Genomic DNA, 72,089 nt, shown 5'->3' with positions numbered 1-72,089 from the left:
ACAGTACTCTCAGATCTTCACCATTTCCCTTTTTCTGCTAAATAAGGAGTAGATTTTTACTTCATTGCCTGGTGTTGCTTCGGATAGAGAATAAGGCCTCATGTGTACGGCAAGTATCTACCACTGAGCTATTCCGATAGCAGTCTACTACAGAAAAAAGTCATTCTTGTTTGTATGGTTTTTTCCCTTCCCTTTCCTTCCTTCCTTCCTCCCTCCCTCCCTCCCTTCCTTCCTTCCTTTCTTCCTTCCTTCCTTCCTTCCTTCCTTCCTTCCTTCCAAGAAAGCGTCTCACTTGGCTGTCCTGGAACTCACTATGTAGAGCAGGTTGACCTCAAACTCATAGAGATCCACCTGCCTCTGCCTCCCGAGTGCTGGGACTAAAGGCAAGCGCTAGTACACCTGACATTGTGTTTGAGTTAAGGTCTCACTCTAACCTAAGCTGGCCTTACTGTAACTCAAGGTGATCCTTCCCAAAGAAACCCAGGACAAGTCTCACTCAGTACCTGTGGCTCCTCCCAGCACTTTTTTACTCCACCCTCTACCCAAAACCTCTCCCTCTGGGGGCTGGGTATCTGCTTCCCCGCCCCCAGCTTGATCACTACAAAACTAGGACATTTTGGCAATGCTGCCTTCTGGGCCTGTTGGCCTCTTGGCCCAAGATTCCTATCTTGGTTGATGGCCCCTCTTGCTCACACTCCTCGTCTCTCCTCTTGTGGTCTGGTTTAGTCTGTGGGCCATGTTCAGCCTGGACTCTTCCCTCTGCCTACTCTCTCCCTGGAATCTACAATAAAAATCTTCTCCATGCTTTAGAAGTAGTCTTACCTTCTTTTATTTCATGTTTCCTTCAAGGCCGGGTATGTTCTTCTGGACCTTTCCAGATGCCTCTGGCTGTTCTCTCTCTCATATCTACAATAAAACCCTTCTTTTCTGGGGCTGGAGAGATGGCTCAGAGGTTAAGAGCACTGGCTGCTCTTCCAGAGGTTCTGAGTTCAATTCCCAGCTCTCACATGGTGACTCACATGCAAGAGGAATGATGTATACATGATAAATAAGTTTAGAAAAGAATACACTTCTCCCCAAACATGGCCTAGGGGTAGCCATGTCCTGATTTTATTCAATCCTCCCATCTTGGTATCCACCCCCTAGGATTATAGTTGTGAGCCATCATGACAGACTAGGAACACACACACACACACACACACACACACACACACACACACACACACACACACCTGATGCCCCGTTTCCCTGGAGTTACCATTGCTCCTAATTCTACTAATTAGAAATGCTTTGGGCTGTTAGCAACTTCATATTCAATGCATAGTGGTATAAGCAGAGAGCTATGTTTCTTACCTTGTAAACAATGAAGAGGTCCAATACCCTGGGCTGGGGCTGCTGTTGTTCTTTCGTTACAGTTATAAGAATAAAAGGTGGAGAAGGGGGTGAGTGGTCCCCTGTGAGGGTCCCAAGTAATCGGGGTCCCAAGGTAAGGGACCATGTGGAGAGCATAGCAGGTTCCATAGCCGGTGAGGGTGACCGAGGCTGCAGGCGAGGCGGAGGGAGTAACACACCAGGCAGTTAGAGCTTAAATGAGGAGTTTATTTAGAAAGGGGAGTGAGGGAGAAGGGAAAAAACATAGAGGCACTAGGAACAGAAGAGGAGAGAGGGGAAGAGGGGGGCAAGAGAAGAAGGGGGGTTAGCTGGTGGCCAACCAAAAGCAGGAGGGAAAGAGAAAGCAAAAGAGAGCCTAAGTGGCCATGGTTTGACTTTACACCTGCCTGCAACTAGTACTCATGGAAGCCTGGGCTGACCAGAGTACCGCCTGAGTGCATTCTGCCAGGTGACAGGGGCAGGCCAGCGTAATGCCTGAATCCTTACAGCTGCTACTCAGAAAGGGCCTGAGCTGCTTCTATTTTTCTATAGCTTTACTCTTCTTATCACCTCACAAACTTGAGATTCACTTCTAAGAACCCATCGGCATTCTCAGAAGAAGAGGAAGGCATCAACGGTTAAAAAAAGGTGGGGGGAAGTGCACATGATGGAGCCTGCCTCTCAGAGCCCTCACCCAGAAATCTACTGCTAATGCCTCAGCTTAAGGTATCACAGGTGGGCAGTGACTGGGTGAGAGGAAGCTGTGAGGGGTGGGGTGGGAGAGCCATGTACCCTACTCACTCCACATCTGCCCACAACTCATCTCCTCCACCTCCAACTCTGGCTCTATCTCTCATTGTTAAAGTCCCTTCATTATTTACAGCCCCAAGAAGACCCTGCACATCCAACACAGTCTTCATCTTCCTCCAAGGCTCTCTGAGAGAAACATCTCCTGAGATCAACCACCGTTTGTGCCACACACAGAACTCTTCAGTCTGCCATGGTTAACTATGTGTGTTGTCGCCTCGTGTGTACTCCAGTGTTACAGAGGACCACGAATGTGACCCATTCATCTTTGTGTTTAGAAAGCAATGCAGCACAGAGTAGGTATTCAGCAAATGCTGGATGGAGCCAGGCATATTCTGCAATATTCCATTTGGAACACAAAAAGTCTGCAGAACCCACAATGTCCATAATGGACCCTCTGATCCATGTTAAAGGAAAACATCTGCAGGCTGCTGTGAATATTGGGGGCTGTCTTCTGTCCTCAGCCAAGTCAGGGACATCTGTGGTGGCAGTGTGACTATCTGCCATGCTTTTTATGTCTCTGCTCAAATATGCAGCTGTTCTTCGGGTGGGGAAAGAAAGAACACTGGAAATCAGACAGAACAACAGTGAATTCAGCAGGGGATTCAAGGCTTAAGAGCCTCAAAATTGTGTTACAACATAAAACACAATGCTACCAATGCCAATTCATAGCATGAATCAACAGCTCCAAGTGCCAGACACTGAGCTTTCTATGCATTGCTGCCTGCCAACTTCTCATGAAAACACACTGTACTCATCCATGACATTAAAGAAAGAAAGAAAGGAAGGAAGGAAGGAAGGAAGGAAGGAAGGAAGAATAAAAGCAAGTCTCAGATAGTTAATGCAAGACCTGTGAAGGAAGGGTATGGGCTTTTATTACCAGGTAAGGAAAGTATAACCTGGAGAAGTCAAGTACTTTGCTCAAAATAGATCATTTAGCCATTAAGAGGATGGGTTCTCATTTGGACAGCGAGTGGCTGGGTCCCAAGGCTACCATTTGTCTATACTTTAGTAGAAGCTATTTCTTTGCTATGCTTGTTCCTTCATTTGTAAAATAGAGGCAACAGTTGCTTTAGAGAGTTCATGAAAACAACACGTTTAAATGCAGTAACAGAATCCTGCCTAGCAACAGGTCCAGAACAAACACTAAATAGCTCTTTGTCAGGGCTGCTACTCACCCCTCTGACAGGACAGCCATAGCATGGGCCAGCCTACACATAGTGCTGAATAGAACTAGTGGATAAACAGATGTATTGCAGTCATTCTGGAGACCAGGAAAAAAATACTGCTTTCTCATCCCCAAAGACAAAAAAGAACCCCTAGGTTCCCAACCCTGCCCATCGGAGAGAGTACAATGGCCCTCCCAGCCTTTCTTCCCACTTCCACCTTAACAGAGTTGTGATATTTTGTTTGTGTTCTGACAAATAAAGCTTGCCTGGAGATCAGAGGTGGAGCTAGCCACTCCTTAACCATAGAGCTCTGGAGGTCTATACAAATGGGAGACAGGAAGTGATAAGGCTGGGTAAAGACAGGATCTCAACCTTTTAGGTCTGAGATTTCATAGAGGTAAGAACTCCAGTAGCTGGCTGCTCTGTTTCTCTGATCTTTCAGCTTTCATCCCCTAATATCCGATTTTGCCTGTTTATTTTCTCTGTGTCGTCCTGGCTGACTTGGAACTCTCTCTGTAGATCAGGGTGGCCTCAAACTCAAGAGATCTACCTGCCTTTGCCTCCTAAGTCCTGGGACTTAGTATGCACCTGTAGTCTGCCTGGCTTTAAAAGGCTAGTTTTTAAAAAATCAGGCTGGATGATACAAACCTGGTACATGAGCTAGCTTGTTGGAGCCCACTCCCTATGGAGGGATACCATGCTCAGCCTTAATATTGGGAGAGGGGCCTGGTCCTGCCCCAGCCTATTATGTCAGACTTTGTTGACTCCTCATGGGAGCCCTTACTATGAGCAGGAATGGACTGGTGGTGGGCTGGGGGGGGGGGAGGGAGGCAATTGGGGAGAGAGAACTGTGGTTGGAATGTAAAATGAAATTTAAAAGAACAAATAAATTACATATTAAAAAAAGAAGGCTGGAAATCTAGGGCTGGATTGTTTTAGTTAAAAGTGTTTTAGATGTATTTCTTTTATATGTATGAGTGTCTGTGCATGTATGTATGTGTATATATGTATGTCTGTACACTATGTGTATGCTTTTTACCCTTGGGGTCAAGAAGATACCCTTGAACTAGAGTTATGGACTATTGTGAGCCACCATGTAGGTGTTGGAAACCAAACCTGGGTCCTCTGCAATAACAAGTGTCCTTAACAACTGAGCCATGTATCCAGCCCCCATTTAAAATTTGGATGTGTATGTTTGCAAATGAACTGACCAAGAACATTTTTTGCAAGCAGCAGTTATCTCTAGGTGAAAAGCTTACAGGACTGCTTTTTTTGTTTGTTTTTGTCTTTCAAGTGTTTTCTAAATTGAAAAAAGGAAAAGAAATAGTATTAGTATTGTAATATGGAAAAATAATATTTAATAAAACTCAGAATACATTACATCGATATACCTATTTTTATAAATGTATCATCTACAACCTGCAAAATGAAAGTTTTTGATTTCTTCTCAATTGAACTTTTCATGACTGTTACTCTATACAACTTTTCTAGCTCACAATAGAGCTAGTATTGCACTTCTGCCTGTAAGACAGGAAGAAAATGTAGCAACTATTCACTCATCCTCTGGCAACTTACAACAGCCATTCCTGGAAATCAAATCTGTGGGACTAATGGTTGAGAATCACAGACACTGGTGAAATGGAAAGCTCCTCGACTTCCATCTTAGATTTTCAAGTACAGCAGGTAAGTCCTTGTTTATAATTCTGTAGAAAGAAACTTTCTAGCCCTTGGCCACAGCAACCCATCCAAGAAATGAAACCAAAGGTGCTTATGATACCATATTCGTAGGTGTGATTATCTTTGAACTCCACAAGAAAATGCCAATACACTGAAACTCACCAGGCAGTGGGGGGGAAATGGTCTCTTCTATGAAGGAAGCTTTTTACCTGAGGCTAGCACATCAGGGAGGGGTATCCACATCCTTAGGGCTTTCATAGTATAGGACCGCACTGTTTATTCTATCTTCCCCTCTGTACTTGTCAGGTCTCTCTAGAGGAACAGAATTGATAGAAGGAATGCATTACAAGGAAAGGATTCATTAGGATGTCCTACATGATATGGTAGTCAATCAAAAAAAAAAAAAAAAAAAAAAAAAAAAAAAAAAGGCTGGAGAGGCTGAGAACCCAGAAGAGGTTGGATGTGGCTGGCACTGAAGGCCTGAAGAATTCTTGGAGAGCCTAAAGAACCCAGGTTCTGATACAACCAAGAATAGAAGCAGTAGTAGCAACAACTACAGGGAGGATAAGCTAGACAGCAAAAATACAAACAGGGTAAATGAACTTGACCAGAAAGATATGAAAGCACTGGGAAGACAAGAAAGCAAAAAAGCCTGCCCTCCTTAAAGATGCTACCCACGTTTAAGGTAAGTCTTCATGTAACCCCGTCTAGAGAATCCTTTACAGATATCCCCAGTGGCATATCTCTTAGTAGATTCCAGATCAGTCGAATTGACATACCCTCCACCATGACTCACTGGGGTGAGCAAAGGCTGCCAACTTATGTGAAACTGCTCTGGCCATGATAAATGAGGCTGAATAATGGAGATGCTGGTGGGGATAAATGGTAAGCACTCCAGTGTCTTAGAGTATGTTAGTGTTCTGTCACTGTGACAAAATACCTCTTGAAATCAACTTTAAAAATTGGTTTCGCTGCATAGTTCAGTGGTTTCAGACCATGGTTGCTTGGGTCTCTTGCTTTGGTGCCTGTGGCAACACAGAGCATTATGGAAGGGACCTGTGACAGGACAAAGCAGCTCACTGTATTGCACTGTGAAACAAACAGAAGAGAATGGAAGAGTCATCCCAATAGTCCCTCAAAGAGGACATCCTCAATGGTCTAACTTTCTTCTGCCAGGTCCCAACCCCTAAAAAATCCCATTATCTTCCAATAGAGCCACCAGCTGCAGGCCAAGCCCTAAACATGGGTCTTGGGGAACATTTATGGATTATCCTATTATGTCTTATCTGTTGCCCAAGCTTTGAACACAGCACAGTAAAAGTATTTCTTTTGCCATGTCTAGGGCCTCCCAGACTTGAAGGCCCTGGGCAGATGTGACAGCTATGTGGACTCAAATGAGTGGTCTTATCTGCTGAGGTAACTTGGCTGCTGACCAAATCTTATGGACACATGGCCTCTCAAGGGAGACTTTGTTCTTGGGCTGTCTTGGAACTCCTGATATCATGGAGAGGCCACTGGGCTCTAAAAGCAAGTGAGTTAAGATAACCAGTTGGAAGCAAGTACATTCATGACCTATCCTTGGGTATTAGACACTGTCATCTCTTTTGTAGTCAGGTGTTTTCTTTGAATGTCAGACAGAATAAATGGTCCCCTACAAAGTCCACATCTTCTTCCCCAAACCAATGATTATGTTACTTCACCTGGGAGAAGGGATTCCATAAATGTGATTGAATTTAGGCCCAAGACATAAGGAGATTGTGCTGGATTATCTAGTTGGACACAATATAATTCTAACAGTACTTACAGCAAGTATTCAAAGGGGTTAGAATCAGAAAAGGAGATGGTGAAACAGGCTAGGGTGATGCTGACCATGAGCTGAGGAATGCAGGCAGCCTCTCAAGGCTGCAAACATCAAGGAAACAGACACTCCTTGGAGATTCTATAAGGAACATACTTCTGCAATACCCTGATTTTGTCCTACTAAGACCTATTTTGGAATGTTGACCTTCAAACCTGTAAGAGATCTGTATCATTTCAAGACTTGCTGGTCATTTGATAGAGTAGCTATGGAAAACCGATGTACCCAGTTCCAAGCAGAAGAACACAGATCCCTGTCTCCAGAGAGGAAAAGTGCCAAAGTTGCATTTAAGAGCATGTGGGAAGCCAGGATCTGTGGTTCACACCTGCAATCCCAGTATTTGGGAAGCTGAGGCAGCAAGACTGCAGTGAATTTGAGTATAGCCTGGGATACACAATAGGACTGTTTTGGCTCAACATGTGATGTGTTAAAAACGTTGGACCAAAGATGACCAACAAACCAGTAGTGAGGCATATTTTCATAGCTACCACTGTGAACACCTACTAGTTTTCAGACTCATAGCTTCCAAACAGACACAATATCTTTTGTTGTTTAAGCAATGCATTTGTGGCAGTTTGTTATGGTAACCTTAGAAAACTAATACAGACGGCCTGTCTACGTGGAAGCAGTTGTAGAAGAAGAAAAAGAGGAGGGAGAGAGAAGGAAGGAATGATGAAGAGGATGGTATGTGCCTCTTAGAGCCTAAACCAGCAGTTCTCAACCTGTGTGTCACTATCCCTTCTCTGTCCAATGACTCTTCCACAGGGGTCACCTGAGATCATCAGGAAAACACAGACATTTACATTATGATTCATAACAGTACCAAAATTGCAGTTATGAAGTAGCAGTGAAAATAATTTTATGGTTGAAGGTCACCATAACATGGGGAACTGTATTAAAAGGTGGCAGACTTAGGAAGGTTAAGAACTAATGACCTAAACGTTCAGTGCTTGGTCCTTTTTTGAAAAGATTTACCAACACTTGAAGTTCTGGAGCTCATAAAATCCAGAAAGAAATAGAAATCTCCAAAACTAAAGTCACACCCAATCATCTGGCAAAACTATAGCTGGACTGAAGGTCATGCATGGACACTGTGATTCCTAGTGGAGCAGTGTTGGGAGGTGATTAGGTCATAAGGCCTGTGTGCTCATGAGTGAGCGAATGCCATCATGGAAGGAGTAGTGGTATCCTCAAACGATAAGGGTAGTTTCCTTCCCTCTCCCAAGTGTCCTCTACATGAGTCCTTCTTCAATGTTACAGTGTGGTGAAAGGACCTCATCATATATGGTCCCTCCATCTTGGATTCACCAGTTTCCAAAAATGAGAGTCAAGGTTTGTCACTTACCCAGCCTGTGGTATTCTTGTATAGCAACACAAAATAGACACATTGTTGGTGTGGCTTGGTTCCAGGTAACCCCCAAAGCTAAGACACATGATTCAAGTCTGCTTTTCTGAAAAATCAAACATACTGATGATCATTCTTTAAAAACTCATTTCATCAGCCTATCTATGTGGAAGTTCCAAAATGTGATGTAGAAAAACATTGTTCCTAGTTTTGAGGAAAGCTCATACTATGCTCATTTGTTTTTGTTGTTGTTTGTTTTGCTCCTTACCTTGTCCTCCAGTAGCTCATTTCCTGTGATACTCATTCTCCAGACATAATTACAACATAATGAAAGGTCAAGAACAAAGGTTGGCTTTCTTTCTGGAGCTTCCACAAACTGTGTTATACCAGGTTTGCCTTTGTGTATTTATACCAAAGGGACAAAACTGGAGAACCATTCACATTCCAACACTGAAGTCACAGGAGAGACTTAAAAGAAAGTAGACAGAACTTCACTGCATCCTTCAGCATGACCCAGATTCAGAGAACAGCAATTTCCTTTGGCAATTTGATCTGAGGACTAGTGGTTCTCAATCTGTGGGTCACAACCCTGCCACCAAACCTTTATCTCCAAAAAATATTTATGTTACCATTGATTACAATAGAAAAATTATAGTTATGAAGTAGCTACAAGAATAATTTTATGGTTGGGGGGTCACCAGAACATGAGGAGCTGTACTAAAGGGTTAAAGTATTAGGAAGGTCGAGAATTACTGCTGTAGATCCAAAGGGGTCATCTGTGAGTGGGATGGCTAAGTATGTGGAGAGGTCTCAGTTTGAGTATCCAATACTTTCTGGAGATGGTGGCCATTGCTACAAAAAGGGTTTGTATGACTGGGAAACACGAGTGGGGTTCAGATGTCAGTTCTTTTGAAGGACCTTATCAGTGTAGTTAGATGTTAGTTAAAGAAACTAGCTGCTACCAATAAGGAACTATGTGTATCAATTTGAGTTAAAGTGCTACTGACTTGAACCACAGAGAAAATGAGAAGAGAGTGGGTTAAAGAGAACTACCTGTCAAAGAATTATGAGAAGATTGGATGCCCCAAGACAGGTGCTCTATTCTAAACTCCCATACTTTATGCAAAATACACAGAATCAAATCTACCCAAATCTGAACAAAATTCCCTCTTTTCCTAATATCCACTCTTCAAAGAAGGGACTTTATCTGAAATAAAAATCTGGTGTTTGTTAGCTAAGTGGCCTTAGACATTTGAATCTCTCTCTGTTTCTTTCCTCAAAAATTAAAAAGGTATGTGTTGGGAGTGGTGGTGCTAACTATAGCATTAAATACAAAGCTGAATGTTATTTCAGGGATTAAGTGAGATAATGAAACACAAAAATGCCAGATAATTGTCAGGGATCCAAAGTATGTCGATTTTTCCTTGTAAGTATGTGGTTGGAGAAAAGATGCAAATACTCATATAATTATAATTATTTCCGTAATTGTCCATCTAATTATAACTAGCTCATGGAAACCCATCAGCATTTCTTTTCATAGGTGCCACTAGCCATATGTTTTGTGATCTGTAAATTGGTTACACATACACTCTAGCATTGGATCCCTTTGCTAGCAGTATAGGTGGATTAGTGGCTGACTAGTTAATGTGGGGCTTGAGCTGAGTGACCCTGGGGTCCTTTCTCCTGCTATGTTGACACTTGTTTTCTCCTGGATGAAGGACATTGTGCTGCTGAGTGTGAAAGCTGTGTGCTGTGAATCAAAGCTCTGTGCTGCAGCAGAGGCAGAGCCCAGTAGGAAAGAGCACTTGGGCTGTATTCTGGGGTAGACAGAGTGGTGGGGTTTGTTTTGCTGATCTTGCATTTCCTTGTGAAAGGATTTTATGGACTTTTATACCTGCAATAAAATTATATGTATCGTTGTGAATTGTTTTTACAGATTCTTCCTAAAGTCCATCTGAATTATTAATGAGACAACACAGCAGGATAATAATAAAGGTATAATCATTATTAATAAATTATCATTTTGTGGGGAGACAGGATGGCCTCAAAGTCACTTTGGGATCACCAGCATAGTCTACCATACTTGGCTTTATGCAAGGTAGGGGGAGTCAGTTTCTTAAGTGAACATACCCCCAACTAGACTTAAGAATCTCTAAGGTAAAGAGATTGGCATTTAATTAAAATGTAACAAAGAAAGACAACAGCCATTATTATTTCTCCTTAAAACTAATCCTCAGGACCATGGTGTGGTGGCATATTCCTTTTATCCCAGGAGAGGCAAGTGGATCTCTGTGAGTTCAAGACCAGCCTGGTCTACATAGTGAGTGCAGGAAGGACAGTCAGGCCTTTGTAGAGAGACCCTGTCTTAGAAACAAAACAAAACAGTAAAATAAAATAAAAAGCACTAGTCCTTCAGCCATGCGGTGGATGCGTCACCACCTTCTATCTCTAAAGCTGGACACTGCTGAGATTGTCCAACTGGTCCCTAGAGAACTAGTGAGAAAGGAGAACACAGAGAGAGCCCAAGCAAGGCTCATTGTTCATTGAAGAGCTGCTCACTTGTCACTCTGGTCGACAACCTCATATGCAGAAAAGGAGAAAGTACAAAGGTCCAGGTTTCAGAGTGAACAGAATTCTGAGGCGCTGGCTTCATACCCTAGAATGTGCTTCTTTTATGTAGAGCGAGCGAGCGAGCTTCCTTGTTAGGTAGGTTTCATTAACTAGTTCGAAAGAAGGCTCAGCTCCCTAAGGGTCAACCAGAGCTGTCTGAAGAGACCACCTCTCAACTTCTCTGCTTCTCATCTCTTCATGTCAGGTCCCTCCATCACCTTCCTCCAGGCCTTATAAATCCCGCTTTCTAGGAAGGCCTCCTGATCCTGATGGGGGCTGCTGCTGGGCGTGGTGAATGGAGAGTTCTCAGGAGTAGAAGGAGCAGTACCTTTTTCTTGGCTGGTGGGAAAAAAAAAAAAAAATCATACTCCTGGTCAACCCCTCACAAGATGGAATCAGCACTGGAGGGCTGGTAACTCATTCTGGCTCTTGTACCTAGTCCAACCTCTGAGGAGATCATCCCCTGTAGGGCTCAAAATCTGCCCAGGAGCAGCTCGGAGGAGTCTCATCTTAGGCCTTTCTTGCCACTTTATTTATTTATGACTCTGGGAAATCAGTCTCGGTTTCTAAGTGGCTGTAGACTTCAAGGAGATGGGGATGCCCAAGTGGTAGTAGCCTCTCCTCTGCGGAGAATACAGATTCAGTGCGGGTGGTTCAGCGGTATCGCCCCGCAGCTTGCTGTTGATTCAAGTGTGGGTCAGGTTAGCCTCCTGGGGCACAAATCCTGCAAAACGAGTCTGAGAGCGGGGCGAGCTCTTGCAGGTAGGAGGGTGCAGCCTCAGAGCTAAAAATAACAAGGGCAGTGAGGCGGGCGTGCCACGGTCGCTAGGGCCGCTTGCTGGAGGTGTCAGAGAATTGGTTTGCGCCCCAACCGGTGGTGCGGAGCCGTGGGGGGTAACCCTGCACCAATCCACCACACCCTGTGAGGAAATGCAGCTCACTGGAGTACCTTAGTAGAGACCTAGAAGCTGTGTTCAAGGAGTGGGAGAGGCAGCCTCCAGAGCCTCTGGAAATAGGCGTAATGAAAAGTGCCCCTGATCTTCTATGGCACCCTTGACGTCTGGTGTTCAAACGGGTTGGTTTCTATATGTTAGCGAAGTTCAGCTGGAAAGTCTGACCAGGGGAGGTCATGAAGATAAAGAATGGAAAAAAATTGGCCGGATCAATTAGCAGGCAGGGGGTGGGGCCTGGGGAGGCTCTGGACCTGAAGTGCCCCGACAGTCTACTAGTCCACCTGCCATCTGAGAAGGAATGCGCAGACGTACTGGCAGCCTGTTCCATCTAGAGGGTGAGCGCTGGGGGCGGGGGGGAGCGTTTGGGCTGGTCCCCCTCAAAGCAGGGCTGTTTGCCTTTCTCCATTGTCTCTCGCTTTTCTTTACCAGCAGCCGAGGCTCTAGCATCATTTTCTTTCAATTATTTTCAGAACATTCTCAAGAAAAAGCTACTCTAGGGTCATACACACTGAAGGGAAACCGAGGCACTGGAAGGTGAGAGGTGTGACTATGGTTTAACTTGTAAAGGCATTGTGTATATATTCTCAGAGCCTGAGAAACCCTGAATGAACTTGTCGCGATGATGGTTAGTGTGTTTCTTCAGGCCACCTTTCCTCTGGGGAGGTCACAGAAAGTCTTGCTTTGGAAACAAATCAACAGAACAACTTCATCATAGCCCCATTTTCTTTGTTACTGTCCTCCCCTCAAGCCAGTCCCCCAGCCCAGGGCTTTCAGGTTCTGGAGATGGGACGCATTTCCACTTCTTGAGCTGTTGCTGGCCCTTTTGGCTTTGTGCGTGCCTGTCTGAGGACATACAAACCCTGCCATTTGCCTTCTGTCATGTTGCAATGCCCTGTGCACCAAGAGAAGCCGCGGAGGGGAAGAGCCAAGCAGAAAGTGATTCCTGGCCCAGCTTGCACCCTGTCCTCCAGAATTTGAGAAAAGAATGAGGCTTGCAGCTTGGCATGGGCGGTCCACCAAGAAATGTTCGAGGGCCCGGAAGTCAGGTGTTGGGTGGTGTAACCATTCTTTCTTCCACAGAGAGACCTCAGACTAGATTCCCTGAAGCCTTGGGAATGTGGCTTATATGGGTTTCTCAAATGTTACCTCCACCAGGGGATCAAAGATGAGGCTCCCGTTCTCTTGGGCCTGTACAACTAATGATTGATTTTGTGATACCTGTCCCTTGCTGGCGGGTTTCAAAGGATGGCCAAAGATACTTTTGAAAAAAGGGTCATTGCAAGGGCTGGAGATGTACTCAGTCACTAAAGTGTTTGCCTCACTTGAGCTAAACCCTGGGTTCTGTCTCCAGTACTTCGTAAACATGGCATGGTGAAACAGACCTGTTATCCCAGCACCTGGAAGTGAAGACAGCAGGGTCAGGAGTTCAAGGCCAGCCTTTCACTGCAGCTTGGGCTACAGAAGACCTTGACTTAAAAAAAAAAAAAAAAAAGCCCCACCCAATCCAAACTAAACGAATCAATCAATCAAACAATCAATCAAACAAACAAACAAAAAAACTAGAAGGAAATGATAGAATTATATTTTAATTAAGTAAAAAGTAAAAAAAAATGAGAAGAGAATTTTGCAGATCTCAGATATTCAGTTTGACACACTGTCACAAAACAAACATCAACAAATATTTTTGAGTTACTATTGCTGTGCAGAAGCCCGGAAGGAATTACAAACAATATGCAATTATCCTTGAACAGGACACCATAGAAAGCACCAGTCTGCCCATAGTAAAAGACTTACCCTGTAAGGAAAATATCCAGGTTTTATTTACATGTTAAAAACATTCTTGGATCACATATCCCCTTGAATCAAGTTTTCCTTGGGAAAGACTAGAATGCTTTTAGTATCAACTGAAGGGAGAATGTTAGTTGGTTTGCCCCTGTGGATGTGTAACTGAGAGACCATTATAATTGACTCAGTAGTCAGGGATTAATGTAGGACTGGGCGTGTCTGGCTAAAACTTATTCTCTAGTGATACTACATTCTTGTCCAGGGCACACTGTTCATGCACACCAAAGAGAGGAGAATGAGAAGGATGTGTGGGCTGAGAACAAATCCATTCCAGAGTTTTAAACATTTTCATACACTTGATGACAAGAGTTTACTTCTCAGCAGTGTGTCTGCTATAGAATTAGGTAGGTACAGATGACTATGTTTGAGGACAAACAGCCTCAGAATCATCCTTCATTGTATGATAATGATCTGTTTTGGAAAATAAAGAGCTCTCAAATTTGTGCCCTGTCTGGCATCTATGCATTACATGTTAGCATATTGTCTGGTCTTATGTCTGAAATCACTCGGGCTCAAATTAGAATTCATTATCCTTTTTTTGTTGTTGTTATTTTTTTTTTTTTTTTTTTTTTTTTTGCTTGTTTATTTTGAGACAGGATTTCTCTGTGTAGTCCTGGCTGTCCTGGAATTTGTTCTGTAGACCAGGCTGGGCCTTGAACTTAGAGATCCATCTGTGTCTGCCTCCCAAGTGCTGGGATTAAAGGTATGTATCACCATCACAGCTCAGCTTAGTTTTGAAGATTTTTTTTTTTTAAGAATCACATTCCAGAACACAGGAAGACCGCAGCACATTAAAGCATAGGACTAAAATACTATTGCTTTTTCTTTTCTTTCTTATGGTGGTAGGAAGCAAACTTAGAACTTAGAATATGCAGACAAGTCTCCTGAGTTATATGCCCAGCCCTAATTATTTAATTTGACTGAAGTAAATCAAGGGTACAACTGAGTTTAAATTCTTCTTGGGACCAGGGATGGAGTTTAGTGATAGAGTGCAAGACTCTTGATTTAATTTCCAGTACTTAAATTTAAGCTTTTCAGACCAGAAAACAGGAAAAAGAATCTTATATTTTAAAAGAGAGGGGAGACATTTCTTAAAAGAGATGTTTTAAAAATCAGGAAAATCAGAAGTAGCTGTTTTGGACATCAGTGAGTGAGCATGACTGACAGTTACGAATTTTCTTGGCAAATATACATGCATGGAACAAATCTACACAGACATACCATAATGAGTAGTAACTTAGTGAATGCTATTCATGCAAACAACAGCTTTTATTTGATAAATGCCCATAATATCTGTAGCACTAGAAAGAACGAAGTATGTGTGATATGATCCCTTCCTACAAGAGCTTCTCTACAGCTCCCTTTAAATCATAATTGTTGTCATATTAATTGTATAAATTCATGGGTTTCATGCTGATATTTGCACACATGCGTATATTCTTTACTAAATTTCAATGCATTTTAGAAACTTTAAATAAATCTCTATACTGAAGTGTCTCTTCATATTCTACTTTGTTCAGTTAATCAGTACCATCATAAGGAATAATACTAGCTAATATTTACTGAACCATGTTGTGCCCACCATTTTATTTATGAATTTACTTAGTGCTTATAAGAACATGATGAAATAAAAATTGTTCTCAGACTTTGAAGGAGGGAACTGAGGCACTGGAGAATAAGTGATTTGATTATGGTTTAATTGCCAGGAATCCTGGGGCATGACAAACTTGTGCAGAACCTACTAGTCCCTACATTTTTATGAGGAAACTTTGAGTTCTTTCTCAAGACCACAACCTGTTTTCAGGGAGGGATGCAGGGAAAAAGACTCCAGCTTCCTCAGTCTCAATTTTGTTCTGTCATCTAAGAACTTGTGAGCCAGGCAGGATGACTTGTGCTTACAATCCCAGCACAGGGCATTGGAGCCAGGAAGAGTCCTGCAGGTCTCATATCACCAATGGTTATAAGGACAGAGCAGTAACTGATGCTTTGGCCTGGAAAATCCCTGATCTGTCCATTTTTCAATACTGTGTCATGGTCTTATCACCTGCAGTGTTCTTGTTTGAGAGTCACACAATCACAGTAGGAAAAGGGGGGAAATTCAAGGGGAAAAAAATCTCATAATGTTTTAAGCAAGTTTATGATTATTGTTTGGCTGCATTCATAGTCACCCTGGATGCATGCTCACAGCCCACAGGCTGCAGGTTGGATGCACCTGCTGGGACAAGTCTTGTTTAACTGGAGCTGTGACCACAGGCATCCACATTCCTGCAGGTCCTGTTCAAGGCTTTGGAGGAAGAAGCTGATTGACCTGGTCTGGATTTGGGACCCATCACTTATACGCTCTGTGACCTTGGAGAATTTATAACATCTCATAAGTTTCAGATTCTCATCTGTAGAAGAGGGATTTGATGTGGTTTTTGTGAGGGCTCGAGAGCAAATGAGAAAATACGGTAATGTTCATGCCAGAAAACCAATGGGCTAGGGTATGTGTGTGGGGTGCATTTGAGATAAGGTTTCTCTGTGTAACAGTCCTGGCTGTTCTGGAACTCACTATGTAGACCAGGCTGGCCTTGAACTCACAGAGATCCATCTGCCTCTGCCTCCCGAGTGCTGGGATTAAAGGCTTTGGATACCTTGCCTGTCTCAGTCTAGGTTATTTCAAAGATGTCTTCTAATTTTGCTTTATTTGGTCTATTTTATTGCTGGTCACAAAAGTTAGCAGTGGTACTGGGGATTCCTTCAAAGTATTCCCTTATAGCTTCAAAAGACATCAAACGACAAGGTTTGGAGACCCATGCCATTCTCTCTACTGTGTTGGGCATAGTGGTACATTTCTTTAATCCCAGCACTGGGGAGCCAGAGACAGGCAGACCTCTGTAGATCTGAGGCCATCCTGGTCTACAGATCAAGTTCCAGGAGATCCAGAGCTACACAGAGGAACCTTGTCTCAAAAAACAACCAACCAACAAAAAAGAAATCTCTTTACTGATATAAACCTATTTGGTGTTCTGGACAAACTATAATGCTTATAAAGCTTCAACCAAAAATATAATTTATTTATGGCATTCATTGTATCTATTTTTTAATGGCACTTATCAGCTTTGAAACTATCAGTAAAATAACTTTTAAAACAGGAGTATTCATTGGCCAGGCATGGTGGTATATACCTACAATCCTAGCTGAGGCCAGAGAAGATCATTAATTTAGTGTGGTAAGACCTTGCTTCAACAAAAACAAAACAAAAAATCAAACAAACAAAACCTCCAAACAAAAGTAATTTGTTGTTTGGCAAAATTGGGTGGGTAGGAGACAAGGGAAATTGGGTCATGAAAGATGTTGAGGGGTCGGTTGTTGTTTGTGTCTTTGTTTTGAGATAGGGTTTCTCTGTGTAGCTTTGGCTGTTCTGGAACTCACTAGGTAGATCAGGCTGACCTTGAACTCCTAGAAATCTGCCTGCGGCTGATTCCCAAATTCTGGGACTAAAGGCGTGTGCCACCATACCTGGCTAATGGGTAGTTTACAACATCTAAAATGGAGCAAACGAAGTACAGCTGTACCAAGAGATTGCAGCTGAGTTTCCCCATCACACACCTAGAGATTCAATAAGGTTTGTGCAGTGGCTTAATTAGAAACTCCTGGACCGGGTTTCACAGGCTCGTGGGTGGGCCAATGACCACTTCATCATTTGGGTTTCAGCAAAATGAGATAATAGTTGTCATTCAAACAACATCTGGGAGGGAATTGCTGCTGTTGGTGAGTTTAAATATTAAGGAATATATTGTGTTAGCCATTTGAAGCAACAGGTGATTGGGGGCCTCAGTAAACAATGAATATGTCCTTCAACCTGCTACGGGAGCCCAGAGCCTGATGCCCCAGGAAAGACATTAGTAACTATGTAATGGAGCTTTAATTTTGTGTTGTTATTTTAAATAATTAATTGTAATTTTGGCTGTGCTAGAAGCTGTAGATATGTTTAAGTCATCTTTTCTGGCTGGAGTTATTGCCCTACCTTCATTAATCAGAGGTTATAAGAGAAGGTATACTTAGAAATGATTTCAAATGAAAGAAGGTGGATGTTCACTAAAATTATAATAAAATAGTGATATTGTCTCCTACAGAAAGGGATCGTGGAGATTATCTGGCTTGATCCTTTTGTTCTTTGGATGAGAAAGTTGGTACCAACTGGAAAGAAGGGACTTGGCCAGGGGCATACTGTTCGCCCCAGGTCAGGGAGGGAAAGAGTGGGTGTGGTATTCCGAACAGTTGTTCCAGAGACCTGACATTCCTTCCCACCCTTTGTCTCTGGTCCATAGAATACAGGAACTGGTTCCTGTTTTCTAAATTCTGAAGGTGTGGAAGTGCAAAGGTCAGATGAGCTGAACTAGATCAAGATCTTGTGGTGAGAAAGGAATATAACACCCATTTTAGAGAATGGAAACCAAGAACCAGAAATTGCCATCTTCTAGCACTTCAGGAGCTACCTGGGGCTCAGGGCTGCTGGCCTCACCCCTACCCTGCAGCCTTAGCTGAAAACTCCAGAGCAGAGGCTGTGATTTCCTCCAGACCTTGGGGCAAGTGCTGTTAACCTGGCAGTCCTTCCCCAGTCGTCGTTTGTAAAACAGAGATGAAGAGATGAAGCTGATAGTTCATTCCTTCACAGCTCCATCAGAGGCAGTCTGTGAAATTAGTTCCTGTTTGAAAAGGTCTGAGATCTGCCACAGTCCACTTCCACGCTAATATGACTACAAATACTTGTTATTATTATGAAAGAGTCTATTCCCCATCTCCCCTCTTTTAAGAACAGCCAAAGGACACTTTTTTATTGTCTCTACATAGCCTAAGAGGCAAATGCTTCAGTGTGACACCTTCCTGGAAGGCCCTAAACAATCAAACAAAAATAACTGTGGCAGTTAAGAGGGCTTCAGAGTTATAAGCACACTTTTAATTGTCAAACACAGCCTAGACTTGTGTGCCTGCCAAAGGCCTGCAAGTCACCTCTGTCCTCTGAAAGGTGAGGCATGGGGAAGTGACAGTAGGCACCCAGTTTAAAGGGGCTGTGTTTCTGAGTGTCTGCACCAAGGGTGTTTTTTTTTTTTTTTTTTTTTTTTTTTTTTTTTTTTTGCAAGAAGCACCTTAAGAAACATTTTGGGAGGAAAGTCACTACCTAATAGCTGAAGAGGTATCTCCTTCGGGCATACAGCCCTGTTCACAGCCTGTTTCTCAACGTTTGGGAATCCTTTAACAGTTTACGGAAGGCCACCCTTTACACCAATCCCACAGCGCTCTTCTCCATAACCTGATTTTAGAGGTGTTTCATTATCTCTAATTACTCGGGGTAAATGGTGATTACTCAGTGTTTTAATCACCAGTTTGGGCAGCAGTTACTCTAAACTCAGGGAAGCCCAGACTCCCATGGGTATTTTTGGAAGGTACAAAGACTAGTTGGTGCATGCTTTCTAGTACCTTGCACATGGTCCCCAGGTGAGCCCCGGCTGCTTCCAGAGCTGGAGGCTCTGGTGTCCCAGGCAATGTGGCAACTAAGGACTGGGGCACTGTGTAGGCTTCCTGACCCAGGCCTGCCAGGCGAGGCCCCGTGGCTGGATAGGAGGATGTGGGCGGGGCTCCCATCCCCAGAAGGGGAGGCGATTAAGGGAGGAGGGAAGAAGGGAGGGGCCGTTGGGGAAGACTGAGGAGGAAGGGAAGAAAGAGAGGGAGGTGAAGAAAAGGAAGGAGTAGACGTGAGAGGGTGGTGCTGGACGGTGGGAAGGTAGGAGCACGAAGCCTGGCCTGGAAGCTAGGTGAGTTCGGCATCCGAGCCGAAGGACCCTAGCCAAAGACTGTGCGCTACCCAGCCTGAGTATCTGTTTTCTGTCCCTGATGGGATTCGCATCCGAACCATCTGGAGTCTGCAGCGACCCAGTCTCTGGCCCTCGCCCAGGCTTACTGCAGCTGCCTAGAGGTTCCCAGGAGCAGCTGCTGGTGAGACCGCTTCTGCACGAACCTATGGTAAGTTGGACAATCTGGAGAGGGGTTCGAGGTGTGTCAGTAGTGGGCGAAGCTGGTGGTGGGGTTCAGGCTATAACCGAGGCAAAAGGTGGCCTGTTTCTCCTCCCTTCTCCCAACAGTGGGCATGATGGGGCTGAAAGGCGCCTCCATATAAGTAACTGCAGCTATGCAACTCATTTTGGGGACGTGCGGGCCAGGAGAAGCGGGAAGGAGAAAGGGTTTTGGTACGAGAGATCAATGAAGGGGGTTTTGGTCCCCCTGGACTGAAAGAGTGGGAGAGAAGGGAATCAACTCTGTTTCATCACGACTAGGGGGACTGAGGGACTGTGACACAGGGAGAGAAAACCTAGCCAGAGCTAGTTCTGTAAAGAGACTGTAGTCCAGCTTCGCTCCAAAGCCCAACCAACCTGGGATAGAGGGACTTCATCAAGCAAGTGTCACCTAACCTGGTCCCCAGAAATGGGCACCCCGAGACTGACAAACTGAAGCCACAGAACTTGAACCCATTTCCACGAGCTATTTTCTTAGACATGGGCACCCATGTATCCTGCCTTCTGTCTCTCTCACCTTCTTTCTCTGTCTCTCTCTATTTCTGTCCTCTCTGTCTCTTTCTCTCACACACACCCACACACCCACCCACCCACACCCACACACTGGAGAGGGGATATGTAAGATTCTAGGTACCATAGCCCGGATGCCAAAAGGCTACCTACGCCGGTCTTTTACCATGTTGTGTGTGATGGGAAGGAACTGGCAGGCTAATGCGGAGCTTCTTGGCTCCCGATGTCCTGAACTAACCCCCAAAAGTCCGGAATTTCGGGGTCCCTACAAACATCCAACGGAGTTGGGCCCCTGAGACTAAGAAAGTTTCCCGCCACGGCTTTGATTGATGGTTTTCTAGTATCTGGGCTTATGAGCTGAAGGTTTTGTGAGAAGTTGACTCACCAATGGAGACATATTCAATAAACTGAGGCTATCAAGTAAATTTTAGAGAAGATACTGGAAAGAAAGTGAAATCTAATTGCCTAACACAAGCTGCACCATCCTCAAGAACAAACCCAGGAGATGAAATTTTTCTTTGGTTGATAATTTTTTAATTAAAAAATCAGGGGAGGAAAGCGTGGTTAGAGAGAAATCCTTGTGAACTTGAAACAGTTCCTTCGTCTGTTTTCTTGGTTTTAACGTCGGGAGCGCTCCCGACACCATCAGAGACTCTGAAGGACAGAGGATTGTCCCGGGATCCCCAGCGTCCGCCCCTTCCACTCTCCCCGTGCTCCGCGTGCGCCAGTCACCAGCATATCTCTATATCCTTTCCCTGTAAAAGCAAATAAACAATAAGTTCCTTGCTCCTTCTAGCTCTTTCTCAGTTCATCCCAGCAGCAACGCTGGTCGGGCAGAGAGATCGTCTCAAAACTGTGTGGCTGGTGGTGAGAAGAGCGGACTGTCGCTCAGGGGCGCCCGCGGCCTCCGCACCCCGGCCAGGGGTGTGGGATGGCGCCAGGCAGCCAGAGCCACCAGGAAGGACATGACTCCATCCTTTACGTTTCTTTTTCCAAAGATTTCCCGCAAGTGCCTTCCCGACCCGGAAAAACCGAGTTTGTTGGGGGGGGGGGTGTCAGTATGGAAACCAACTAGGCACGTCGAGTTCCTAAAGAGAGAAACAGGGAAGGGTCTCCGTAAAGAGGCCGTGCAGAACCGGCTCTGTGGCGGGAATCCTGGGACTCGGATCCTAAGGTGGACTCGGTGCAATGACCTGTCTGAGCAAAGGAGTTGCGTTTCCTGAGGTTCCAACAGGCCTGCGCATGTGGCATCTTAGGATATTCTGACCAGTCATTGCCTGAGCTGTGCGTGTTGCTGAACTTCTTGGTGGAATCTATGCTGCGATTCTGTAGCTGGTGCAAAGAAGGAAAGGGGTGGGGGCAAGGAAGTGGCGCGCGGGGGGGGGGGCTGGGGTGGTGGTTTAAAAAGTAAGCCAAGCCGGAGAGAGAGGGACTCGTTAGCAGAGGTCGAGAGCAGGAGGAAAGCTGTTCCTGGTTTTGTAGACTCTTGGGATCGCGCTGGGGTTCCCTTTCCGCTCCCGGTCCGAGTTGTAAAGCCTTTGGAACTCCGAGATCTGAAAATGGGATGCGCTCTTTCTTCGGCGACGCCTGTTTTGGAATCTGTCTGGAGCTAGGAGCCCAGACGTCCGCCCCTCCGCCTTGAATGGCACCGCCGACTGGTTTCTGAAGGATCTCCTTGGCTGGAGCAGACGCTGGGGTCAGCCGACACCGTGCGGGAACTCTGGTGGTACTGCTAGACAGTATTTCAGCAGCCGCTCCTTCTAACTTTCCCACACCGATCACACCCTGACACCCCCCGCCGCGGGCTGCGTTGGCGACGGGTTGAGCGACTTCTGACTGGGAGCTAGATCCGCTAGGGGTCGGACGCCTGTCGCTAGAAGCATTATTTGGCCTCTCGGAGACCCTGTGGAGGAAGTGCCGGAGTATGCGAGTGTGTTTGCGTGTGTGCGCGCGCTTGGAAGGTCCCTACGCGCTTTCCTTTTCAAGTAACTTTCTGTGGTGAGGCTTTGGAAAGCTGTCTCTGAGGTCCCCCACCCGGCCGCATTTAAGCTGCATTGGCGCTGCAAAGCGCAGCGTCTTCAATGCACCCCGATCCTCCAGCTTCAGATAGCCAGTGTCCGGGTCTGGCCAGATGGCCCAGAGCATCGCAGGTAGAGATGTGTTCCAGGTTCCCTGCGCGCTGCGCCTACGACAGAGAACCGCGCCAGCGTCGTGTGTCCCGCCGAGGGCTCTGCAGAGCAGGCGGGGACAACTCCCAGACGGCTGGGGCTCCAGCTGCGGGCGAGGAGGTTGGCCTCGCTCGCAGGGGCAGAACCCAGCCGGGGTGGGAGGGTGGAGGAGGGGCGGGCGGGCTCCTCGGTGAGCGGGGCGGGGCCTCCGGGTCCATGTGACTCCTAGGGGCTGGAAGAAAAACAGAGCCTGTCTGCTCCAGAGTCTCATTATATTCAAATATTCATTTTAGGAGCCATTCCGTAGTGCCATTCCGAGCAACGCACTGCCGCAGCTTCTCTGAGCCTTTTCAGCAAGTTTGTTCAAGATTGGCTCCCAAGAATCATGGACTGTTATTATATGCCTTGTTTTCTGTCAGTGAGTAGACACCTTCTTTCCTCTTCTCGGGATTTCACTCTGTTCTCTCATTCCTGATCGCTGTCTGTCCCCCGCCCCCCGTCGAATTTCCCTTCCAGTGTCTACGCTCTGCTCTCAGGCAGCGCTGTCGCTCTCTTCTTGGTGTCTGTGGGCCAAACGCTGAAAGCATGCGGGTGCCTTTTCAAGCGCTCCCACTGTCTTCTCAGATCCGCTGCGTTGCAAGAAAGGGGGAGCTCAAAGGGACCAAAGAGATGAAAGATCCGCAGGTCGGGGCTGTCCCTCGAGGGCTAACCACTCCCTTCCCGGTCCGGTCCCACTCGCCTGGGAAGGCCAGTTCCTTGCCTCATGTCAAAGAGCCCGTGTTCGCTTCGGAATCACTCCCACTCTTTTCTTGGGAGCAAAACTTTTTCACTGAGCATTTTCAGCGTATTGGCCACAATGAAATAAATCACGAAGTCACCGGGGCAGCCCCTTGATTCCTTTCTCAATTACTGAACCCTGCCGCCCTGTCCAAGCCGGGTTGGCGCTGCTCTATTCTCCCTCCCTCCTGCTCTTAACTAGCTGGAAGTTGTGGAAATTGGGCTGGAGCTCGGAGGAAGGGCGGGGGTGGTGGTGGTGGTGGTGGAGGAGGAGGAAGGGGGGGCGCTTAAGGACTGAAGAGAAGAGCGGTGACATTTTAATTCTCCCTCCCCCACCCCCTTTTACCCCCTCAATGTTAACTGTTTATCCTTGAAGAAGCCACGCTGAGATCATGGCTCAGATAGCAGTTGGGACAGGATGGAGGCTATCTGATTTGGGGTTATTTGAGTGTAAACAAGTTAGACCAAGTAATTACAGGGCGATTCTTACTTTCGGGCCGTGCATGGCTGCAGCTGGTGTGTGTGTGTGTGTGGGGGGAAGTGTGAGGGAGAAAACACAAACTTGATCTTTCGGACCTATTTTACATCTTGACCGTCCGTTGCTACCCCTATATTCATATGCAGAGACATCTCTATTTCTCCCTATTGATCGGTGTTTATTTATTCTTTAACCTTCCACCCCCTCCCCAGAGACACCATGATTCCTGGTAACCGAATGCTGATGGTCGTTTTATTATGCCAAGTCCTGCTAGGAGGCGCGAGCCATGCTAGTTTGATACCTGAGACCGGGAAGAAAAAAGTCGCCGAGATTCAGGGCCACGCGGGAGGACGCCGCTCAGGGCAGAGCCATGAGCTCCTGCGGGACTTTGAGGCGACACTTCTCCAGATGTTTGGGCTGCGCCGCCGTCCGCAGCCGGGCAAGAGCGCCGTCATCCCGGATTACATGAGGGATCTTTACCGGCTCCAGTCTGGAGAGGAGGAGGAGGAAGAGCAGAGCCAGGGAACTGGGCTGGAGTACCCCGAGCGCCCAGCCAGCCGGGCCAACACCGTGAGGAGTTTCCATCACGAAGGTCAGTTTGTGCTCCTGGTCCTGGAGGTCTGAGGGTGGGGTGCGGGGGGGGGGGGCAACTGGCCGGGCAAGCTGAAGGGGCAGTGGAAGCCCCAGGGAAGAATAGTTCAGGTTACATCAAAGCTCCAAGTCCAGGAGGCTGAGGGCGGTTTACCTCCAAATTTCCAGAGCTGCCTCTGAAGGTACTTTTCTGGAGCCCGTGGCGGGGGTGGGGGCGTTGGGAAGAAGCGAATGACACCACTCAGGCGTGGGCTAGCCCTGGCGGCGTGCTTTTGCTATATCAAAGCCGGGTTTTCTGCCCGTTTTGTTCAAAGCACCTACTGAATTTAATATTACAGCTGTGTGTTTGTCAGGTTTATTCAATAGAGGCCTTGTAATACGATCTGAATGTTTCCTAGCGGATGTTTCTTTTCCAAAGTAAATCTGAGTTATTAATCCTCCAGCATCATTACTGTGTTGGAATTTATTTTCCCTTCTGTAACATGATCAACAAGGCATGCTCTGTATTTCCAGGATCGCTGGGGAAATGCGTGGTAACATACTCGAAAGTGGAGAGGGAGAGAGGGTGGCCCCTCTTTTTCTTTACAACCACTTGTAAAGAAAACTGTACACAAAGCCAAGAGGGGGTTTTAAAAGCGGAGTCCGAGGGTGGTGGAGCACAAGAGTTGACACATGGAAATTATTAGGCTTATAAAGGAGGTTGGGAGATACTTTCTGTCTTTGGTGCTTGACAAATGTGAGCTAAGTTTTGCTGGTTTGCTAGCTGCTCATTTCTCTGTTACTTCACATTAAGAGGCACAGTTATTTCCTCCCCGTAGGCTTCCACTATAGAAGCAGAATTCACCCAGTCCCGCTTTTTCAGTTTTGCTTTTCTGTCTCAGAAAAGTTCATGGGCTTTTTCTTTTCCCTTTTCAACTGTGCTTAGAACATCTGGAGAACATCCCAGGGACCAGTGAGAACTCTGCTTTTCGTTTCCTCTTCAACCTCAGCAGCATCCCAGAGAATGAGGCCATCTCCTCTGCAGAGCTCCGGCTATTTCGGGAGCAGGTGGACCAGGGCCCTGACTGGGAACGGGGCTTCCACCGTATAAACATTTATGAGGTTATGAAGCCCCCAGCAGAAACAGAGCCTGGACACCTCATCACACGACTACTGGACACCAGGCTAGTCCACCACAATGTGACACGGTGGGAAACATTCGATGTGAGCCCTGCGGTCCTTCGCTGGACCCGGGAAAAGCAGCCCAATTATGGGCTAGCCATTGAGGTGACTCACCTCCACCAGACACGGACCCACCAGGGCCAGCACGTCAGGATTAGCCGATCGTTACCTCAAGGGAGTGGAGATTGGGCCCAGCTCCGGCCCCTCCTGGTCACTTTTGGCCATGATGGCAGGGGCCATACCTTGACCCGCCGCCGGAGGGCCAAGCGTAGTCCCAAGCATCACCCACAGCGGTCCAGAAAGAAGAATAAGAACTGCCGTCGCCATTCACTCTATGTGGACTTCAGTGATGTGGGCTGGAATGACTGGATTGTGGCCCCACCAGGCTATCAGGCCTTCTACTGCCATGGGGACTGTCCCTTTCCACTAGCGGACCACCTCAACTCAACCAACCATGCCATTGTGCAGACCCTGGTCAACTCTGTTAACTCTAGTATTCCCAAGGCCTGTTGTGTCCCCACTGAACTGAGTGCCATCTCCATGTTGTACCTGGATGAGTACGACAAGGTGGTATTGAAAAATTATCAGGAGATGGTAGTGGAAGGGTGTGGATGCCGCTGAGATCAGGCCTCTCTGAGGACACACACACACACACACACACACACACACACACACTTTCCCATCCAACCACCCACACATACCACACAGACTGCTTCCTTATAGCTGGACTTTTATCTTAAAAAAAAAAAAGAAAGGAAAAAAAACCTAAACATTCACCTTGACCTTATTTATGACTTTACGTGCAAATGTTTTGACCATATTGATCATATATTTTGACAAAATATATTTATAACTACGTATTAAAAGAAAATAAAATGAGTCATTATTTTAAAGATAATCTATGGCCTTTTATCTTATTTCCTGTTCCATCCTTTTCTGTTAGGATAAGGCAGAGGATAGAGCGGAAGTCAGGTGGTAACGAGGTGGATGAATGGTGGGGGCAGGGGCAACTGTTTAAGGCTTTTATTTAATGTTAACAAGGATGTGGTGCCCTCTCCCATCTGGATGGCATGTGCCCTGCAGAAACAGTGGGAGGAAAGGTCTAATGAAAATTCGCATGGGACTTCGGGCACTTCTTGGTTTTGCTCACCTATTGAGTGTGTCAGAGCTACATCTCAGTGTGTGGAAAAGGGCTCAGTATGAGGTAACTCATTCCCACCTTTGCCTTTATGACACCCCAGAGTGTCTTCAGTCCTGGCAAGCATCTTTGTATTTTTGAACCAAATCCAGTCCACACACACATTAATGTGAGTGTTGTTGTCTCCTTTCAAACAGGGTTTTGTTTTTAGTCATTCCCCCACTTCCAGACAGGGTTTTGCTATGTAGCCCTGACTGTCCTGGAGCTCACTCTAGATCAGGCGGGTCTCAAATTCAAGATTTTCTTTTTTTGAACTGGTTTTTAGCCAATAAAACAAATAATGGGCTCTACTTTAGAAAAACTTAATGAGCACTTATACAACATGTAGGAGTATCCATTGTTGAGTGACTTTTTCTCTTTGTCTTACCTTCCTCACAGGAAGGCTTTTGTCAGGTTCACATTCCCAACACTGTTATGGAAGGGGACTTGGCAATAGAATGAAATACTGAAGGGTCAGAATTGTGATATTTCATGGCATCAATTGGGTCATGAATCTCTTGCCTGCTGTTTCTCTGCTGTCTTCTCCACCACCCAAAACAGAGGTGTTCTTCAAGGAGAAAAGACTAATTTGGTGGCACAGTGAAGAGAATGGTCTTAGCCTGAGATGTAGCTCGGTTGGCAGAGGGCTTGTCTAGCATAAAGAAAACTTAGGGTATGATTCTAGGTTTGAGGCAGGGTGTGGTGGTAGAGGTGCTGCACAAACCTGTAATCTTAGCCCTCTGAGGGGTAGATGCTAAAAGATCGGAAGTTCAAGGTCATGCTCAGTTACAAAGCAAGGTTCTCATCAGCCTGGGTCAGAAAGACTCAAGACCTTGTCTTTAAAAACAAGGGGTGGGGGGAGGAGAGGAGGAAGGCAGACATCAGTGTGCTTAGAGGTGGGGAACTCCTAAAGTTGAGGACAGTAAGAGTTTTCTGAAAAGATGTGCTTGTAGGAGTTTAGGGAAACAAAGAACATACCTTGTCTTTTCTCATTACTGACAATTAAGTCCTGGGATGCTCAGGCGCATTTCTGTGTCCATTTGCTTTGGTAGGCTGTGGGGGGGGGGGTCTTGATTCTCTGGGAAGGGAAAGAGAAAGTGTATTTCTCCACCTGTCTGAAGATAAAGGTCTGTCTGGGCAGTGTGTCGAGCACAGGGGCACAGGGGCAGCTTAGCCTCTCTCTGTGTGTCCTGGGTACACATCCCTGCATTCTTTTACACAGTGTTGCACATGCTTCTGGGAGTCCAGTGGATAAAGCAGGACTCATTTTTGTTTTTAATTACTGAAATTCTACAGTTCTGCAAAAGGAGCAGCTTAGTGGGAACCAATATAAATAGAAGTGGGGTGGTTGCCAAAGCCCCAGCTCCCTGGAGAGCACAGGTGGAGTCAAGGCAGCAGGATGCTCCCCCTAACCCCTTCCAAGGAGTTTTCCCCATTGCGCCAGCCTCACTAGCCATTGCCCCTTTCATTAATGCCTGAATCAAGCATTTGAGAGAAGCCCGTTATGGGTTCTCCTTTGGGAGGCCTCATTGTGTTTTGCCTGGTCTTCAGCAACTCTCTGAGAAGACAGTGTCTTTGAAAGAGAGCCCCAGATCTCCAGCAGTAATGGTCTTAGCCTGGTGGCTGTTGAGTTCAGGTCATTTTCAAGCAAGCACTCCCCCACCCCCAACTCCTTCTACTGGCTTATTTTCAGGAATGGATAATGTTGTTTATTTGTTCAGCCAAATATTTGGTCTGGGGAATTTACCGTGAAATTCTGTGAATTGCATATACCTAGTTAACAAAATAGTCCAAGTGCCACAAATGTCAGCATGGAAAACAAGGCGCCATAATCGGATTTAACCCTTCGGACTCCTGCTTGAAGCACAGTATGAAGGCCTAGGAGGGGAAGGACTTGAATTAGGTTTGCTTTAGACTTGGCCCAGGACCCTTATGAGAGTTTGGATCTAGCTTGACATCTCCCTTTTTATAGCTGCCCCCCTCTCCCGAGAGATGATTCCATTACTTCAAGAAAGGGAGGGAGAATCGCCCTGGAGGAGTTCAGTAAAGTCTTAACCACATTAGAAGAGCTGCTGACTCGATCCCTGCCCACCCTTAAACTGGAACCGGCTTCCTTGGAGCTTAAGAAAAAAAAAAAAAAAAAAAAAAAGCGCGTTTGTGTGGGGGCTTTTGTTGCGTAATTCGCTTAGAACCTGCCAGGTGACCTGCTGACTTTGTTTTCTGTCTTGACTGTGCTTCATTCCACCGCCCCCCCCCCTCCCAGCCGCGGGGCAGCGTCACACTGTGAGGGCCCCGCGCGGCCCCGGAGCTGGCAGACCCCACTAGTCACCCCAGGCTTTGGACGAACTTCAAGATCCGGCCCCAGCGGCCACCTCCGGCCTGCTCCCGCGGCAGGCAGGCAGCGGCGGCGGCGAGGACACCAGGGGGCGTCCTTCCCGTCCCGCCCCATCCCGCCCCTCCCCACCCCGCGCGAGCGTGCACCTGGTGGCACCACCCCTGCCCGGGACTGCCGTTTCAGGTCCCCCAATTCCAGCCCACCGGGAGTGTGGCTCATCCACCCGGCGCGACGCAGCCTAGGTGAAGCTCGCAAGGACAGGCGGTTCTGATTAGCGCACGCAGGTCCTTGGGGCGGTTACTCGGTAGATTTAACGTGAAATGGGGTCACTTGGCCGCGCAGAGGCACAGAGACTAGGGGTCAGAAAAGGGGGAGAAAGCTCAACATGTGGAGGAATGAGAAGGGTTCTAGATGTTTAAGGGATTTCAGTGAGAGCAGAGAGCGGGAACTGGGGAGTGAGCTCTGGACATTGCATGGCCTTGGGAACAAATCTGACTTGAGGCCAGCCGCTGAAGCTAGCTAGCCTCCAACTCTTGGGGGAATATAGAGCTTCAGGTCCTGGCTGAACTTACAGAGAGCCTGACTTTCCTCTTCCTCAATATAGCTGGTGAGAAGGGAAGGGAAGAAGGCTTAGGGTGTGTAATAGTAGAGTGGGTCCATTTCTTTCCCGCCAATTCCGTCATGCGTGATAGCAGCACTTTAGCTGACTGCCTCTAGAAGCCACAGTACCAGCCGGGTTTCCTCTCCAAAGGTGAGCCTGGGAAAGGAGAAGAAAGCTCACCCCGAATCCCAGGTGTGCAAACAATCAATATTTGTTCTCAATGATGCTTCTGCCTCTTACCCAGCACAAATCTTACACTCCTCACACATTCTCTTTCGGGAATAAAAGAAATGAAGCCAAAGCAACATGAATGACCCAGCCTTAGAAGACCATTGGAACTTCCCAGAGGACTTCAGGATGACTTGCTGGAGTACCTAATTAGAACTGATGGTTACCATATGATACAAAGTAGCCCAATTCAGGAAAGTACAACTAGAAACAAACTCTAGGTTAGGAAGAGCCCAGGTCTGAGTGGGAGGGTCCCATTCACCTATACATTCAACATGTACTGATCTGTGGCAGTAAGTGCTTATGACTGTGACTTTTATCAATAGACAAAATGCCTGGTCTTAGGAAAGATGTTTGAATGATTCTAAGATGACAACACAGGAGCTCAACACATATAGATAGAAAACTTGAGAAGTCAGAAGTTTAAGGTTGTAATATTTAACCAATTTCTGAAAAAGAACTTCCCATCAGCTATTTGCCATCTGTAAGATGGGCACTGTCCTTGTGTACCTTCAAGCACCATGGAAGTTTCTGGTTACCTTGCTTTCTCTCCCCCCCCCCCAAAAAAAAATCCCTTGGAAATGTTGACTGCCAATCTAAATGCTGTGTAGTAGGTTGCTCAGATCTTTAAAATATAAAAAAAAAGTGTTTCATAAAGAAGGGGAGACAAGATGAGACAGTAACTTGCTGAGATGTTGCTAATGAGATTCTCAAGTCTAGTTTTCATCCAGTCTCGCCACATTTTCCGATGAAACCATGGTTTCTCTTCACTTTGCATAATTTGATTTCTACCTAAAACATTTACAACAACAAAAGCACTCTGTAGCAAACCCTTGAACTCCTAAGCCAAGGTACTTAAACATTTTGGGGGCATAATTTTATTATAACTTTAGTGTGTTGTTCCCCCCCCCCCCAGTTTTATTAACGATGCCTTGGCCAACACATACTTTTCTAAAGGGTTTAAGCCATCCTTACTAATGCTTTCTTCTGGAGTCAGTTCTCTCCCCTTAAGGTAGCAGCAACTGACACCCTGCATTCGGTAGAGAACATGCAACCTATTCAACTCAAACTTCATGCTGATTTAATCTTTTAATCCTTGTCACTTGGTTTTCTAAGCAGTTTGCTTCAGTAGAGAGACCTGAGGCAGGGGCCTAAATACAGGGTGGGGGGGTGAGGGGTGGAAGGGAGTGGAGGGGAGGGGAAGCAGGAGGGGAGGTAGAAGAGGGAGGGGAGCCTTTCCAAGCCTATTTACTTCAGTGTTACATTGGTGGTTATGTGAAAATCATTAAATGTTCTTTTTAAGGACTAACAGCAGTTATGATCAACATTATACCTGGTATCCTTGAATTCAGCTATAATCCAGAAGTAGAAAAATGTATCTCCTTCTGAAAGCTGCCTTATATGTGTCAGCGAAGGCTGTGAAACCAGAAGTGTTCACTCCCAGAAAGCTCAGACTGAACAAAGCATGCAATAAGTCAGAGTGCCACTGCTTAATCCACTTGGTCAGATGCAGCTATCTCTTTCTGTTCTTTATGTTTCTAGCCTTTACTTAAAACGATACTTAAAAAACTTTGTGAGAAAGCAAATTTACTTAAACCAATAATTTAGGCTCCTGGGTTTCCTTTTCATCTGCATACTCACACATTTTTGGTGTAGTGTTTATTTTATATTTTTTCTTAATTTCTGATCAAGGCTATATAACCTTTACCTCTTTTGAACCCCAACTGTGCGATTGACACCTGTGTTAATGTGGGTAAACTCTGCTCTATAGTGAGTATATGTACAATTTAAATGTCTAAACTTTGGCATTCTTAAAGTGTCCCCTAGATCCTATTAGGGCCCTGCATATCATGTCCAAACCTTAATAAAATTCTGACTGACTTCTCAAGGTGTGGCCTGTGCACTGTGTATCTGGTAATAAACAGAATGTTCTTTTGTGTCTTAAGGATCCTGAAAAGTGGACATACTGGCTTCAGATGTTTTTGTTGGCCAATTTCGTTGGAGAATTTGCATCCCCATGAGTTGATCTTCATGGTGTGTTCTTTCTGTGGACAAAGTTCACCGTTAGCTGAGAGGAAGACACACACTGAGGAGTCTGTCTCAGGCAGTGGTCACTGACCTCACCTGCATCCCTCATGTTCTGGTCTTCACTTCTTCAACTCATTTTTCTTGGGCTTTGAGGGTGGTGAGGCAGAGAACCAGATTTCTATAAATGCAGCAATGTCCCTACTTGCAGCTTACTCAAACAGGTAGGCTCTTAGGTTCAGTGACCTTGACATTGTCAACCTTCAGATTCCAGTTGGCTAGGGTCAGACACCAGTGTTCAGTTCCTGAATGATTTGCACAAGGTCCTTTTGTGTGCCTTCATAAGGACAGACAAAAGATGTTTTCCCAATGGGACTCCCTCTTTATTATGCCTGACCCTCCAAGAAGCAAGCTAATCTCAGGTGATTGGGAGATTTTAGAGCACTAAGAGGACTTGCCTAGCAGGGTGAAGTCATTTGTTCAATGGTACCTCAGAAGAGTTCATTTACCTTCAAAAGGTAAGCTCTTTTCATTCAAGTCCTCCTCCTACTTCCGCTAAGACTTGTTTGCAAAGTGAAGCATTCCATTTAGCTGGAAAGCAAGGGGCGGGGCTGTTAGCAGCCTTTCAAAAATTAGCAGTGCGGTAAATGGGCTTTATCAAACATTTTCCTTTCCTAACCTTCATCCATTCCCCTCACCCCACTCCCTTTAGGCTTCTTTGCTCACTGTCATGAGACCAGCATGCTTTTCAGGATACAAGAGCTGTAGGACTTAGCATCTAGCTGCCAAGAAGACAGTTTTGCTAACATTGTTTATCTTGGCAAGTCGGTGTGGACTAGCAGGTGAGAGCTGGGAAAACAAACAACTACTCTACCAGCATCCCTCTTTCCTTTTACAGACCATCCCCATCCCCCCTTTTAAAGCTCCCCCTTTTAAAACTACAAAATCTAACAGGTCAGGGAGGAGCTTTCTACTGGTTGGTGCCTCTTTGCATGGGAAGGGGTCAGGTTTATCTTGATAGTCTGCTTGCCATTTGGCTACCCTGCTTATTGTAAAAGTCCTCTACCCACTTCAATCCTGGTCTGGGGCCTGGGGCCTGGGGGCGGGTGTGGAGTGGGGAAAGGCAGCAATAGTGTAGACTATATTGTTTATTTGCTTGTCACTTACCAAGTCTCCATAAATAGCTCATAACTTAGTTTCACCAAACATGCTTCACCTTAGAGACCCAAAAACATGATTCAACATTTTTCAACATTCTAGAAGACAGCACTCCTGGAGTCTATCTAATAAGTGTGGGGTCTTACTGGTAGACCTTTGAAAGTATCAAAACTGGGAGATTCGTCACAAGAATCTGAAGGAAGAACCAAACCTTTACTAGGCTCTGTAGACAAGAAGGAGCAACTGAAAAATAGAAACCTGTTAACCTTTGGAGTATCTGTGGTAGAATCTGCTTCCAGAAATGTCATCCTAAAATCACTAAGTTAGATGACGAAGAAAAGGAAATTGAAGAAAATGGTGGAGGAAGAGAATGCCAAGCAGGATAAAATGGCTGCTGCTGCTGGTGGGTAGGTGGGTGGGGTTTCCCTGCAATGTTTGGTCTGGGAGACAGGACTTGACAGGGTGGGGCAGGCAGTCTCCAAGAACTGATGCTTTCCCGAGAGGAGTTTACAATGGAAATGTGTTCCATCTGGTTGGGTATTTGAACCTATCTGAACCTTTAACAGATATATAATGTACTTATAAAAGAAAGTGATTGGGTATCTGTGGTGTAATCTTGGGACCTCCCTTCCTCCCTCCCTCCTTTCCTACCTTCCTTCCTTGCTTCCTTCCAAGTAGACTTGGAATTAATAGAAGTGCAGCTTCTATTGGTAGGAAAAGACAAGGCTTTCATAAGTGAAAATGCTCTGTAGATTAATTTAGAGATACTAATTAAAATCTTAGAATATTTCATAGAGCATGAAAGATTCTCAGATAGGTCAACAAAATGGGGAAGAATAGACTGGCCCTAGGTGACATTTAATTGATAATTAAAGGTATCACTGTTATTGAAGCTGGAGAGATAAATGGATCAGTGAAGAAGCAAGTAGCTGAGAGGTAGAAGACATTTGAGAACAACACTAGACAAACTAGAAGAAAAACAGTACAGGAATTATGTTCTATGTAGATCTGAATATTACACTAAACTTAAGTGTCAAACAGATTAAAGAGCAGATCATATTTTAGGTGTGAAAATCACCTGAGTTGCCTGTTATCCATATATTCAGCATTGTTAGAGAGGTAAAGACATATGTAAACATTTAAAATTATATAGTAAAATATAATGAGAGTAATACATAGAGGCAAAATCTGAAGTCCAAAGTATGATGAAGTGGATAAATATTGACTGTGACAAGAGTAAATTATGGTTATAGTTAGGAAGGTTTTATAGTCAAAGGAACTGAAGAGGTGCTCTAGAGCAGAGGATGGCAAAGGTTTCCACAGGCCCAGGTGATGAATCTTTTTGGCTTTGTGGACTGAGGGTTTTAGTTGGAGCTGTTTGCCTCTGTGGTTAAAGCAGAAAGGCAGTCACAGAACAGTGAATGCACGCACATCGCTACATCTCAGTTGTAAAACATGGAGATTGGAGTTTCATACACTTTTGTATTTTGTGAAATGGTCCTCTTGGTTTTTAAACTCCTTTAAAAACTTCTTAGCCTATGGGCTTCATAGTGGTAGACCCCCCAGCACTTTAAAACAAAGGACAAACCAACCAACTGAAGACATATGATGGGCTGGGTTTGACAATTTGTTCCTTGAAATAAAAGTCTTAAGGACTCTTTTATGGAAAAAGGCATGTATGGTGGAAAACCCTGACATCTGCATGACCCACTTAAAAATCTACAACAAACATCCAGCTTTTCAAGGCTTTGAGAAGTCCTGCAGTGAGAACCAAGTATAAGCTGCTCAGCCCAGACACACCTGTCTTATTGTTTCTATTGCTGGTTGAGACTGCAGGACCACAGGAATTCTTAAACAAGAAAAACATTTCATTGGGATGGCTAACATTTTCAGCAATTTAGTCAGTTAAAATCATGGTACAACATGGTGGCTGGCAGATGGACAAGGTGTTGGAGAAGTAGCTGAGTGTCCTACATCTTGGCTTGCCGACAACAGGAAGTGGTCTGCCGACAACAGGAAGTGGGCATGGCTTGAGCATATATGAGACCTCAAAGCCCACCTCCACAGGGACACACTTCAACAAGGCCACCTCCTAATATTGCCACTCCCTTCAGGGGCTATTTACTTTCAAACCACCACAACATCTTGACTCATTTGCCCCAAGACCCATTTTGTTCCTCAAAATTTCAGTTCTACAAGGCCAAAGGAGTAGCTGTGTTTCTGAGAGGACCTGATGGTACTTTTCTCTTGTTCAATTGCACATTAGCTACATAGGCGTTTGGCTTGTTCTGCACCCACCATATAGGTTTTTGTTTGTTTGTTTTGTTTTGTTTTTTGTTTTTTTCCTATCTTGGATATTCATGTCTGCTTCCCCCTTTGCTAAAAGGTTCCTTTATAAGATCTTCAGAAAGATCTACTCCACCTTGTTTATCAATTTTCAACTCAACTATTTATTCCCGAAAAAGGTTTTCTCTGATGCTTTAGTCTAAGCTTCCCACTGCCAGCAAGCTCAACCATGTGATTCAGAGTCTTACTCATTGAATGCTAGGGATGAAGAGTTAGCCCAGTTGGTAAAGTACTTGCTGCACAAACAGGAGATTCTCTGTTTGATTCTGTGCACTTACATGGGAAAGTACATTCTTGGAATCCCAGTACTGTGGAGGCAGAGACAGGAGGATATCTGGGTCTTGCTGGTGAGCCAGTTAGAAAAATTGGTGAGATCCAGGTTTAGTGAAAGGTCCTTCCTCAAAAAGTAAGGTGGAGAGCAATACTTGATGTAAACCTCTTGTCCTGTGCATACACACAAACACACATGCATACACATAGCACACTCATGAATTTTATTTTCTTTTCATCTCCGTGTTTGAATATGAACACATTTCAGCTCTTCTTTGCTTTGAGGTTGACAAGACTCACCTTTGCTACAACAACATGTATTTCAAAGTACCTGTCACAAAAAGTGAATAAACATAATTTAATTCAGAGAGAGGGAGGAGAGGAGAAGAGAGAAGAGAGGAGAAAGAAGAGTAGAAGAGACGAGAAGAGAAAGAGGAGAAAGAGGTAGGAGAAGAAGAGGGAGAAAGAAAGGATGAGAGAGCATATTATACACCATATTTCACATTTTGGGAAATACTATATTATGCCAAAAGAAGTACAAATGTTAAATTAATCTAAATCTCTTGGAAAAAACAACCTACATGGTGTCACCAGTAGTTTAGTAGTCACCATGTGATTTAGTGCTTTAGTCTCCAGTACAACTCAAGCAAAGGTTATGCTAGACACTCATGTAATTACACCCATCCACTGTTGATGTTTCAGTAAATGGTACCATTTATTTGTTTTCTGGAATGTAGGCAACTTGAAATGAGAACTATAAAATTGCTCATGTGTTTTGACATCTGAAGAGTAAAACATTTTTTTTTCGAAAGAAATTGATATCATAGCAAACGATTGAAAACAATTTCACCATGCTATTAAAAATGGCCAGAGTGAAAACGGCATCAACACCTGGAATTGTGTTTATCAAGCTATGTTAAGTGAAAAGAGCAGAACACAAAGTACATGCCCTCTGATTCTTTCTATAAAAACACACATTAACCACTAAACAGCTAAACAAGAAATTAGTGCAAATTGAATCTCATCTGCTGTAGCCTTTGCCTGAGCAATGTACAAAAACTGACAAAAGGAGAGGGAAGCTTGTCAGCACTGAGGAGAGAAAACCGGTTTTGGACATGCTTTAATTTGTCTGAGGTCAAAAGAGGAGACTAATTCTTCTGAACTAAAGGAGGTAAGGCTTGCTTCATTTGGCCTCAAGATAAGTCCATGCTTGGGGCCCCAATGGCATGCCTACTTCTTAATAAATTCCACTTTGTTGTATCCGAGGTCTTTCTCAAGGTAGAAGTCCATACACATGACAAAGTATTTGTGTTAAATAAGATGGTTTAATATGAATTACATGAAGACCTAGTTCCTAGATCTTGAATTTATTAGCTTTGATCTATTATAAAAGGTTAACAGACATTTGCTTTTTAAACGATCATCTGGAGGGAGAGAGATTGGCCTCTTATTTACAGATGTTCTATGTGCCTGCTGCAGTCAGGAACAAATGGTAAGCTGTCATCTTAGTACGTGCAGACTGGGCTGTTTGATCTGCAGGGTGAGCATCCACTGGTGTGTACGTGAGCTCAATGGAGGAGCCGTGGTAAAGGGAGGACTGTTATGTAATTATAGCATCCATAGCGTCCGACGCGCCTCCCAGCCCAGTCTAATAGTTTGTACTGTGAAGTGGGCGTCATAAGGATAGTGAGAATTAATTAATGTTTATGAAGACTTGTCCAGAATCATGGGAGGAAAGTATTTTATAGGCCAAGTACTGCAGTGTTTGGGAAAAGGTGTCCTCTTTCTCCTAAACTGCAGGTTGGAGCTGGTTGGATAGAAGTCTTGTCGTTTCAAAGTTAGCATTCAGTTAAAAATTTTCTCTGAAAAATTTGGGTAGATACCTTATAAGTCAGAGTTATCTGCAGTGTTTTGCCCTCATAAAACTTAAAGACTTGATGTTTGACAGGCTTAATGTATGTCATGTACTGTCATTTTCATCAATGCCACATACGGTTGGTTGCCCAGCACACACATGCTATCATACCACTTCTTTATAGTGTGTTTAGTAAATGAATTATATTATGTAAATATAATAGTTTATAGTTCAGGAGTAAAGTATCTCAACACAAAACAATGCGGTAGTTAAAAATTCACACTTGAGTTATTCAAATTTTATCTGGTCTTACAAAATTGAAACATTTTGGGCCATTGAGATGGCTCAGCAGGTAAAGGCACTGGTGACCTGAGTTTCATCTTTGGGACCCATGTAAAGGTGGAAGGAGATTAACCCCAAAAAGTTGTCATGTGACCTCATACTTGTGTTGTGACATAGGGCATCGGTGTTCCCACCCTACCCCCTACAAACATAATAGAAATATAATAGAAATGAAACATTTTATATTTTAAGTGCTATCACTGTACTTAAAGATAATTTTGATAGGAAACAGATCTCTGTGCACTGTCTTATAGAAGAAGATTTGGACTCTGAAGGCAGAAAACACATGACATTAAAGTTGTGACATCATTGTGATGTTACAAATAGAAACCTTTTTACTTAAACTTTTCAACATAACATGGCCTGAAAGGTGTCATAATGGTTCCTCATCCTACATTCTAAGTGGTTCGCAGCTTGATTCTCTGCCCTTTGCCACTCCAATCTCTTAACAAATGTTCATTATTAGGAAAACACAGTAATCATCCTACTTAATTCAGTATCATTTTTTTATTTATCTGAGATGCCCTTTCTTTGTAATTAAAAGAGATGTTCAGAGTATCCATAGTATAATGCTATCATTTTCTTGTAAAAGATGCTTACGTTAGCAGTTTATCATTCACAAGTATTGAGCATTAGGCTAAACACTTATATATATATATATATTTTTTTTTTCTTAATTTTACAAATCTATCCCAGTTTCCCCTCCCTCCCTTTCTCCTCCCCTCTCTCCCTCCCTTCCTCCCATTCTCCTCCAACCACCCTCCTATCCCATCACCCCCTCCCCCCCCCACACACTCCACAGGGAGGGTGGTGCCTTCCAGGAAGGATCAACAAAATCTGTCAAGTCATTTGGAGGAGGGACTAGGCCCTCCTTCCTGCCTCTAGGTTAGGGGAGCATCCCTTCATGGGAACACTTTTAATAGTGGGCCTGCAAAACAAGGGGTCTTGCTCTAAGGCTGAAGATCAGCAGTATCAAACACATTTGTGCTGATCTTCAATTCCTCTGACATTTTGTTTGAATTTCTTGACAGCTCTCTACGCGTCTTTTTCAATTATGCCAATTATTTCCCTTTTAAACTTGCACTTTCAATGTAAATACTGTGGCTTGCTTGGTAAGCCAGAGAAATGTAAAATCATTAGAGGGTCTTGTGTCATCTACTTACAAAGTAATTGACCAGAGGCACAGAGCTCTTGAAAATGTGTTTGAGTATGCTACTCTTTAATTAAGTGCATGTGTGTTGCTGGGGGTTACACCTAGGGATTTATGAATTCTAGATTAATCCTCCTCTTTTACTGAGCTACACTCTCGGCCCTATGGTATTACTTTGCATTAATTAGAACATTAATCTATAGTATTTATATGTTTTAAAATTAGAGAACACTTCTAAATACTATCATTGGAGCACCTCAAAATGGGAGACTAGGCCAAATTGAGAAGCAGCAGAGAGGTTCATGAAAACCATGATTCGTCTAGGTGTGAAGTTGGAATATTCCTAGGAGATAGAAGATCAAACCAAGAGAAAATCCAGATGTTCCATTTAATGTGATAGAGCCAAGTTATAACAAATAACTAGGCTTCCTGCTTTAGCCTTAGATTTTATGTATTTATTATTATTATTATTATTTTTACATTTGATCAATGTGATGTAGAAACCAGAAAAGTTAATACATTGATAGGAGATGGCAGGAAAGCAAACTGGCATAAGAATTTGTGTTTAATAGATGTGACAGATCCATATTTGCAGGTGCTGGGGATGAGAAGTCTAGGGTTGAAGTGATGTTACCCCAAATGTAAAGCACACCTTCTGAGAAAAGAGTTTTCTGACAAGATATTTAAACTTTAAGTAGGATGTTTTCTAAGATCTTTAAGTGGGAAATTTTAACTAGCCTGACAGTTCAACTTTAGTATGCAGAAGTCCTCAAGCTTCTCATACATTGTCTTCAATCTGAGGTTCTGTAAAGCAAGTGAAACTTGACCTTGTCTTTAAAGGTCTCCTATTAGGTCCTGTGTGGATTGCGTGCTTGCCTGCCCTCTGTTCATAAGTTTTGAGTCCTCTGCCTCTAGATGGACGTTGTTAATGAGGGTTAGTTGGAGTTAGTATGGGGCTTCCACAACGAGAATGAGGTTAGTAACTTTTTAAAAAGAAGAGATTAGAGGCCTCTCCTTCTACCTCCTTTCCTTCCTGTCTCTCCCCTGCTTCCTCCTCCCCTTCCCTCCTTCCTTCCTTTTGGTCTCATAAGGCCTTAATAAAAATGCTTGTCATAAAACCCGGAAGATGGTCTTCTCTAGATTCCAGATCTGTTGGTCTTCATCTTTAATTTTTTAGTTTCCAGCACTGTAAGCCATCCATCATTCTCCCACAAGTGTATGGCAATTTGTCATAGCAGTCCAGGTTCACCAGGACTGGCCTTCTTGGAAGCTTACCTGGTGTGGATGTAAGAACATCTCCACCAGCATCCTTGGCTCACATTGTTTCTTCCAAATGGATTTGTTCTCCAGATTCCTCCCAAGATCCAAATAATACTGAATTATTAGGTCACTAGTCAGAGACTGCCACAGAGAGGAACAGATTTTGTAAATTGACACCTTGACCTTGTCCCTGAGCAGACAATGCTAAAACCAACTTAACTAACTGGTCACAGACCTAAGCAGATGAGCTTGGTTGACTGAGAGGAAGCAATAAATTATGTTTGTATTGACCTTAGTAAACCTTTTAATTCTTTCCCACATGATATAGTTCTCAACAAATTGGGAAAATATGGCATAGCGTCTAGGTAATTGCTCAACGGCAGATCAATGGCTGAGGCCTGCGGCATGTGTTTCATGCCTTGGTGTACTTGAACAATTTCTTCACCTGTAGGTAATGAGGGGGCCTTTAACTCTAGAGAGGATGCTGGCTTTTTCTCCCCTACTGTGGTGAGGGTGTCATAGCTATTCGCAATGTGACCTGAGGAGACCTGAGGTCTGGAGTTCTCCTAAAAGCTGGTCCATTTGCACAGAAAAATTGGACATGCTCTTTCCCTTGGCACCATTCGTGTAGGCTCATGGCTGCAGTCAGTTCAAGGTGAATCTTCTAATTGGCTTTGTCTTTTGTCCCCACCTGTCTAATTGATGAGTGTCTTCGTCAGCCTCTTAGTTGTGAATGGGAATACCCTGGAATGTATTGGCTCCAAGTCAGAACACCTAAACAACTGCAGAAAACTCATTTACTCATTCACTCAACAAGTTGTTTAGTGGCTCCCTCCTTGTGCTGGCACTGCTCTAGGCAGTGAGCATACTGACTAAAGTTCAACCTTTACTTCAGAGGTGCTTGGACTGTCTGAGGGCACGGCTATGCATGAACAGTGGCTATATTAACTCCAGAGGCCTCTGTCTTTGCCTCACAGAGAGTCTCCTTATTTGTGTTCTCATGTTACTTGTACTCCATGGACGAGACTCCCGTGTCTCTGTGTGTTCAAACTTACTTCCTTTTCTTAATACATTAGATTATTGCCTACCCTAAAGGTTTTGTCTCTGCCTCTTCAGTGTTCCCCTCCTCCTCACTTCTCCTCATCCCCCCCTGCTGCCCCTCCCTCTCCTGCTCTTCCCACTTCTCCCCCCTCCTCTTCCCCTGCCCCTCCTCCTCTAACTCCTCCCCTGTTCCTCTTTCTGCTCTTCTCTCTGCCTCTCTGCTCTTCCTGCTCTTCCTCTTTCTGCTGTTTCTAATCATCCATCATCCTTTTCCTTCACCCTCTTCCCCTCCCTCTTTTTTTGGTTTAACTGTGGGCTAAACCCTGGGTATTGCAAATGCTAACTAAGCAAGTGCTCTATCCCTGAACTTCATTCTCAGCCTCTAAAAATGTCACTTTAACTTAATTGCCTCTTTAGAGTTCCTATGTCCAAATGGAGTCCTATTCTGAGGTACCAGGGCTTAGGGCTTCAGCACATGGATTTTGGAAGGATACATTCCAGCACACAGAAATGATACAATGGTGGAGACAAGAGTTAACAGAGGTATGACAAGTTTTATGTGCATTCAGACATTATCTTGGGACCAGGACCAAGAGGAGGAGGGGCAGGGGAGGAACAGGGAGGAGGAGAAAAGGAAGAGGTGCAGGGGAGGAGCAGAACTGGAATTATAGATGGTTGTAAACAATCATGTAGGTGCTGGGAATTGAACCTTGGTCCTTTTGAAGAGTAGTCAGTGCTCTTAACCACCAAGTCATATCTCTATACCCCAGTTTTTTTTCATTAAGGCTTTTCCTTGCTAACATGAACTTGTTATCTGACTTCTTATATTCTTTAATATTGCTGATGATGACAGTGGTGGTAATGATGGTGGTGGTGGTGATGATGATGGGGTGGTGATGATGATGGTGGTGGTGATGATCATGGTGGTGATGGTGATGATGGTGGTGGTGATGAAGCACTCTATGATCTTTTTATTGCCCATTTTTCTGTGATGGTTTAGAAATAACATCTTGCAGTGAAAATAAAGTTATTTCACATAAACTGTAAAAAATGTGGAGACTGTCAGCAATAAACAAATAAGAGTAATGAGAATATGAGTTGTTGAAACTGGACTTGATTTAGAAAAGATTAAAGAGTAGTGATCTGTTCCCAGGAGTGTGGATAGATAGACATTTTCAAATGACTAGTGTGATATAAAATGATACAGTGTTTGCAGGGCAGCCTGATGTGAATTATCACAACTTAAAATTCTGCTTCTAGAAATTTATCTCATGTATAGATTATCTCATGCATACTTATATTCAAGCATATATTGCTATAGATTACCACAACATCAGCAATGATTGAAGGAAAAAAATAAGTAGAGTGTTAAAAGACCGGTTCAAAGTCAGCATTGAGCATCCATATGACAGAACTGTATGTTGCCATGTAAAAAATGAGTTGACTCATGACTACACATCAGCATGGAAAAGTATTTCAACAAGTGTGTTGTCTAGTGGACAAGACCAATGTTGAAAATTGCTATGTAAAATAATCCCATCCATATTAAATTGTGTGTATGTGCATGTTCAAGTGTGTATGTTTAGCATATTCACAATGATAATGGCTAGAAGAAGGGACAGGGGTAACTTTTATTGATTTAGAGAATTTTTATCTTTTATAGTAGAGACTAAATATTTTCATTGTGCTAGAAAAAGTAATCTTAAAAAGTTTGGGTCAAATGTGCTTGTGAGATATTTACCAATAATCTTATTTAATACCTGATTTCATGAACTGCTGGCTTACTTAAATATGTTGATTTTTGTATATAGGATAATTCTTGCATTTAGGATATTAGTATTTCATAAATTTCCCCTCAAAAAGTACTTGACATTCCAAGAGTGGTCAATATTCCAATAAATTAATAATATGTCAAAAATTCATCAAATAAAAGTGTTATAGGCTAAATTATAGCTCCCCAAATTCATGTGTGCCTGCTATCATCCAATACCTCAAATATGATTATGCTTAGATGAAGTATCTTTAAATAAATAAATTAAGTGTTTTGACTGTGTCTACACATCATTGATATAGTGCCTAGTATATATGGGGACCTACGTTTAATCTCCAGGACCCTCCCAAATCAATTAATTAAGATAAAATAATATTGTATGGTTGGCAAATGCAAATGGCTGACATTTTTATAGCGCAGGAAGTTTGAACACAGGCATATACAGAGGGGAAGATAGGTAAGGATGGATGGAGCTGAAGGCCACACACAGGTAAGGAGAGAAGGCTCAGAAAAAATGCTGTCCTGTTGACACATTGATCTTACATGCTGGGCTTTTTAGGATTGTGAGAAAGGAAAGTTCTGTTGTTTAGCCACTTTGTTGTGGAAGTCCTGTCAAGCTATAGAGTAAGCAGACCTACCTCACACCTAGGTGTGGTGGCACACACCTTTGATCCCAGTACCTGGAAGGCAGAGGCAGGTGGATCTTTGTGAATTTAAGGCCAGCATGGTGTACAGAGCCAGTCTTAGGCCAGCCAGAGATACACAGTCTCAAACCAAGCAAAAACCAAACAACCTTCCCACAAAACCATATAATAATCTCTTCTATGATCCCCATTGGAATTCTTGCCTTGATTTTGTAATATTTTAAAGTTACTTAAGTATATTTTACATGAACAATCTTGAAAAATTTTGATAAGCTACTCAAGTTAGCAATAAGATGTGTGTACATGTGTGTGTATGTGTGCATGTGTTTATTTGCATTAGTGTGTGTGATGTGTATGTGTGTGTGCACGTGCGCAGCAAGTTACACCTTTAAATGATAATCAAGGGCAGAAACCTAAAATTAACCCTACAGAAATGGCCTAAGGCCACCCATAGAATGCACTGAATTGAGCAAGGCAAGGTCCATAGGCAGCTGAGCTGAGAGCTGCACTGCAGCATTAATTAGATGAAAGTATTTGGAACGGAAACCGCCTCACTGTGGTGGTTCTCACAAAACCGAAGAACTGCGGCTTCATTCCATGTATTTTTGTAAACATTCATGTCTCACAAGAGAAGGCAAATCTCACAAAGCAGGGACTTTAAAAAACTGAGAAGAAACTATCCTTAAGTTGACAGACTTTTGAAGACTTGGAGTGACTAACACAGTTTGTGCCGTACTTTTTATTAAACAGTATCAGAAAGTTTTAGACAAAGATTTTTAGGTTTTGGATGGTAAATGCTTATTGAGAGTTGAAGGTTGACTAAAGGTATGGTTAGCTACTTGATAGTTATAAAGTCTGAAATGCTTTGTGGAGGGGAAGTTACTTTTCGTTAACTGGGTTGGATCTTATGTATTTATAGGAAATGTTTCCATTTAAGAACATTGATACATTAATAGTTTCCAGGCACATTTTATGGCAGGCCTAAGTTTGTTCTCTTTTGAACATCTAGGAAAGGATGTTTTTAAAGTAAGCACTTAGATTTGCCTGGATTTCATTTATAAAGCAAGGGTCTTAACTCTAAATGCTTCTGAAATCAGGCTATGCCCCGGAGAAGTGAATTCCCCAGAGATGACCATCGTGTCTTCCACTCATTTTCTTCCTAAATCCCTGTACTTTGCCCGTGTTTGTCCTTTTGAAAAGCAGGAATGGGTCCAGCTCCTGGCTGCCCCTCAGGATCCTCGGATTTGTGATTTTTCTTCTTTATTTCCTTGGAGATGTTGTTCAACTGTAATCCTTAGGGCAATCCTGCTCTACAGCTCCATGTTAACTTCAAAGCTGAGGCTGGACCGCCATCGTTAGCGGGAGTGGTGAGACATCCAGAAACCAAATTTCATTAGGTGGAGAAAGGAAATGTTTCTAATAGCCTGCTAGCAAGTACGCTCCAGTTCACAGGTAGAAATCCACTTGAGTCTTTTGTCTTAACAGTGTGTCGCTAAAGCCCCCTAGTGGCCAGGTGACCCCAGCCAGGTGCGGAGTGCCCCCTCCTTTGGAAGAGAATCCTGCCTGAAGTCCTCTCCCTCACTTCAGGCCTTTCTGAATCATGGGAGAAAAACTCTTGGGTCTCCAAGCTAGTTTGATTCCCTAATTTCAGGAAGTCTCCAGGAGCGCAATTTCTAGCTCCCCATGCTTCCAGGAGAGGGAAAGGCCAGAGCTTTCCCTGGCTGTGGACAAGTTGGGTCTCTGAAGCCACTAGTTCTACAGAGTGGTGCTGGGAACTGTCCTGCAGAGTGGGGGTCTTGCCAAGTAGCTAGGCTGAGAGCTGAGGTAGCTCCCTAGTTTGGGTGTCTTATCCTGTCTGTGTGGCTTCAGGAGAGGATAAATCCTCACCTCTAGGTACCGCAAGGAAGCTCCAAACATCCTGGGAACAGCTATATCCACAAGTCTTGAGTACCTGTGCTAAAACAAATGACCCATAGACATAGATGTAGACACTACAGTGCAGACCCATGAGACAGTCCACTTGTACCAAGAATCCACAATGCCCCTAGAGGGCCCACGGGCCACAGCCATTCAGTAAGCATGTGACAAAAATGCTATGTCTTCTATGTGTACTCAGTGATAGCAGGTCTCTGGCATACTATAAGGGCATACTTTGAAAATGGGGGCTTAGTGAACGTAATCAAATCTTGGTGATGTCTGTATGTTTTGAAGGAGGTTATTCAGGAACTGTGAAACATGCACTTTTTATTAAATGTTTAAATTAAGATGTTATTTGCTGTGAGGTGTATGGGTGGCATTGTGGTGAGCATTACAGGTGATGCAATTAACTCCTAGGGGAGTCCTAGATACAATTTCTTCTTGCTCTCAAGGATGAAACTGTGGTCCACCGGAGACCACAATCCCTCCTAACCCTGTCCTCTTCAAGATCTGCTTCAACTTTTCTATACTCTGAAACCTGTCTTTTCTCTGCATTTGGACTATAACTCTATCAAATCTGTTTTTGCTGAGATCATCCTGGAATGAATTCCCTGTTTAGTCTGATGCATCTTAGTGACCCCTTGAATAACACTGGGCATGATTGGTGACTTCCTGAAGGCACCATCTCCCTCAGCCTCACCAGCTCTTTCAAATCTGTGTTGATACTTCCTGATATATCTTGGGATCTTTGGTTACACTTCTTCTCTGCTTGCTTCAGTCATGGATATACATTGAAGCATCTGGTAGAATGTGCTTCATTAAGAAATGTAGATCCAAACTCCAGAAATTTATAGGACTACTGGTTTATATTTGAAAAAACAAAAAGTCCGTGTTTATTTTTTTTTAAGAAAATTTATTTACGTGTGTGTGTGTGTGTGTGTGTGTGTGTCATGCCATACATGTATGGCAGTCAGAGGACAACCTGCATGAATCAATTCCTACCACCATGTATACTCTGGGGATTGAACTCAGGTCATCAGGGTTAGCAGCAATCACCCTTATCCACTGAGATGAGTCTTTCTTTTTTCAAGATTTATTTTATTTTATGTGAATGAATGTTTTTCCTGCATGTGTATATGCATACTACATACGTGCCTGGCATCCTGATCTCATGGAACTGGTCAGTTGTGAGCTGCCAGGTGGGTGTTGGAACCAAATCTTGTCCTCTGCAAGAACACAAGTGCTCTAAACCATGGGCCATCTCTCCTGCCCTCCGGCATGGTTCCCAATAACATTACTTGTCATGTTTCCCCCTCTTGTCCACTCCCTCTTTATCATCTATGGCTTCTATATGTGATGATTTCCAAGTAGGAATGCCTAACCTTGAGCTTGCTTTAGAGTCCAGATCACTGTTTCCAAATCAACTCAGGCTGCTCCTGAACCCAGCTGGTCTTAAACAGAAGTCATGAATCATTCCCCAAATCTGCTTCTCTTCCATCTTTTTTTATTTTATTAAGTGGCATTATCATTTGTATAAGCAGACAAAGGACTGTCTCCTTACCTCCTTCTTCATTCATGTTCCCAGAGGAGCACCAAAGCTCAACTACTAACAAGTTGTCATGTTTTATTATTTATTTCCTATAAAAGTCCATGTTAAATGATTAAATCCAACAATTATCAACTCTCACACACACACCCAGTAGCCAAGTATTGGTCCAAGTGTTGGCTCTTTCCTCCTGGCCTCTCTACATCTTCTCTGGTCTTTCACTGTCTTAAGGGCGATTTTTAAAGAAACACATCTAAGTATGTCATGCCTTTACATACAGTAATACTTCGACAGGCTCTCAGTACACTTGGAATACATGTTCCAAGCGCCTGGAATACCTGGTCCCCTTTCTTCTGGTGTTTTACTCTAACTAATCTTCTATCTTCTACTTCTTTCTGTGGTCATATCTCACTGGGCTTTCCCCCCCCTCCTCACTGGGCTTCTTAAGGTTCCTTTGCATTTAAAGTCTTTTTACAGTCAATTTTCTTGGCCCAGTATACTTCACCTTTTTAAACAATCTTTTTTTTTCTTCTTCTTCTTTCTACTGTCCTTTCTCCTTTCTGTCTTTTCTACTGCTGCAGATGAACTCTGGGTTTTGCACATCCTAGGCAAGTGCTTGACAATCGCCCAACACCTTCAGCCCTTCATCCACACTTTCCTTGTGTAGCACCTGAAAATCCTTCTATCTCACCCTGAATATTACCTCATCTGGGATGGTTTGCCTGGTGTTCCCTACTAGGCTGAGAGACCTGATGATGTCCCCTGAAACTACAATACTAATTGCCACCCTCTTACTCATTATATGAATTTTCCTGCAACTATTTTCCCAATAAATAATCTACTAGTCTCCCTGTGAGACAAAAGGTCCACGTTCATTTCATTTCCCCATTATCTTCAGCTTTTCGTATAGTGCTTTAACTTTGGTAAGTTCACCATGTATTATGCACTGAATGCATGAGCAAGACAGGGTTTCCTACACAGGACTGAGAGAGCTGAGCTATAGAGTGCTTGCCATGCAGGAATGAGGACTTCATTCAGTTCAATCCCCAGCACCCACATAAAAAGCCAGGCACAGTGGGGAAGGGCTGTAATCCCCTTCCTATGTTGGGCAGGTAGAGACAAATAGACCTCTATGGTTTGCTGACCAGACAGTCTAACTTAATTGCTAAGAACCAGGTCTCTGTGAAAGACTCTGTTTCAACAAAAACCAAACAAATAAATGATCCCCGAGTTCTACATGTTCATGTTGCACTCCCAGCCTCATGACATGTGTGTGAAACCAAATACCAGAATGTACTTTTGAATTATCATAGCTAGAAGATGAACGATGCCCAGTGGATATTGGAAGAGGAGAGAATGTTAATGATTTTTTTTTCCTGGAAAATTTCACACAGAGACAGTTGTAGTTTTTGGATATGAAGTGTCCCCATACCCCCACAAGACTCATGTACTTTATGTACTAAGCCCCCCTCCCCACAAGGCTTATGTACTGAAGTACCCCTGCCCCCTCCCCATACACAAGGCTTGGTTCAGTGCTGTTGTCTTGAGTGTGAGAGACTAGCTTCATCAATGGATTCCTAACTTGTGTGGCATCCTTAGGATATTCCGAAAGATAGGAAGTTGATAAAAACAGGCCATGTGGTCTGTGGCACCCAGGCCTTGCAAGATGGTATCTTATCTAAGCCTTTTCATTCCAGTACATTCTGTGTTGCTCTATTGCACCAGGCACAGACTCAGGGAGCTGAGTGGCTGAAAACTGAGACCTCATAGACCATGAACCAAGGTGAATCTTTCCTTCCTTTAAGTTATTTTCTTAAGAACATTTGGTCACAGCCACAAAAAGTAACTAGTCTTTCATAGATGGTAAAGTTTTCATAGATGGGAAATGATATCCTAGGCTGTGGAGAAAACAGGAACAATAGTATATGGGTAGGAGAAGATGGGGTCCGTTTGACGACTAACTAGTAACACTTGCATCTCTAGGGAAGGTAGATTCCAGAAAGCTAGGAAAGAGGTAGGAAGGGAGGTACACTATAGAGACCTTTGGGGTTGTGACATGAGTGGCATTCTGAGAGAATTATCTGAATGTGGTATGTAGGGAAAACTTTGGCACCCCAAAACCAGCTAGAAAGGGTACATAGATTTCAGCGGTGATGAAAAAAGTTAGAACTCTGGTAATAGCAGTGAGAAAAGGAGGGAGACTAGACCTGAGGCTCAGATGGCAGAGGCATCAATTGCTGGGAGTTTGGTGACTCATTCCATGCAATGACTAAAGAAACAGGCCAGATGACCCTCACATACAGATACCACAAGAAAGGCAGGGCTACAGTGCCATAGCAATCAGTCTCAGAGTGGCTAGAGTTCTAGGGCAGATCAGACTGTACTGTGTCCTTTCTGCAAAATCTACAAGAGTTCATTCACAGGGCAAAATCTATCTCTGCATGTGCGGGACCGTTAGGATGGCTTCTCAGCTGATTTTTGAATGGAAAAACTTAAATATGGGCTTTCTTTTTTCATTAATTTTTTCCCTTTTCTTCTTTTCCCAGATGGCTGTTATGGTTCAGTCCACTTCACAGGTATGCCCCAGGATTGCAAATGACTATTTCACATTTGCTGTGTAAACTAGTGACTCAGTATGTTGCTTTAGAACTAGATACGTGCGGTTTTGCTTCACTTGAGGAATTCAGTAAAGAACATACTTCATGTCAGCAAAAAGCCTCGTAAATCCATGTGAAGGACATGACCAGACTCCCCTGCTAATCGTACAGCTGCATGGACCTGGTTTCCCTTTTCTGATGGGGGCTTCTCAAGTCTTCCCCACAGTCTTAGAAAGATGAGGAACAACACTCGTGTTCTTTTCTTGAATCTACTCCTACTCTTCAAGGTTAAAAAATAACTGAAGGAGAAAGTAAAATTGAACAGAGTGTTTTTTTTTTTTTGTTCTGTATGTAAAAAACTATGCATGTGTTCCCCTCCAGATGGGTCCTCCAGGGATGCCTGCCAGAAAAAACAAACAAGGCGACATGGCCCTAGACAACTGCTCTTACATAATGGAGAGCTTCTGTACTGGCCCCATGTCTGTAAACTGTGTGTCCGGGGATAGACAGCTAACCAGAAGCATACCTCATACATAGGAGAGATAGGAGAGGTAAGAAACAGAGATGATTAGTTTTCTGTTACAAAAGAGCATTAGAATTGTCAGTGCTTCAAAGAGCACTCCTGGCTGTGTTCGGCAATAAGAGGTTGGGACTACCAGATGACATGAAAGGAGATAAACACTAAGGAAGGAAGGGTTTCTGCAGAGCTGGGCATGTGGGGTACTGAGTCCCTGGTGGAGTCTCTATTTGAATATGTGGCTGAGATTGATGACCTTTCATGGCCTTTGTGGCATGGGACAACCACACTGTGTAGTGTTCATTTTCCCTGAGTGGTAGGCTAGATGTCTCTCTAGACTTCTTGAAATTTTCTTGTCTTTCCCATTACTTTATCCATGAACTTGGAAAATTTCTGGACATGCATGAGGCTAGGCACCCGAGTTTTTAGACTTCTTTTTTTTTCGATAACAAATTCCTCCTAGGAAGTTGATACATTACTTATCAAAATTTACACTTCTAAAGCAAAGCCCTTCATATGATTTATTATTTCATGGATATCTGAAGCCCAGCTTTGCTACATTTCTGGCTTGAGTGACATTGTTCTTTCTGTATGTGTATGCATGTGTGACACACATTCACAGACACACACACACACACACACACAAACACACACACACACACCACTGACACTTGCTTTTTTGTGTGTGTGATGTGTGATGTCAGAGGATTTTCAAGACCTGAGACTATTCAGCACACCTTGTGATCTGTGAAGGGGCCACATGTCCCAGGGTGGAGCTGAGGTTGTCACCTTGGGTTCACAGTGGCCTGAGCATTTCTCACAGCAGGCAGTCCTCTCCTTCAAACACTACCCCTTTAATTTGTAGTTGACACTCTCTTGGAAGCAAAAACTGAAATTTCAGTGTACATTTGAGGTCAGAATTAGAAGCTGAGGAGTCAGCAGGGGCCAAACTTCATCCCATGGCAAATCCATTCTCGGAGGCATAGTGCCCTCTGTCTCTTCACCTCCTGCTTTAACTCAAAGCTGGCTGCTCCCCAGGACCACTTCTGCTGGGGCTCCCCAGTGCAGGCTGCTGTCCAGGTTCCTGTCCTCTTCACTTCTCCTTATACATTTACGGAAAGCACTGAAGTCATCTCATCGTGCTGTCATCTGCTACCCACCCTGCCTACTCTTCTCACTTTCCACATTCCTTGGTGTCTTTGGCATGTACCTTCTCCACTGTCTGTTTTCTCTTGTCCCTGTCATGAGTGAAATGATGTCCATTCTACCTAAGTTTGAGTTTGACTTCTGGGCTCTGGGTCCCATACCTCTAGTCTCCTTACACTCCAAAGATTTGTTTCTTTAATGTGTTTTCTTTGCTTTTCTTTTGCAGGGGTGGGTGGATGGTAGGTGGGTGTTCAAGACAGGATTTCTCTGTGTTGCCCTGGAACTCACTCTGTAGACCAGGGTGGTGTTGAACTCGTAAATCTGCCTGCCTCTGCCTCCCAAGTTAAAGGTGTATGACACCATCATCCAACCCAAGGATTCTTACCTAAGATTGCTTGGAGTTTGAAATATATGTATTTATTTTCACTGATCTGTCTTAATTCTAGACAACACACTCATTCCTGATCTCTCCACGTTTTTCACTCATTTTCTTGCAAAAAGCATGGCTGTGAGTAGATTATCCAGATTGTAAACCGAGCATTTGTTTATGTTCCTTTTCATTCACCCTGTGTTCCTGGTAGTTGTTAGAAGAAGGTTCAAGCTCCCCCACAAAACATTGATTGCTGTTTGTGGTCTGGCCTTCATTTAGCTTTGGAAGAAGATAAAAAGCCAGTGTTTGATGAGGTCAGCAGTGATGCAGATTCATGAATTGCTAATATTAATTAATTAGCCAATCAATCAGTCAGTTAATTGTTATGTGTATGTCTCTCTCTCTCTGTATATTCAAATGCCATGGCATGGGCATGAAGGTAGGAGCACAACTTTTGAGAGTTGGTTCTTTCTTTCCACCATGAGGTCTAAGAATTGAACTCAGGTCAGCAGGCTTGCTGGACGTTTTCATTCACAGAGCCATCTAGATGGTCCTTGAGTATTAATTTTTTAAAAGGCATTTTTTGCATACAATTAGCCTAACTAGAAGGCACTTTGAAGCTTATAGAAGTTTGTCTTTGTAGGCTAAAGCATGTTTCTAAAAGTCATGCTTCCTTCCACTTCTTAGATGCCTATGGATGCATGTTTGGACAGTTTCTTTTTGTGTTTGCTTTGTTGATTCTCATGGGAGATTGATGGGGAATTTAAAAAGCACAATATTTGTTCAGTCTTTGCTTATTTCCTAAGGAGTAAGATGGTGAGAAAACAGATCTATCACCTCTGAGTGTTTGTGGGACAAAACTAGTAGAAATAACAGCATTTTTTATTAGGAAATTAATATGCCTTGGAAATGATGACCTCTTTTCCTGAATAAACTGTGGTGATTTATGGGCCCCTTGCAACTGTTTTTAATCCCTGATGTTAGCGTTTATGTAATTTAAGGAGGAATAATTACAGACACGTTGGTGACATTCTCTGCTCAATGAACGTAATATGATACAAAATGCCAAAAGAAAGAACCATGGCACTGAGATGAAAATCAGCAGCTGTTTAGCATTTCCAGGTAACACTTGGCTTTTGTGACCCTTCCCAAGCCTCAGCTGATTATAACTGTCTTCGGGGTGGGGGGGGGGAGGCAGGGTGACCTGTTTTGCAAATGTAAAGACACTGAAGTTAATCAGTCTCATGGTTTGAATGAGAAATATCCCTCCCCACAGGCTCCTATATCTGAACACTTGGTTCCCTTCAGAGAGGGTGTGGACACTTGAAGAGGCGGGGCCTACCTAGAGGGCGTGGGTCACTGTGGAGTGGGTTCTAGACAGCCTTGCACTCTTGACCCCTGCTCTGGCAGATGTCTTAGCTTCTTGTTCTGCCAAGATTGTGAGGAGTCCTAGGCAGCAGCCTGGTACCACAAACTCATCTGTGCTTCCTACTGTGACAGGCTACATTGTGTCAAACCATGAGCTAGAGTGAGTCCTGCTCCTCTCATGTTGCTTCCTGTCAGGTATTTGGTGATAGTGACAAGAAAAGCAACCAGCAGTTATTAAACAGCGTGCCCAAAGCTGTAGAGGAGGGTCTGTTATGTACCTGGCCCAGCCTTGGGCTCATCTGTCATTTGCTGTTTGAATTTGCTTTCCTCCTCTCAATGGCTGAGATAATGTTGTTGTCAAGACAACAGACCACTATATTCATTTTACTGTGCCTAGGACGACGAGTCTCACCTGCTTTGCCATTCATATGGAATTTCATGCTACACTTAGTTAATATAGCCTATTCTTGTCAGGTGGTGGTGGCTCACACCTTTAATCTCAGCACTCAGAAGGCAAAGACAGGTGGATCTCTGAGTTCGAGATCAGCCTGGTCTACAAAGCAAGTTCCAGAACAACAAAACAAAACAAATAAACAGCAACAACAAAAATCCAAACATAACAAGAGACAGAGAGAGGGAGAGGGAAGAAGAAGGAGGAGGAGGAGGAGGAGGAGGAGGAGGAGGAGAGAGAGAGAGAGAGAGAGAGAGAGAGAGAGAGAGAGAGAGAAATAAAACCTTATTCTTTCTGGAGACTCAGAAGGCTGAAGAATCAGTAAAAGCACAACACACCAGGGAATCCTGTGCTTTGATATGTGGATGAGTGACAACTGATGGTCTACACAGCTTCTGGTGATGAAATTGAAGCATTTGGTGCTAACTGGCAACTGGGAGGGCACTCCCTACCTAGTGTGGGGTGATGACTTGGGAACTTCTAGAGAGCAGGGAGGAGGTGTAATTCCTTTGTTCTTGCAAATTGAGGATGACAGGTTAGACAGGTTGTTCACCATGCTCTTTGGAAAGGGAATGCCAGTGGTCTCTGTGGCTCACATTCCTTGATTTACATAACAGACACATCTCCCAGAAGTTTATGTGAGTGGTGACATGTTTTTAGGGAATCAGAGGATTCAAGCCTTTAAAATATCCCTACTTTAAATCTACTTGAAATTGGACTGAACTCATGTGATGGAGGGAATTCGGAATCAATCTACTGTGCAGATCTGGAGTTTCAAATAAAGGATGTGTTAGATGCAATCTGCCTGGGAACTCAGCACAGAAATTCAGAAGTGCTTCTGAAACCTAGTGGGAAGTAGTAACCCAAAAGAATATGGTGAGACCTCTGAGGGCCAAGTTTACTGTATGCTTTTGACAACTGTCCTTTGGTTAGTTTTATGAAAATTAAATAAAACAAAATAAGTCACTTTTACATATTTGAATTTAACCAAGCAATGGGCAGTTTCAAGGCGTGAAATGAAGCAATTTCCATTATAATGTAGCTAAGGCAAGCCTTCCATTCATTTGTCTTCCCATGATTTTCAGTGCAAAGATTTGTGGTAATCTTTTCTTCGTTCTCTTATGGATAATCAGATTGTGTTTCTCCAAGTTTTATTTCAAAGGAAAAGTCTTGGAGAATGTCATGTGTTTATGCTCCCATTGCCGCAGGTTTCTGCTAAGGTATGACTAGGGACCTTCAACTTTGCAGACCCTGACATTATACCCTCTTCATATTCTAGTGAACAGGGAATGTGCACATTCTAGCACCACTGCTCTCTCTCTCTGTGCATGGTGTGTATATGTATGATATATGTGTGTATGTGCATGTGCTTGTTCCTGTGTCTGAGTCCAGTTGGTCCTTGTCTTACACTTGCCAGAAGCAGAGTGTTTTGCTCTTTGTCACTGTATAAGCCAGGTTAACTGGCCTGAGAGTTCCTAGGGACCCACATGCCCCTGTTCCCTATCTTTCCAAAGGAGTATGGGGATGACAGACACATATGCAACTGCATCCAGCTTTATATGTGTTATGGGGATTTGAACTCAGGTCCTGACTCTTGTGGAGCAACCTTTTTACCCACTGAGCCACCTCCCCAACTGACAAGAGCTCTGTTACTGAGCATTTATCAACTTCCCCCGTTGTTCTCATCCGTGTGTGAAAAAAAAAGAGCATTCCTGTTGTTTTCATGTTTATTTAACCATGGATGAGCTCCATGTTCTTCATGTGCATTAAATCAAACTAACTGGTTTGTTTCTGGCTGATTGAACAGGAACAACACTCCAGAATGCAATTCCATTACACTCTGAAGCCAAGAATGTGTTCTTTGTTGTGACAGTCACAGGTCCCTGCAGGGTGATAACTGGACCTATCCAGCCTCATCATTCTGGGAAGACACGTAGGAATCAGTGCCAGGAGTTTCTAAGTTAGTTCTGAGCTTTAGACTCCTAATGGTAGACCAGCAGGAGTTCTAGGAGCAAAAATGGATACGAAAACTTTTGAGAAAACAGGAAAGAATCCCAAGAATATGACATCAAGAGTTTAGAGGGGGGAATATTACTATCTCATAGAAAATATTTTATTTTCCTGAGCCCGGACTCTCAGCTGGAGAATCTAGTTAATATTTTAATTGTTATAGTTGTTGTAGGTAACGGCTTAATTTATGGTTAGAATAACCCACAGAAGTGTGGCCTGTAGCTGTTTTTAAGACAATTCTTAAATGTTTTACTATTGCAAAGACAATCAACTATGCAAATAGCAAGTTTGCTACATGCCAGTCCTTAGGACTTTCATTGCAATATTCCCTTCTTCCCTTCATCAATCAAAATTTGTATCTCCCCCAAAGACTTGCTCTTTGCGAGACTTATAATAAAGAGGGGGTGAAGGGGAGAGGATAAGGAAGAGGGAGAAGGAGGGAGGGAAAGAAGGAGAGAAGGAATGCTAGAATATAACCCCCTCTTTTCCGTGTATAGAAGGCAGAAAAATATTTATTTTTTAACTGAATAAAATTTTATTAAATTAAAATTTCAGGTTTACTTTTCCATCAACCCTTTTTGACTATAGTGACTTTCCCAAGCATGGGCCATTACTTGGAAAATCAAACTCTGTTTTAGTGAGAATAAACAGAAACACAAGTAGGGGGTGATTTTATGTCTCTTAAGAGAACCAAACTGTCACTACACATAGGAAGTATGTTTCTTTTGACTGATCATGCATGAAGAAAGTCTAGTCCTCCAAAGTTACCTTCATACACACAATAGTAATAGCTTTTTTTTTCTAGACAACACAATTCACACTTAAAATGCAAAGGAATCTACAATACATTTCTGAGAAAAAAATCTGTGCATTTAGCAAGCTTGAAGACGATCAACTTATGTAAATTAGTTATATTGTATTTAATAGCAACAAATAATTGGACTTAAAAACTCAGTATTTGAGTTGACCTGATCCATAGACACAGCAACATACCAATCAATAGCTTGGTAAGATCTTTTTTAAAAAATAGTTTGTAAGAATTAAAACTTTTGAAAACCTTACATGCTGATTAATACTTTATACAAAAATCCAGAACACTAGAGTGATGAATGGACAACATCAACAACAACCCAAAAGTCATTATTCTGAGAATGGAAAACAGAGTTAGAGAACTCATTCTGCCTAATTCAAGGGTGAATTTAAGCTGGGTGTGGTAGTGCATGCTTTATCTACAGAGTGAGTTCCAGGACAGCCAGTGCTGTTTCAAAGAGAAACTTTGTTTTGCAAAACCAAAAACCAAAAATAAAAAAGTTAGTTTAAAAGTACCATGTGTGTGTGGTATTGCTGAGAGGCACACCTGTAAGTGAACAGAACAAAGTTGGATTTCAGCAACAGAGCCAACACATACATGGCTGGTAGATTCTTAAAAAACAAAAAGGCTCGTGGAGGAAAACAATAGATTATATACAGCTTTACCGAGAAGTTACACAAGTTTCCATTTACTCAGTTTCCATCATTAACAACATCTTGGAAAACTATAGTATAATGTTGCTTATTTGATGACATTTATTTAATGAGTTATACCCAAGCTTCCCTAGTGTTACCTATACTTATTTTTGTGTATGTTTATGTGTGCATTATATATTTGATTCTATGCAATATTATCATATCTGTAGGTTCATGTGTTTCCCTCCATCTGCATTCAAAACACTTAAAAATAGAGTTCTCTTGTAAGTAAGCATGCATGCGCGTGTGTGCGCGCGCACACACACACACACACTCACACACACAATACATCATTCATGGTTGAAATATCTGAAGTAAGTCTATATCTGGTACCCAGCGTCACTGACAATGTTACTTACTTGTGGATATGATTTGTCAAATATGAAGATTATGAAAGGGAACACTTGGGTTAGCTTTGTGTCATCATTTTCACATCCAAGGAGAAACAAAATCACATAGCAGTCAGGAATGAACATTCTCAGCCATATTACATGCTTTGAATCCTTCTTATGCATGAGCTGTGACACCTCAATGGGGACACTGCATGTCTCTGTGCTTTGATTGTCATCCCAATGACACAAGAATTGTAATGGTATCTATTTCATGATGTTGCTGTGAAGATTAAACTGTCTGTATAAAAAGTATATGGAAAGGTATCTTAAGAGTTGGGTGCCCCTTCTTCAAAACTAGATCTTCTGATTATGTGACCAGTTTCTATCTGTAGGCCAGAAATACAAAGGCAGCTACAGGTGTTAGTTTCAAATGTGAACTATCACTTAGGGATTTAACTGGTTCCCAGAGGACTCTCTGTGCTACTGGGTCATATCCAGTTGTCAAGAAAGGGGGTCCACTAAGAGAGTGGATAGTGTGTTCATGAAGGATTCCAAGGTTTGAGTGGTTGCCCAGACAGAGCAGTGTCACAGATCACTTTGACCTTGGTGAGAAGTTGGGGGATCAGGAGGCTGGAAAACTTCTAGTTCTCCTTCAGCTTTGTACCTGCTTGTGAAAGTGAGTGTGCATGAGGACAACAGCAGGTGAACATGAGTATGAGAGTATGTGCACTGAGAGCATAATGACTGTCAATTGGAATGTGTCAGCTTGATGGTGTTCGAGCTGTCAGTGGTTGGAGTTCCAGAGTACTTGATTCTGTGGGTATGCACAGGTGTAGGTGAGGTGTGGGAACAGAGTTAGGTGGGGAGATCTTGGCAGTTTGAATAAAGTAGTAACTGTTTCCAGGGACCTCTCTTTAGTTCTGGGTTAGCTCCTTTTCGGAACTGAAGAAAAAAAAATGTTATGCTGGCTTTTGAAATGCAAGTGTTAGACCCCAAGAGTCCCATTCAATCTTTGTATTTCGTGCTGTTCTATCTGGGTAGGCTGGGATGCGGTATTGTGCCAACATCATTTCTGAAGAGAAGAGAGGCAGCCATGGGGAAGGATTAGGGCACTCATGAGTGGAGATGGGCTCTGTTTCCTTCCAGCTTCCATTTCAGCAAGGCTTGTGGAAGGTACTGGATCTATTCATAGAGCCATTTTCCTAACCATGGTCCCAACAAAGCTAAGCAGTGGGCAGCAGACAGGCAGAAGGGGAATCCCATCAGCAAAACGTGGCCCAGAGAGGACTGAGCTGCAGACAGAGGAGTAAAAAGCAGCCTGAAGTGTTGGGAAGAAAACAGTCATCAAGTACTTAGGTAGAGGTGACTTGAAGGCAGCAAAAGTGTCTGGCTTAGTGGTCACAAAGGGTTCATGGGCTTGAGACCTTCCAGGCAAATACGGGAACAGTGAAGCTTCAGACACTCTGTTTCTACAGCCTCAAAACCCAGGAAGCCTACCAAGAGGCATGCCATGCTTTTTACCAGGATTACCACAAACCATGTCCAGAAACAAGGGAAGGAGAGCCAGCTAAGGAGAGTGGTGCTAGGCAAAAGCCTTGGTGTTGTTTGTCAGTTCTAGATAGATCTACACCAGCAATGTAAGGCCTATGTTCCAACAGGACTCTTAGTTTCTTTTCTTAAGTTGACACGATGACTACAAAGCTGACACTTAAAAGCACAGGCCCTTGAATAGCTGAACCAGATTGGAAGAAAGAAATATTTTGTATAATGTAAATATTGGTGACTAAGCCAATGTTTAGTTCAATGGTTTAAGTTAGTGGAGAAAGAAATTCAGCTATGCCCTGGAGGTGCTTGCTTGCTTGTTTGCTTCATTCACTCACTCACTCACTCACTCACTCACTCACTCACTCACTCACTCACTCATTCTTCTACTTGGGGTTGCAGGGCTTCTTGTGTCCTCCCAGACACTTGGCTGACTGAGCTATATTCTCAGTCCTTGTTTCTCTATGTGTCTGTCCTTATCGTTGATCCTGGAAGCTACTGCTGGTATAAAATGGTATTTGATTGTTTGTTGGGCTCTTTCTAATGTAAAAATTGAGAATGAGGAGAAGTAGTCAAAAGTTGGGTGTTTTCCCTGTGTGCTTCTGTTAGTATCTATGTACCCAGGGAAAAATTTAGTTCCAGCATATACAAGTCTCTGTATTTACTAACAAAATCTCATTGTAAATCCTGAAAGGTGGTTTATATTTATAAGTGCTTCCTAACCTTTCCCCCTCTTTGGGCTTTTCTTTTATACATGTTAACCATTGGGTTTAGAAAACAGGGGATACTTGGAAAATGTTAGTGAATATTGGAATTAAGCCAGCTTGTGTTCAGCTTCTAAATGTAAATATGTACCCGAAGGTCACGGTGTGGGAGCGCAGCCAGTGTTTCTATTTACCTCGGGTTCCCATAAATCCACGTTAGCCAGCCTGCAAAGTTCATCTGGATACACACTTTGAATGGCGCTCCTTTACTTCGTACAGTCTGTGAGTGGATGTGAGTGGTGATGACAGCTCCTAGAATAACAAAATTGAGGAGAGGGGGAAAGATGGCAGTGCTCTCACCCTGAGCTCACTTGTAGCTGACTGGAAGACCAGGCAGCCAGCTTGCTCCAGGCTCGAATGGCAGACAGATGCTTGAAGCCTTTGGGCTCAGGTATCTCATAGTTGTGGACTGAACCAAGCACAAGTTTGATTTGTAGCCTACATTTTGACCTCTCTCTGGTGGGAAGTGGGAAGACTTGTTCCCACCTTGCCCCCTTCTCTTAGATTGTTTCCATCCTGGTCCTCTGCTCCCAACTGCATGTCAGTTCTAAGAATTCCCTCCACATTTTACAAACAGTCCTCTAGAGATTCAGTTCCAGATGGAGTGATGGGAAAGAAACTAGACCAGAGACAGGAGGATAGGATAACTGGAAAGGCCACTGGGAGGTTGACCTATTGATGATTTGGGGCAGAAAATGACAAATCTTCACTTGAGAGATTGATAGTCCTAGGAAGACCACACGTGTCTCTCCAGGGCAAATCTTTACATGGGTGAGGGCAAGTTAAAATGAATAAAGAAAGCAAACATGAAGGGGTCAAGGGTCACAAGAGCAGGATTCAGCTACTCTTTCTATCCAGGGAGCTGGGTTTTGGTGACAGGTGAGAAGATTTAGACCCAATTATGTTTTATGAACTTTAAGTTTTTCATATGCCAGATACCACAGTTCCATGCTGATTATTGGCAGCCTTTTGTAAAGGCCGTGTCCAGCGTGTGGGCTTTTGGGTACTCATTATAAAGCGGTGGCTCATGTGGACAGATTGTAGAGGTACTTTCTGGAAAGCTACCTGTCCAAGCTGAGACACAACCCCCTCCATGACCCATCACAGAGCCCTTGTGATGTCTGGACAGAGAAGCACTTTAAATTACTGGTGAACACCACAGGCACTGCTCATCAGAGTTCTCCATCTAACACCATAGCATTGCGCTGCAGACTTCTCCATCTAACACTACAGGCATTGCTCTGCAGAGCTCTCCATCTAACACCACAGGTATTACTCTGCAGAGTTCTCTATCTAAAACCACAGGCATTGCTCTGCAGAGTTCTACATCTAGGCCAGAGCATCTTGACTCCTTGTGTTTAAACTTGAATTTTAAACTTAGTTTATTTTCTTAAAGAATTATTTGTAAAATCACAAGAAATGACATGTTGAAATCCATATAAGATTTCAACTTTGGAGACACTGTATTAAATAGGTCATATTAAACCCAATTCATGTTTTCTTTCTTTCTACCTTTTCAATACGACTAGCAGAATTTTAAAATTGTGTAATGGCTTATGTTTCTAGTGAAAAATACTGACTTGTCTTATTTTTTTCTCTTAGGCATTTGACTTAGGGGCTTGTCCATGCTGGGTAAGTCCACTAATACATCTATATCACCAGCTGTAGTGGTTTAAATGTAACTTGCCCCATAATCTCATTGGGAGTGGCACTATTAGGAGGTGCAGCTTTGTTGGAGTGGGTGTGGCCTTTATTAGAGGAAATGTGTCACTGTGGAGGTGGGCTTTGAGGCTTTGAGAGTTCCTATACTTGGGATACCATCCAGTGTCACAGTCGACTTCCTATTTCCTGCAAGATGTAGAAATCTCAGCTACTCCAGTACCACTTCTGCTTGCATACCATCATGCTCCCTGCCATGATGACAGTGGACTGAAGCTGTAAATATGCCTCCTGTTAAATGTTTTCCTTATAAGAGTTGCCATGGTTATGGTGTCTCTTCACAGCAATAGAAACTCTAACTAAGACACCATCTTACATTTGTAATATAATAGATAATTAAGGAATCATAGAGATAGAGAGGTGGCTCAGCGGGACAAATCCTTGCTATGTAATGAGGACCCAAGTTATAACCGTTAAGCTCTAGGTAAAAGCCAGCATTCAGATTGTTTGTGACCATAATTTTGTGTGGGCAGAGATGGGTGTATTGCTGGCTAGCAGCCTAGTTGAAATGGCAAGCTACAGGTTTAGTGAGAGGCACTAGCTCAAAAGGTAAGGTAGAGAGTGGGATATGAAGACATTTGCTGCTGGGCAGTGGTGGTGTATGCCCTTAATCACAGCATTCCAGAGGCAGAGACAGGCGGATCTCTGTGAATTAGAGGCCAACCTGGTCTACAAAGTGAATTCCAAGACAGGTTCAAAAGCTGTAGAGAACACCATTTCAAAAAAAAAAAAAAAATCGACATTAACCATTGACCTCCATACATGTATACACAGGCATGTGCACCTTCACATGTATGTACACATGTGTACACTACTCATGCATGCCCATGCAAAGAAATACTATCAGCTGAAAGATTTATTTAAAGATATCACTGATTCAAGATATTTCTATGATCTATAACTGTATAACTGTGAAGGAATTTATAATTTCAGTGAAGACAGGGACATGCTATCAAATGCATTAATGCCTGATTTTACATAATTTATTCTTTTACAACTTCATACACACACATATATGCATAATGTGCCCTAAACATAACCCCTCCCTCACATCCTCTCTTATTTCCTCCTCCACACACAAACCCCTTCTTCCCGAGTGCCCTGCCGTTTCCACATCTTGTTCTACTTGTTTGTTAATCTCAGGCTAGAAATGAAGAATCAACCTCACATCTACATGATGAATGGTTGACCCAGATCAGTAACATAAAAGTTAAGAAAGTTACAAGCCAAGGGCCTATGCAACTTGGAGCAAGAAAGCACCTTGACCTTTGTAGATTTCAAAAGGGCAAGGCACACCTTGATATCTGGTTAAGAGTGTCTTGCCTAATGTTATACTGAATGGGATGATCTCAGGACTTTTTCAACCTCACACATTGCATTAAGCCAATATTATTTCACCTTCCAACAGAAGTGACATGGGAGACTGCCAGGCCCAGTGTTCTCCATGAATCTGGCAGAGTTCACGACCTGCTTTGGAGATAATCATTCTACCATCAGGTTCTTCCTGCTGGAGTCTTGCTAGTCGTGTATTCTCAGCTACATTTAATCTCTTGTTCATCAAGTTTCCAAAATGGTCGCATTTTCCAGTGGTCATACTGAGTAGCACCTCTTTCCATGAACATTTTCCCAGCCTTTTCAAAGCCTTGTATGACTCTAGGGCTTGACCTAACTGAGGCATGGCAGGAATGAAGAATGGACAAATGGACACATACCCAGAAGAGCTGGGATTGGGTGGCCCTGTCTCTTGGATGAAAAACCCACAAGCCCTGGAAGATCAGTGTGTTTATTGCATCCGGTTGAACTGGGAAGTAGGGTTATTGCACATAGCTGAAGAAGGAGGTGGGTTATTACAGATAAACAAGGATGCAGGGTTATTTTATACAGCTGGACAAGGAGGCAGGCTTAGCTTTGCAGGAGCAGCCTCTGTAGGGGAGTGAGCTTCAGGCTGTAACGTAAGGTGGTAGTTGAGGGAGAAAGCTGTGGTGAACATTTTGTGCACACACAATATCAGTATGCACACTGAGGAAGGCCTTGCCCATGTCTGTGACACACATTTGCTCGCCGCTTCACTGGCTCTCCATGTTTCTTGACCACTAGGAGAGATTCCTTTACACTGTCTTACAGCACATGTGTGTAAGCTTTGATATTAAATATCCTCTTAAGTGATTTTCCTGCTTTGAATACCATTGACTTAGTCCACCCCTCCCCTCCTGTTGCTGTGATAAAATACTTGACAAAAGCAACTCAAGGAAAGAAGGGGTTCATTTTGGCTCCCAGTTCTGGCTAGGACAGTAATAACAGTGAGGACTGGAAGCAGCTGACCACAGGAAGAAGAGAGCAATGAAGGCATGTGCTTGGCACACCACCTCTTTTTTATACACTCCCGATCCCATCCCAGGGAGCCGCGCTATCCACAATGGACCACTCTTCAACCTTCATTAACCCAATCAAGGTACTGCCCTCCAGACTTTCCAAGAGGCCCGTCCTCCAAGCGATTCTAGATGTCATCAGATTGACAAATGGAACAATTATGATTTCTAAAATATTGAGAGAGAAATGGAAAGAAAGTCTCAATGTCAGGTTTAATATCCAGGTAGATTTCCTCTTCTCTTTTTCTTACTTTCCAAGACCTGGCACTTAGGTGACTAAGTAACATGCTTCCGTGTATTTTGACTGTGTTATAAAGGTATTATTAATATAAGAAGTGACCAGAGTGGGGCCAAAGTATTTGTACCAGTCATTAGGGCCTGGGCTGGGTATCAACAGGTTCTTGGCCTTTTATCCAAAGAACTGAAAACAAGAGATTTGTATTTAGAGTGAAGTCATAGTGATATTAAAGAGGGATTCATCCTGTAGATGGACAGAGGGCCACATGCATGAGAGTACAGTCCCTGAGTACAGTCCCCTCTGAAGGGGACTCAAGAAGAAGACTTTTGCTACTAACCAGAGTACTTTGGATGGGTCTTTATTTTGATTGATAGATGAGACTATTTAATTGTCTTGTTTACTGCATATGTCCCTTTCCATATTGGATCTGATCATAATCAAAAAATGCCCAATTAGGGAGTTCTCCCTCGAAGGTTACCAGAGGACAGAGTTTTGTTTTACTGTGCTTGTGCCCAATACCCGTTCAGCCTGGATCAGCCTTTTGATTCTTTATCTCCAGACACACTGGGAATACAGATGAATAGAAACTGTTTGAATATGATTGTTACCAGGTATGGGAAACTTACATCATTGTTCGAAGATGGGAGTATGTGTTGCCTGATGCAGAAGGAGACTGAGGAGGTTCTGGGTTGCTAGGTGCATGGTTTGGAGAGAGGTGTGTGTACCGAGTACATACAGGTGAAGGACCTACACTGACAAGTCCATTATTAAAAGACAGGTGTGTATTTATAGCCCTAAACCAAATGGGGTCCCAAGCTAAACTGTCTCCCATACTTTACTGCTTCATTAATGACACTGGATGTTCTCTTGTCCCCCCTCCCTGCCTTTTTAAGGCATGTTCTTGTATAGGCCAAGCTGGCCTCAATCTTGTAGTCTTCCTCCTTGGGCTTCCCAAGTACTTAGGTTACAAGACAGCAATACTATGCCTGGCCCTGTGACTCTTCCGTGGAACTCTGATAAATGCATGTTAATGTTGTCTTATTGTTTCCCATATAAACCACTGAATTCCAAGTTTCTTGAAAGAATTGGTCTCTCTTATTTATGGTTTTGGTAAAATATTTCTCAAAGCATTGCTTTTTATATAGAAATATTTTTTTCTACTTACATTGGCTTTTAATTATGCAACTCTCTTTATACCATTCTCATTTTCATGACATCAACCAGACGCACGTGCAGTACCGGTGCTTAGCTGTTGTTGATTGAGGGTATCTAGGTGACAGAGAAATGCCAGGCAGGTGCATCAGGTCTGTAAACACTCAGTTATTAAATCAAAATGGAGTTCATTCATCTGGTTCCAAGTTTGCTTTTGTTGTAGTATCTTCCTTCTCTCCTCTTCACGACAGAATGGACAGTTCAGCCTGTATTGCAGCTTTCTATGCAACACCTTCTGATTTAACTAACCTCTGCACATATAGCACAATATGTTTTCAGAATTATAGATATACACTGGGCCTTTAATCCCAGTGCTTGGAAGGCAGAAGCAGGCAATTTGAGGCCAGCCTGGTGTATAGGACAAGGGATACACAGAGAAACCCTGTCTCAACAATACCCCTCCTGCCCCCTAACCCCTGCCAAGAAAAAATAGTAACGGTTACCTGTGTGTAAGAAGAGTTCATACACACATCTGATACTGCTACTGTGTGAGGTTCCAGCACCATTTCCTACAATGGAGACCAAACCTAGCAAGCTAGGGCTGACTGCATCACAGCAGTGGGAAACAGAATCTCCTACTAGGGATTTGAATCTGAACAGAACTGAAGGGTAGAAGGTAGTTCAAAATTCATTTTACTGGCATCAGCCTTGATCCCAGTGGCGCCTAATGGAAGTGCTGTGTCTAATGCCCATGATGGCGGTTAGATTACCCTTGGATTTCCATGGTGTGACCTTGGAGATTAATTGCTGGAACTTTGTTGTTGTTTTTTTATGAGTCCGAATTTTCAGGTTTCTTCTGGGTTCTGGGAAATCTTTTCAATGACTTTCCCCTGTTGGTAAGTCAAAATTGGTTTAGTTTGCCGATTAAGATTTGTTCCCAAGTGCACAGAGCATTTTTTTATTTTATTTTTTTAAAATCACATTTTACCAATCTTCTCATCTGGCAATGAGGAAGTCAAGTGGCAAGTGTTTTGTTGGGAAATACCTTTGGGGTATGTAGAAGTTTTAGCCACAAGCTATGGTACTGGAAGTTTTGATTGGTTCTTGCTGGAATTTGGTGCATTTCCTTGAATAGCATTGTAATTTGTTACTGTTCACATTGTGAAGGAACACAACATACAGATCAAATCACTGACTATCCTTTTCTTTAACTGTAAGATAAAGAATGAGATCATTTTCACCCTCTGAATCATAAACCTGGTTTGAAGTTGGTGTTTTTTTTTTTAAATTAACATTATCTACAAGAAAATATAAGTATACCTTCATGAATCCTTCACTAACATCACACCTATCAACATTTTTGCCAACCTTGTTTTATCTGTAATCACCCCCTAGCTTAAATGTTTTGTGAAAGTCCAAACATCCTGTCAATTTACTCATAAATATTCTTTGTTGGTTGAAAATAAGATTTGGACATGTCTCTATTTTAGGGCTTCACCCAGCTATCACCATTACATGAAAACCGTCTTCCAAAGTGACTCAAATTAAAATGGACCTTGAAAGACAAACATTCTTTAATTTATTCATTTTAGTTTTTGTGTATGAATTTTTGTGTATGTATATGTGTACTATGTGCGTGCCCTTGTAGGTCAGAAGAAGAGGACGTATCCCCTGGAACTGGAGTTAATGGATGATTGTGAGCCACCATGTGGATTCTGAGACTCAAAGCTGGTTCTTAAGAGCAACAAGTGCTCAACCACTGAGCCATCTCCGCAGCCTGATGAAAGACAATTTAAGTGACTATTATGATTACTTGAATAATTATTTCTAATTGATTAAGCATTTTTATTATCCTCCTTATAATCCACCAATCCCTCTCTTTTTATTTGAACAAGTGTTAGTAAAATTTTTCAAAATTGCTTTTAGAAGTTGTTGCAAAATAATGGTTTGTAGAGTAATTGCTTAGTTTTTTTTTTTTCAAAAGAAATGCTAAGGTTTAAGGCTATTGAATCTCAAGACCAAACTAAACTTTGTTTGTTTGTTTGTTTTGTTTTTTGACAGAGTTTCTCTGTGTAGCCCTTGTTGTCCTGGAACTCACTCTGTAGACCAGGCTGGCCTTGAACTCAGAGATCTGCCTGCTTCTGCCTCTTGAGTGCTGGTTGGGATTAAAGGTGTGAGCCACTACTGCCTGGCTGAACAAACTATTTTAAAATACCAATCAATAACAATTTCCATTTTCTTAAAAGCAAAGGTTGTTTAGGCCCACTGCTAGCTTATGTGGAGTATGCAAATTAAAAAATGCATTAATTTTTGGCAGACAAACTATAACTTACCATAAAGATCCCCTTTCAAAGACCCAGGAAGGGACCAAGAAGTGCCTTACACAGTCATACGTTTTCATAAAATTTCCAAAGTAAGTTATATTAACTTCAGTCAGATAAGCCAGGCATCGTTTCCATCCAGATTTCTCTTCTATTTTCCTGTATGTTGGCATTGTTAGAGAGAAAAAAGGCATTTTAGAATAGAACAATAGGAGACTGAGCTACAAACACATTTAATTATGATTATAGAAATAGGAAGACATTCTCATACAGGTTTCAGGGAGTTTGGTACCCCTCCCCTGTCCTTGGTGTGAGAATGTCTTCAAGAGATTTCCCACTGACCTTATACTGACTTGTTGGACATGTAGCTGCTGGGCTGGTGTCACTTGCTGACTAACTCTGCCCCACGGTCCCAGATCACAGAATGTGAGTGGAAGAGGAGAAACAAGGGTGAATAAATGAAGCCAGAGGCAGTTTGGGAAAACACATTTTTAAACTACATAGTTTCTACATTAGAAGACATTTGGTAGAAAATTTCCTTCATTTAGCAGCAGTCTTTGTTATGAGTAGTTTTTTCCTGCTAGCTTGGACCCACCACAGCGGCAGCCCCAATTAACACACAAAGACTCTGCATTTGATATAATGCTATTGGCCAGGTACTAGATTCTTATCGGCTAGCTCCATCTTAATTATTAACCCATTTCTATGTATACCTACGTGGTCTTACCAGCGAGAGAGAGGCAGCTGGTGGTTCTACCTTCTACTAAATTATACATTACATTTTTAAATGAGCTATATAAACACAATACCTAAACAAAAGGAGAATATACACATCACAAAATTGACTTTAAATTTGTATCAATAAATGAAAATCCATTCCAAAACAAAGTATTCATATCTATATTATAATCCCCTTTTTAACCTTTAAAAAGAATTGGCTGTGATCATTAACCATTTATAACCAACCCCATTTAAATGAAAACAAACATTTATAAACAATATTTGGGAATTTGGGTGCCGTTCTTTCCAAACTACTTCCGGCTGATAGGGGGCGCTGTCATGGGGGATCCTAAGAAGACACAGATATTCTGGCTGTAGTCCGCAAGGATGCCTTGTTCAAGCTGTTTTGAATGTTGGATCACCAGGAACGCTGTTTCAGGGGGTCTGGCTTGCTCAAACCACATTAGTCTGGAAGGAATCCACAGCTTTTCATTTTTTGTGGAAACAAAAATAGAAATCCTTTTCCCCAGTAATTAGACTTAAATTTTGAAGTCAAAGCATTTTTAAAATATATAAATTGGATTGATCTAGCAGCATTTGTTTTAACAGTTGTTGATATTTCCTCAGCAGTCAAAGGATACAAAGACAATATAACACGTACAGTATCCCGATTCTCTCCATCCTGGCTTTTTTATTACTATGTTTCTTTTACTTTTATTTCTTTATTTTTTGAGACAGGGTTTCTCTGTGTAACTTTTATCCGTCCTGGAAATCATTCTGCCTACCAGGTTTACTCCTGAGTGCTGGGATTAAAGGTGTGTGCCACCATACCCAGCTGTTCTCTGTCTTTTTAAAACCATTTTATTTTCTCTTTCCCAAGCCTGTGTATTTTTTTTAAAACACTGTAAACCTTTAGCTTTTACTTAATGTGAATCTGTCTTTATTGTAAATCTTTATCTTTTTGTAGCCATGAGTCTTTATCTGTGAAACAACAACATTGCTAAAATGAAAGTCATAGCTATGTTAGCTGCAGCTGCCATCTATCCAAGATGGCGGCAGGTACTTTTACCGCCAGCAGTGAGAGCTGTGTTCACTGCCTTGGTCTATGCTGCCATCCAGCAGCATGCTGCTGGCTTGGAGATGTGGTCACTGCCATTGCCAGCTTTTGTACACGCCAATAAATTGCTAGCAGTGTTTTTTTTTTTTTTTTTTTTTTAAAGCTGTGTGGTTTTTTTGCCACTTACACTGAGTCAGGAACCTCCCTTAAAGGAGCCACGTAAATCTTTGCTTGTCTTACTCAAAAGCAGAGTCCAACCGAGAAAAATGCTGCTACCAAGAAACCTTGCTTGTTTCTGTTCTTTTGTTTTTAAAACCCTTTTTAAAGCTTTTGTTAAATTTTAAGTGGAAGTTCTTATTAGCCACGTGGGCACCATATGTAAGGAGTAAGGTTTTTCCTCCTGCCGCCAGTCTTGTCCCGCCGCCGTGCCAGCCCCAAATAACACACCGAGACTCTGTATTTGATATAATGCTATTGTCCAGGTAATAGTTTCTTATCGGCTAGCTCTGTCTTAATTTTTAACCCATTTCTGCTGATCTATGTATTTTCATGTGGTCTTCTCTTACTGGTGAGCCGGCCGGCATTCTGCTTTCTCCAGACTCTCCATCTTGACTCCTCCTTCCTACTTCCTTTTCCCTCCTTGTCTCCTAGTCCCTCCTATCTTCCTTTCCTATTGGCCAACAGTGCTTTATTCATTAACCAGTATGAGAAACATATATACATAATGGCATCTCCTATCATCTCTTCTTTTCTGTCTAAATAAAAAGAAGGGTTTTAACCTTAACATAGCAAAATATATCATATAACAGTTATCAAATACGAATCACAGTTAACACTATTTAATCCATTAACATTTAGCAAGATTTAAGAAACTATTCTATTATCTATCCTATATTTGTGAGTCTAAAGTCTACGTAACTTATCTTTAATCCTAACTAAGGAAAACTACAACCATAACTATCTGTCTTCAACTCCATCAAAGACCACAGAAGGATAATATATAAACTCTAGAAATGACAGAGACATCTCACTACCTGGTCAGGTACCTGAAGTTCCTCTGTAATGTTTTATCTTCAGCCCATAAGCCATAGTGCGTCTGGTAGACTCTTCAGCAAAGCAGGAATTTAAACTGTCGGCCTGTATCGGCAGTTTGTCAATCACTTTTCTCTGTGTCCTGCAGACTGTCTGGCAGATTCTTCCATGAAGCAGTAACTCTGTAGCAATGTCCCTCTTGAATCAGCAGTCACTTTCCTGTGGGTCCTGCCTGTCCAGTTTATACAGCACAAAGTCAAACAGTCCAGACAAGAGCAGTATCTTGTCCAAATGGCTAGTCTTGCCATATTGGGAGCAAACTTCATAACTCCTTTCTTCAAGATCCATCTTCCTTTTTGATGCAGGTGGTGTTGCCAGGAGCACTTATGTCTCACTGTCAAGAAAATCCCTAAATCATTTTAAATGCCATATTCTGTAGGTCTTTGAAAGGTTTGAAGAATGCCTATCTATCTCAAATACATCTCTGCATATCTAGAAAACCTAACTCACCTAGCTATAAGTTTTGACTATTATAGGTAACTATCTAAAATCTGTACTAAATTATACATTACATTTTTAAATGAGTTATATAAACACAATACCTAAACAAAAGGAGAATATACACATCACAAAATTTGTATCAATAAATTTGTATCAATAAATGAAAATCCATTGCAAAACAAAGTATTCATATCTATATCATCTTTCAATCATTTTAGATTTCTCTATTGAGAATTCTCTATTCAGTTCTGTACCCACTTTTTAATTGTATTATTTGGTGTTTTGGTGACTAGTTTCTTAAGTTCTTTGTATATTTTGGAGACCAGTCCTCTGTCAGATGTGGGGTTGGTGAAGATCTTTTCCCAGTCTGTGGGCTTTGGCAGCAGTCTTAATAATACACAGGACTTCACCAACAATGAGTCATGACACTGAAACGAACTGTTCTAGACAATGTCAAAGTTATAGCTCAGAATCATCCATGCCAAACTCTGTATTTCTACAGAGTAAATCACTACAAAAGAACTGCATCAAAGTAAAAGCTTTGATGACATGCTAGTCATTGCATTTTTGTAGAAAACATCATTACACATTATTTGTCAAAGGGACAGAGCAAGTGCATTTCAAAATGTAGGAAAACACAGACAGGTGCATGACTCAGTATCTTATGCTAAATGCAGATTTAATGAGGTTTATAATAGCAGTCAGATTTAAGATTTTGGAATGTCATGATTTCTTTACTCATTTTTTAGACTAATATATTTTATTATACCTATGTATTCCTAATTTGTTTCCTTTAAAACTTTAGTTCTTAGTAAAGGTCCACCTGTTCTCCTTTAAGATTAGTTTTCCTGCATTCAGTAATCTCTATGTCATTTTCCCCCAAGGGGTTTTGCTAATCATTTGGGAATGGAAGATTTTTTCCCTTTGCATATAGCCTTATAATACTAGGTCTTATGTGTCATTTCTATAACTAGAGTCTTGGAAGCTCCTTTTCTCATTTTCTTGATGTACTTTAATTTAGAAAATGGCCACTGAGTCTGTCTTTGGAAAGCTCATGTTCTTTTGCTTGAGGACAGTGACTTACCTTGTTCCTGGAGCAGATTCTGTTTCTCTGCCTTCTACACATTACCGGTGATGAATACTTGTCATTATGAAGCTGCATCACCCATAGCACCCTTTCAACTGTGGACTGCCAACCACCAGAGAGCCAGCTTGTTTTTAGAAAATACAGGATTCTGTTGTAATGAATAGTTAACAAATGCCCCTGACCTAGTGGTAGTATTTCAAAATACTTTAAGTCATACAAAGCAATAACATTAAAGATGGGCTTGAGAT

The 72,089-nt window shown here is 43.0% G+C and overlaps 1 protein-coding gene and 1 long non-coding RNA gene across 3 annotated transcripts; both read left to right on the top strand.

Annotated features, from left to right (window-relative positions):
• The first annotated feature begins 19,392 nt into the window (after positions 1-19,392).
• On the top strand, positions 19,393-26,274 carry Bmp4 (bone morphogenetic protein 4). Of its 2 annotated transcripts, none has more exons than XM_051177069.1 (4): positions 19,393-19,641; positions 22,663-22,787; positions 23,837-24,216; positions 25,141-26,274. In XM_051177069.1, the coding sequence occupies exons 3-4, from the start codon at positions 23,844-23,846 to the stop codon at positions 25,995-25,997; spliced, it is 1,230 nt and encodes a 409-aa protein (XP_051033026.1). In that variant the 5' UTR covers positions 19,393-19,641; positions 22,663-22,787; positions 23,837-23,843; the 3' UTR covers positions 25,998-26,274. The 2 variants fall into 2 exon arrangements, with proteins under 2 accessions (XP_051033026.1, XP_051033027.1); XM_051177070.1 differs by lacking the exon at positions 19,393-19,641 and adding an exon at positions 22,165-22,351.
• A 5,737-nt stretch (positions 26,275-32,011) lies between these two features.
• LOC127216412 (uncharacterized) lies at positions 32,012-49,854 on the top strand. The gene is made up of 3 exons (XR_007834022.1): positions 32,012-32,260; positions 48,740-48,825; positions 49,589-49,854. It is a non-coding gene; the product is annotated as an uncharacterized LOC127216412 (long non-coding RNA).
• Positions 49,855-72,089: the final 22,235 nt, after the last annotated feature.

Source organism: Phodopus roborovskii, unplaced genomic scaffold (genome assembly GCF_943737965.1).
Source record: "Phodopus roborovskii unplaced genomic scaffold, PHOROB, whole genome shotgun sequence".
Taxonomy (NCBI): Eukaryota; Metazoa; Chordata; class Mammalia; order Rodentia; family Cricetidae; genus Phodopus; species Phodopus roborovskii.
The sequence above is the reverse complement of the archived record's forward strand: the minus strand, read 5'-3'. Positions and strand labels throughout refer to the sequence as shown.

Bases quoted from the DNA above. Each gene is read 5' to 3' on its own strand.
- Bmp4 (XM_051177069.1), top strand. From the start codon at position 23,844: ATGATTCCTGGTAACCGAATGCTGATGGTCGTTTTATTATGCCAAGTC. The intron at 24,217-25,140 runs GTCAGTTTGTGC...AACTGTGCTTAG, and splicing joins GAGGAGTTTCCATCACGAAG to AACATCTGGAGAACATCCCA.